The sequence below is a fragment of the Miscanthus floridulus genome, chromosome 16, assembly GCF_019320115.1.
Source record: "Miscanthus floridulus cultivar M001 chromosome 16, ASM1932011v1, whole genome shotgun sequence".
In the NCBI taxonomy this organism is placed as follows: domain Eukaryota; kingdom Viridiplantae; phylum Streptophyta; class Magnoliopsida; order Poales; family Poaceae; genus Miscanthus; species Miscanthus floridulus.
Window position 1 is genome coordinate 112,702,903 of NC_089595.1, and position 70,718 is coordinate 112,773,620.

The 70,718-nt window shown below is 49.7% G+C and overlaps 5 protein-coding genes and 1 pseudogene across 5 annotated transcripts; 4 read left to right on the forward strand and 2 right to left on the reverse strand.

Annotated features, from left to right (window-relative positions):
- The first annotated feature begins 3,423 nt into the window (after positions 1-3,423).
- LOC136511305 (uncharacterized) lies at positions 3,424-6,235 on the forward strand (annotated as a pseudogene).
- A 212-nt stretch (positions 6,236-6,447) lies between these two features.
- LOC136511307 (uncharacterized) lies at positions 6,448-8,426 on the forward strand. The gene is made up of 3 exons (XM_066505422.1): positions 6,448-6,738; positions 7,906-7,991; positions 8,087-8,426. Exons 1-3 carry the CDS (start codon positions 6,448-6,450, stop codon positions 8,424-8,426), a joined length of 717 nt encoding a protein of 238 aa, XP_066361519.1.
- Positions 8,427-11,948: 3,522 nt separating this feature from the next.
- Positions 11,949-34,024, reverse strand: LOC136511308 (uncharacterized). Its single transcript, XM_066505423.1, has 2 exons — positions 33,722-34,024; positions 11,949-12,017 (listed from the first exon to the last, which is right to left on the reverse strand). The coding sequence occupies exons 1-2, from the start codon at positions 34,022-34,024 to the stop codon at positions 11,949-11,951; spliced, it is 372 nt and encodes a 123-aa protein (XP_066361520.1).
- Positions 34,025-38,646: 4,622 nt separating this feature from the next.
- Positions 38,647-41,373, reverse strand: LOC136512380 (uncharacterized). Its single transcript, XM_066506345.1, has 2 exons — positions 40,946-41,373; positions 38,647-39,552 (listed from the first exon to the last, which is right to left on the reverse strand). The coding sequence occupies exon 2, from the start codon at positions 39,538-39,540 to the stop codon at positions 38,893-38,895; it is 648 nt and encodes a 215-aa protein (XP_066362442.1). The 5' UTR covers positions 39,541-39,552; positions 40,946-41,373; the 3' UTR covers positions 38,647-38,892.
- A 1,905-nt stretch (positions 41,374-43,278) lies between these two features.
- Positions 43,279-45,536, forward strand: LOC136513838 (L-type lectin-domain containing receptor kinase SIT2-like). Its single transcript, XM_066507812.1, has one exon. The coding sequence runs from the start codon at positions 43,345-43,347 to the stop codon at positions 45,364-45,366; it is 2,022 nt and encodes a 673-aa protein (XP_066363909.1). The 5' UTR covers positions 43,279-43,344; the 3' UTR covers positions 45,367-45,536.
- A 15,637-nt stretch (positions 45,537-61,173) lies between these two features.
- Positions 61,174-63,158, forward strand: LOC136513839 (L-type lectin-domain containing receptor kinase SIT2-like). Its single transcript, XM_066507813.1, has 2 exons — positions 61,174-62,828; positions 62,998-63,158. Exons 1-2 carry the CDS (start codon positions 61,250-61,252, stop codon positions 63,039-63,041), a joined length of 1,623 nt encoding a protein of 540 aa, XP_066363910.1. The 5' UTR covers positions 61,174-61,249; the 3' UTR covers positions 63,042-63,158.
- The last annotated feature ends 7,560 nt before the right edge of the window (positions 63,159-70,718 follow it).

Here is a 70,718-nt window from a genome sequence, read left to right on the forward strand (position 1 = left end):
ATCCGACCGAGGACGCCCGTTCAGTAGGAACCAGAAGACGTGCGGAGAAAGGCAAGGCAAGGCTCACAAGTCAAAAACACTGTACCAGGGACCATACCCTGCACGGAACAGTACTCTACAGCTACCCTGACACAAACAGTATTGTAGGCGCCGACATCTCCCTCTACAGTATTGTAGGGGCCGCTAAAACTCCCATACGGTAAGGCCCCCGCGTGTCTCTGGACATCGATAGCGGTATGGGCACCAGGATTTCCCGTACCAGGTGAACATAGCGAGACTCCTCATATGACTCTAGGCATCAAACAGTATTTGCAGGTACCGACGTCCACCATCCCTGAAAGAGGCAGCACGACCTCCTGTGTGCATCTAACATTCTACAGTGACAGCAAAGTGTTGTAGGCGCCTACCACTATCTTGTACCCGTCGGTGTGGGCAACAAGGCTCGGTAGGTGTGGGCAACAAGGCTCGGCAGCATACGTACCATCACCCTCTCACTTGTAAAACCATCCCCTTCATCTATAAAAGGGGGTGTGCTTCCTCCAACAAGGGGAGACCGAATGATCCAAGCTCAGTTCCTCTAGATTCGTTAGTCCAATAGCTCACAACCACAGAACCGCAAGGTTCAGACCTCAAGCACACGCTTGGACACTTAGCTCATAGCGGAGTCCCCGTTGCTCTCGGCCCTTCCGACCGGAGCCAACCGGGCCTCTTGTACACCCCATCTTTCTCCTTCTCGTTTGTAACCCCACAGCAAACTTTGAGCACCTGGGCTCAGGAATAAAGTCACCGACCGACCCTGACTGGACATAGGGCACGTTGCCTGAACCAGTATAAATCCTGTGTCATTGAGTGCTAGGCCACCTCCGATCACAACGTACAGCAAAACTATAAATATTCACTAGTTGGTCACTTTCTGTACCGACACATAGATCTAGCACGTAGAACTGACATTGGAAAGAAATAGTAAACCCTAGAACGTAATCTAGTGCGAGCAAACAGAGAGAGAGAGAGATGTGGGGTGGCAAACCATCGGCCGTCTTCGCAGAAGACGAGCTGGCCATCGCGGTGCTTGTCGATGAGGCGGTGAAGGCGCGGTCACAGTGGCGGCGGTGGCCGATGGCGGTGCTTCCCGTCACTGACAGCGCCCCCTCTCTAGATTGGTTAGGGTTAGGATGTAGGTGGGGTTTCTGGCGGCGCAGGTGAATCTCGTGCCTTGTGCCCTGGCCCCACCGTTCTTTTTATGGCGCTGTGCGACGGGAGCCCACCAACCATAGAACGGTTGGGCGTTCCCGATCAGGGCGTGGATCAAGGGCCCAATTAATCGTTGGGCCAAGTTGGTGGAGAGATCAACATAACACTACATTGTTAGTACTTAGTACATAATTTATGTGAGTAGCTAGGTAGCTAGTGATACCAGTAATCAGGCATTTGCAGAAGGATCAAGATTCAAGCAGGGGCTTGTGCCGTGCATGCACCCTGCTGCCTGCTGCCAAGTCATCAGATCCAGATCCAGGTCGTGTGTGGTGCTGTCTAGTAATTAAAGTCTAAAATGGTTACGTGTCTTGCATTGCCTGGAATTCATGTGCATTTCTGCCTAAAATGTGTGCTTATATACGACAAGTAATGTTATTGTTGTGGTGTGTTCCTCTGCCTGCCTTACCTGTCAGTCAAACTAAAAGGAGATAAAATTTCGCAGTCTCAGTAGTAGTCAGTACTGGATGACCGGCAAGGTGGAGTAGGTGCGCATCCATCTGACGATCTCCATCCCAGTGGCGACTAGCGTGCTGTGTGCTCTGCTTCTCGATCACCGTCCCTGTGGTATCTGAATTCCGAAGAAATCAATTTCAGCGATCTGGTCCAGCAGAGCCCCGTACGTGTTGCTGGGACGGCTTCCATGTTGGCAACGCCGTAGCCAGCCCTTGCGTAAAGTTTACTCCATATCCTATCGAATGTTTATACACATATATAAAGTATTAAATATAGATTAAAAAATAATTAATTATACAGCTTATGATTAATTTGCGAGACGAATCTTTTAAGCCTAATTAGTCCATGATTTGACAATGTGGTACTACAGTAACATTGTGCTAATGACAGATTAATTAGGCTTAATAAATTCGTCTCACGGATTAATTTTCTCGTGTGGTTATTAAAAAATTGCTAAAAAATATGGTGCTACAGTACACATGTCCCTAATTTTTTACAATTTGACCATTTTTTGAAGAAAATTTACGTTTGGCCCCCGGGGAGACTTAAACTCATTTTTGGACCCTGGGGTCGGTGCCAGGAATCATGGCGCTGCGGTAACACATCTCGGCGCCACAGATCTTGGCACCGAGGTGCCTGGCCGAGCACAGCAATCCATCCTAGGTGGCGTTCACGTGGCCGGCACGTCGGCGCCACAGATCTTGGCGCCGATATCGGCGCCACAGATCTTGGCGCCGAGCTTTATGTTATACCTCGGCGCCACAGATCTTGGCGCCGAGTATTGATTCGAAACCCGCGGCCGCAGCTCTCTCTCTCGCGCGCGCTCTGTCTCTGCCTCCTGCGCTGCCGTCGCCCGCAGCTTTGCCTGCGCCTCCTACGCCGCCGTCGGCTCACCGGCGGCCGAGCCTCCTCCCTGCGCCCCCTCCCTTTCCGCGCAAGCACCGCAGCAGGCCGCCGTCGCGCCCCCGTCTCCGTGCGAAGCCCGGTTGCCCTCGTCGCCCCTTCCGTCCTCCTCATCCGTGTCCGGCGGCGAGGGCGGCCCGCCACCGCTCGCCGGTGCTCCCGGCGGTCGGCTGGGCTCCGGCCCCTGCGGCCCCTCCCCCTCCGTGTAGCTGCGCCCCCCTGCACCTCCGGGCCGTTCACGAGCCGGCCATCCAGGTAAAGTTACAGTAGTTAGTAATTTTTTAGTTAACTTAAATTAGTTAATTTACTTTAGATAATTTAGTTAGCAAGTTTAACTTAAATATAGCAAATCTAGTAATTACATAGGTTGCAATTAACTTGAATTACATAGGTTGCAAGTTAGCAAATCTAGTTAGGAATATAGATAATTTAGTAATTAACTTAAATGTATTTTTTTAGAATATTTAACAAATCTAGTTAGCAAATTTAATTACATAGGTTGAAAGTTAGATGCTTATTTTTTACTTTTTTAGTTATATTATATACTTAGGAATATATGTATGTAGCTTATTTAGTTAGATTAGATTGTTAGAGACATAATTAGGGAGTTAGTTACCTATTGATTTAGTTAGCTAGTTAGTAAGTGTAGTTACCAAATCTCTTATCTTGTTATAGAGATAGTTAGACAGTTAGATACTTATTTGTTTAGGTCGATAGTTAGGTAATTTAGTTAGCAAATGTAGTTAGATATTATGGTTAGTTATCTTATAATAATATACCCATAATAACTTGGTTGATGTGCATACCAACTAGATGGACAACGTAGTCACCCTATATCATGGAGGAAGTGTGGAGGAAGATGAGTTTGGTAATGTCAGTTTTGTTGGAATGCAAAGAGTGCCAGTGATATTCGATGATCGACCATTGTTTTGTGAGTTGTTTAGTAGGGCTCGTGATGAGCTTAAATGCAATTCAAATGAAGATGCCATCTTAGTTGAGGGGGTACTTCACCATGGCAGGCCAGGGACATTTTTGAGGCGGTTGGTCCCAATTGCATCAGAGGCACAATGGGACAAATATGTCAAAACTGTCATGAAGAATGAGTTTCAATGTTTGGATTTGGTTGTGCGGAAGTTGTCCAATGATCCCACCCCTCATGGGTATTCACCCCCTCATGGGTTGTCGCCAGCACCAGAGAATCCGACACCCTATGAGCCTCTGTTACCCAACCGTGAGGTGGATGTGGAAGATGCGGTTGTGGTGCTCGATGCTCAATCCACCCCCAATGAGGTTGGTGTATGTCCTAGTGTCCGTGCAGAATGTGGGACTGATGATATTGTAGGTGCCCCTCAGGAGATCCCTTTGACCCAGAATCATCCTAGTAAGTGATTTAGTAACACTTTGGTTCTCCTTATTCTTTGTTCGTTCCATTCTTTTATCTCAGTGGTATACATATTTGTGCTTTAAATGCAGGAGACAATCCTGATAATGATGGTTGTGCTCCTGTTCCTCCATCAACCAATGTGGACCCAGGGTTTATGGCCTCTAACAGTGTAGATGTTGATATTGCGGATGATGAGGAGCCTTATGGCACAACAAGGGCCGTTGATTCGGATGATGACCGCCCAGTTGCAGCTTTGAGCGAACAAGAAATGGAGCTCATCAGACGTTTGTGTCCTAATCATGACCCACTGGTTCATGAATTCAGCAACCTTAGTCATTCTCAACATGCTTATGGAGAAGGAAGAGATGACGAAATGCTAGAGGCTCCTGAGGCCGATGGCAGCGTGGGAATTCAGTTGGGCATGGTCTTCATGGACTTGCCCACCTTAAGAAGGTGGCTACAGGAATATTCTGTGAGACGTAAGAGACCATTCAAGGTGAGGCACTCCCATGTGGAGCGCCGTTACACGGTGGTGTGCGAGATGGCAGATTGCAATTGGAGGGTCTGTGCTCACAAACAGAAGGCCACAGGGAAATTCAAGATCACCGAAATTGTAGGTCCACACACTTGCGCCCAGACAGATCTAAAACAGAAGCATAGATAGTTGACTTCTACCCTCATTGCCAGAAAGTTATACACAACTTTGAAGGGTCAGCCCAACTTGAAGGTCTGGACAATTATGGAGATGAGTAAGGAGATATTTAAGTATGACATAAAGTATGGGAAAGCATGGAGGGCAAAGCAACGGGCCTAGAAGATGATATATGGGGACTAGGAGGAGGGGTACGAGTAGTTGCCTTCAATGTTCAATGCAATGAAAGCAGCAAATCCAGGCATGCATTACGAGTATATCCCGAAGCTGAATGAATAGAAGGATGGGAGGAAAATATTCTTTCGTGCATTCTGGTGCTTTCCCAGTGCGTCGAGGCCTTCAGGCATTGTCGTCCAGTGTTATCCATTGATGGTACTTTCCTACTTGGCAAGTACATGGGCACACTTTTGGTAGCCATTTCCTATGACACAAACAACGCATTGGTTCATTTGGCTTTCGCTTTGGTGGAGAGGGAGAACAAAGATAGCTGGGGATGGTTCTTGCGGCTTGTTAGGATCCATGTGGTTGGCCCTCATAGGGAGGTAGGTGTCATATCTGATAGACACCAAGGTATACTCAGTGCCGTACAAGAGCAGGTTCCGGGGTATGCACCTTTGCACCACCGTTGGTGCACTCGACACCTTGCCGAGAATTTACTTCGGAAGGATGGTATGAAGGACAACTTTCCTCTATTCGAGGAGGTTGCTCGCATGCTTGAGGTGCTATTCTTCGAGGAGAAGTTGGAGCAGCTGAAAACGGCAACAAACGCAGAAGGTAGGCAGTGGCTGACAGGATTGATGAGAGAACCTGAGAAATGGACAAGAGCCTACGACGATGGTGGATGGAGGTACGAGTTTCAGACTAGCAACATGGCGAAGTCATTTAATAGTGTACTCAAGGGTATACGTGCCATGCCCGTCAATGCCATTGTACCATTCACCTTTTATAGGTTTGTTGCATGGTTTAACGATAGACACGCTCAAGCAATGGCACTACAGAGTAATAATCAGAAATGGGCACCTAAACCTAATAAGCATCTCGACAAGGCAAAGGAAAGGGCTTTCACACATGACGTCGATTGCTTTGACCACAACACCGGCAAGTACCAGGTCACAGAAAGGAGTGGTACAACGTCTGATGGTGAGGTCCGACCATCAAGGAGTTATATTGTGGTACTTAGTAATTTCTCATGCCGATGTGGGAAGACCAGGCAGTACCACTTCCCTTGTTCTCATTATGTTGCAGCATCTCAGCATCGCAACTTTGCCTACGAGACCCAGATACCGTCGGAGTTCAGTGTTGACAGCCTTGTACAGACTTGGTCTCCCCGTTTCGAGCCTTTCCTGGATGAGGGTCAGTGGCCACCTTACACTGGGCCAAAATACATTGCGGATCCAGGTACCCGTTGGGACAAACGTGGAACCCGGAAGAGGACGAGGCACAAGATAGTCATGGACCAGGTTTCCGGTAGAACGAGGCGAGGGAGAGCAACCCCCTTTCTTACTGACCCCGAGCAGAACCAATGTGGCAAATGTGGTAGACTTGGGCATAATTCACGTACATGCCATTGGCAGCTTAGTCAGGTGTAAATAATTAAAAAATGGTACTAAAGAAAATTACCTCAAGTTCCTTAGTCAATGAAAAATTTGTACTACTCCACTTTCTATCACCAGATCCTTCAGTGTAGTTAATATCGATAACTTATGAAATAAATAAATATATAATCTGGAATGATGTAGCGTATATTTGCAATATAAAGAAAGGTATTTGAGTTACATCTCCATTAACTTGAATTTCATTTATGGCACCCTACAGGATCGATCGTCGGAAACAAAAGAAGGAGACGGACTTTGAGACCTTGCACCGTGACTACATCGACCACTGGGATCACTTTCATGAGAACTTGTATGCGAATGAGAACTTCAGAGCGTATCTATCTTGGTACAACCGGGCAACAAGGACCAAACTGATGGTGCAATGGACCCAAACAGACTATGCCGACATTGAGTCCTCCGACGACGAACAAACGTCTTACGACCTTGCAACGAGGGCCGGGACACAGGTGGAGCCTGCGCCGATCCTGGATCGAGTGGTAATGTCCTCTACCTGCTACATATTATGTTCGGGCTAATTATCTGAAAGACACATGTCAATTATAGTATGTGATCCATGCCAATTATAGTTTAAGCAAACAAATTTATAAAATGTCACTTAATGCAAGCTGGATTAGCATGCACACATGATTTACATGATAGTTGGCTTCAATGAATAGTTAGCTAATTTTGATCAAGTGTTCAATTCATGTACATCTCCACTGCTTGCTCTGCACTGTTAGGGTGGCCTGAGCTATCCCCGTCCCTGCAGCAATCTTTCCAAAAAATTATATATTAGATGTAGCGATATAGAACAGGCTTATAGCTAAGCAAGCTCTGAGATAATCGACACAGTCAAGCCAAATATATATAAAAAAACAATCTGAGCTGCTGCTGTGATTTCAATGCTAGCTGCTGTCATGCACATTTTTGTTCTCTGTTAGTGTGATTGAGCAGGACCTTGCTGTGGGTGCTCGTGGCTGGCAGCTAGCCTCTCTCCCTCCTGTTGTGCCCTGTGCCCGAGTGGCCAAGTGTTATTATTTGAACTACCTCTGTTTTTTAAGATCTGAGTACTCCGATTTGCACTGGACCGTCTCAAGGTTATATGTGAACTCAAGCTATGTGAGAATGTCTCAGCGGAAACGGTTGCTTCTGTTTTAGTTCGCGCTGAGACATACGGATGTCCAAAGTTGAAGAGAGAGTGCGTGGACTTCTTTGCTGTGCTAAGAAATTTCATGAAGGCAGTGGCCACAGATGGTTTTCTCATGCTGTTGCAGAAATTCGCAACACTTGTTGTTGATCTGGCAATGACGGTGGGGTTGTAGAATGCTTAACTCTCCACATATATATAGTTCAGAAGTTCGACTATACATTTAGTAGTGTTTTGGGATGGCAGTGAGCACTATCTCGTATCCTTTAATTTGGAGCATATTAGAATATGGAGTGCTTGATGAACAGAGAGCCTGTTCTTTCAGCTATACTTCGTGCAGTCCTGATCCTGATTTACATTATTTGAATTAGTTTGGTGATGACTATATCATTTATCTTAGCATTTCGCTTTTTCGTTTCTTCTCAGTTTGCATTTTCAACTAGTAATTTCAATATCAAAATTTCAGTAAGATTCTAATTTTAGATTTTAAGCGCATTAATATTTGTTTTTTCCCCAGGGCAACGCGCTGAAGCAATCTGTGATTGAGATCGAACGGTTTCCAAGGACAGGCGTGGACGAGCACACACTAAACAGCTTTCTTGGAGTAAGTCGACACTAGCCCTCTTGTTGTTTTATGCTTAAGTAAGTTGTTGAAGCTACTGGTTTACTACTTAATATCTTTGCATCTTTGCATGACAAAGGCTAGCACGTAGGCTGCGTCGTGCTGTAGCTCGTTGTGGTTGTGGTACTAGCGCTGTGATGGACACACCTGTCGGCCTCGGTTCTTCTTCTCATGGAGGTACTAGTGCTGCGACTGTGGACACTTTCCAAGGAGACGGGGACGAGGACGACATGGAAGGCGACGAGGAGGCCAAGGAGTGTGGTCATGATGAGCTTGGCGAGTCCCAGCTCCAGGACGCTCCTTCGACTCAGCCTACGCCGGTTGCAGGAACAAGAAGACGTCGTCCGCCTTGCATGTACACTCCAGGCACCGACGCCCTTGGCCACAAGGGCAAGGGTAAGACTAGGAGACAGTGACGACGACTTGTAGGTTAAGACTATGGTAACAACTTAGATCCGATGTCACAGACTATTTGGGTTGCATGGACTTTGCTTATTTTGCTTGTGTGGAGAATTGGAAAGTATGTAGTAACTTTCCTATAACTATTTGGGACTGTATGAACATTGTGTACTATTTGGACTATGCATGACATGTTATGTTGATTGTGATGTTCGATGTGGTTGTATTGTGGTCTTTGGACGATTAGATTTTTGGATTATATAATGATTTCTCTGCTTGTAACCGTGGGTGGTCCTAAAACAAGGGAAACTTTTACGATTTTTTTGTGAATCATTAATTATAATACATTGCTATAAAGGCACAAGAACGTGTATAGTCCAATTGTATCGTATAGACACTTTGTAGATGAATCCAGGTGTCGGGGACCTAATACCGGGGTACCCCAGAAGGTGGAACCAATAACCACCGAGTGTTAAAAACTTTTGGACGGATAAGGGTGCCATAATGACTCTTGCTCGAACGACAGGAGTTTGGTTCTGCCTCGCCCGACGCCTTTGGGGCGGGCTCGGTTTCGCCCGAGGGCTGAGGGATAGACTCTGCCTCGCTCGACGCCTTTGAGATAGCTCTGCCTCGCCCGAGGGCTCAGGGCTAGTCTCCGTCTCGCCTGACGCCTTTGGGGCGGGCTCGGTTTCGCCCGAGGGCTGAGGGATAGACTCCGCCTCGCCCGACCCTGGAGGGGCGGGCTCGGTCTCGACCAAGAGATAAGGACAAGCCTCCGCTTCACCCGACAGCCAGGAACGAGCCTCGCCCTGCTCGATATCTAAAGACTGATTTCATCCTACCTGACAACTTCTCCCCATTCCCTCATGGTGATGGGTACAGGGCAAGACAAGACGTTCGGGTCAATCATGGCTCCAAGGACCATACCCTGCGTCCTGGCAGGAAGAGTACTGCCAGGGAACGACGGGACAGGTGCTTTAGACCCTTCCAGGTGCCGCAGAGCCCGAAAGGTATTTCAGGTGCGTGCCCCACGCCCTATAGAGTTGTAGGCGCCGCCTTCAGCTCTGGGACACGGAACCCGACGAAGATATACGACAACCGCTACGCTCCAGAAAAGGATTTGCTATCTCTATGAACGACGGATATTTCGTCACCACGCTATGGACCCAAGGGAGCTGTGCCCGCTTCCCGACCCCTCAGGTCCACCAAGTCAGAAGACCTTGGCCACGGCGCTACTCCGGACCCCGATCCCGCATCCCTCCGACAGAGACTCATAGGAACCAGAAGGTGTGCGAAGCAAGGCAGGGGGAGACTCATAAGTCAAAACCACTGCACTGCAGCCCATACCCTATGCGGGGCAGCATTCTGTAACCAACCTGACATTCTACAGAGGCATCGACAGTATTGTAGGCGCTTATCTTCCTTCGCACTCATCAGAATGAAGAACTAGGCCGGGTAGACGTGAGCCACAAGACATAGAGTACGCATCCTAAAGCCCTCGCCCTTGTAAGGCCAGCCCCTTCATCTATAAAAGGGGAGGCGCTTCCTCCATCAGGGGGACCGATCTTGGACCGAACAACACAAGACACACACACACAGTCAAGCTGCGACTGAGCTCTTGGCCTCCTTTCAACCCTTCCATCAGAGACTTGGGACCAGTCCCTCTCTCGATCGTTTGTACCCCCTACTACGAACCGTCTTCGGTGCTAATAACACGAGCAGCAACAAATTGGACGTAGGGACATTCGGCCCAAACTAGTATAAATCTTGTGTCCTTTAGCGCACCATCTGAGCCTAACGCGCATTACTATAAATTTACTTTCCAGTGCTTGTACGAAACACCGACACCAGGCTTTTCAGTAACTGTGAACGAATCTAGGCTTTTCAGACAATAGTACACCTATAGGTACAACGGCATGCAAGGAAGCACAACTCCACTCTATCTCTATCATCCATCTTATTACTGTTTGATCCAACGGCTGAGACGAAGAGGCACATAGATCGCTGACATGGCACATTGAGAGGCCTCCATTCCTCCTCTCAACCAATAAATAACCCCTCTCTCCCTCTCATTCAAACACACAACAAGAAGAAAGAGCACTCCTCAACATTTTCTTCCATTGCAGTACCAATGTCTGGAGGGTCGTCCAGAGGGAGAGGAAAGGGGAAAGGAACTACCTGGGGATGGGAGGGTCCTCTTGGTCTAGATTTCTTTGAGGAAGCTCTTTATGAGAGGTTCCCAGTTGAGAGCAAAAGCGATTTCACCAAAGAGGCACCACTGAGAGGATACGATGAAAGGAAAGAAGCATGGCCAAATTAAATGCATGCATGGTGAGGACTGCCTAGTGCAGATGTTCACCGAGGGAATAGATGGAGGCCGACGTTTCTTCAAATGCCCGCGAGCATGGGTAATTGCTATTAATATTTGTTTCTTCTATATGTTCCGCTTCTATACAACTTACATGGCATATTTACTGCAGTCTTCCTTATCTGAAGAAAACTGTGGGTTCACTAGGTGGGTTGATCCTCGACCTATTTATCCGCATGCGGAGTACATCTACTACCTGCAGGACCATATCTTTGATCTTGAAAGGGAAGTTAGCAGTGGCTACAAGGACGATGAACAGGAAGAGGACAACAATGGTGCCAGTTCACAGGAGGCACTCTGTAATGATCCATATTGCACCTGCCCTAATCATAAGAACAAGGGTCCTCCGCCGCCACCCCCGCCGCCACCACCACCAACAATGGGAGGATACTTTGGAGAAGGTGCAACACAATTTGCTATGTGGCCACACTACTAGGACAAACCAATCTTTTTAACGGGCCACATCCATGTGTTTGTTTTTTTCCTTTAATCATCTAAGACATGTTAGGGTTAGTCGAAGAAAATATGTACCTTGTTTGGCACATGTTCTCACATGTCATTTTATGTGCATTGTTTGCTTCAATTACCTAAGGCATGTTAGGTTTAGTCCAGGACCTCTGTAACCTAGTTTGGTACATGTTATCACATGTCATTTCATGTGTTGTGTGTGTTGAATTAGGTAATCCACTACTTTGTTATGTTTTATTTGCAGTACCTGAGCTCATTTCACTACCTATGCAATATTAAACTCAATATTATGACAACAAATAATGAAACCAATGAATACTATGAAAGGTCAAGTAATAGAGCACACTAATTAACATAACAACATTTGACGTACATGACGACAAACTAAAAGTGCATTACATGACAACACAATGCAAAGTCCAAGGTTAAACAACATTGTTCGTGAATATACCATAGATCTATCAAGTTATGAAGACTACTGAGTGCAACGAGGCCACTTTCCCTTCCTCTGGGCATCGGGATTGTCCTCCATCGCTGCCTTCGCTCGCTGCGTATGCTCAAGCTTCCTCTCCCTCTCCTCCCTGTGCGAAGCAACATGCCTCCTTTCCTCCTCTTCCTTGTGCTCCTTTTCTAGAGCCTCCTCTCTGCGTCTCTTCTCCATCATCTCCTTGTCCTCTGCCTCCCACCGTAACAGTTTCTGCATTCATTCCTTGTCTTTCGGCTTGATCTCAGTGTCGATCCACTGCTCAAAATCGAAGAGCGGTGGAGGGGTCTGCAACAAATGCAAATGTTACAAAACAAATAAATCATGCAAGACTTCATTTGACACAAAATAAATTTTAAACAACATCAATTTCTCACCATCTTGTTAATGCGGCGCTGACGAAGTGTAGGCTCAAACGCAAAATTGGCACACATCCAATACCTCTGCCTATACGTGTCCTATTCATCGGACTTGGCTACCTTGCAAGGATCGCCGCAAAAGCACATGGGAACTGGAACACCACTAGGCATAGGCAACGGGTCGAAGGCATTTCCGGTCATCCGACCATAACTACAATTAAAACAAATTTGTTCTAAGAACCGAAAGCAATGAACATTAAACCCTAAACCTAGGGTTTTTCTATTTGTTGCACATAAATGAAAACATAATATAAAACGTTTAGAAGAGATTACCTTTGCTTACTAGCTTTACCACGTCTTGGCATCCTACCGTTACATAATACAAAAAATAAAAAATCACTTCAAACATTAGGTAATGTATCTAGGGTTGTGTGGGGGTATTAACCCCTATACCCTTACGGCTAAGTTTGGGCTGGCCCGGATCGATGGGTTTGGTCCACTCGAAAGACGACGTGCGGCCCAGTTAACCTGATCGGAGTCCCGCACAAGGAATCAAGACGGATTTGGTGACCAAGCAGGATCTTGGTCGGTTAGAATAGGAATCCTTATCCGGCCACATATGGCAATTGTAACTGACTAGGATTAGTTTCCAGATCTGTAACCCTGCCCCCAAACTATATAAGGCGGGCAGGGGACCCCTCTAAAAAACATCTCTCATTGACATACAGCAATACAAATCAGACGCAGGACGTAGGTATTACGCCTTCTTGGCGGCCGAACCTGGATAAAACCTCGTGTCTGTCTTGCGTCACCGTCTTGTTTGGGGCTTGCGCATCTGTCTGCCGATAATCTACTACCTTGGGCATACCCCTAGGTAGACTGCCGACCATATTTCGTCGACAGTGGTGCGCCAGGTAGGGGGTGTGCGTACTACTCTCCAAGCAAACAAGATGGTCATCATCTCCGGCTCCATGGCTACGCCCAACGGCCTCACGTTCACCGTTGGCCAGATCACCTGGACCACAGGCTCCGACAACTCCATCGCCATGACCACAGAGGAGGCGTGGATCCAACCTGCGCCGACTACTACTTCACCTGCATCGGCTACGGCTCGGACCACGGTGAACACGGCTCCGACCACGATGGATCTGGCTCCGACCATGATGGATCTGGCTCCGACCACGGTGAACACGGCTCTGACCACGATGGATCTGGCTCCGACCACGCCTACAGCCACGCCGACAACCCGTCATCCGCTTCCCCGCTACAGAGGAAAGCAGATCAACAACACCGACCTGCTCGACTCCATCGATCGGGTCAGCATCAAACTCGCTGAAACCCTAGCTCTGGTAAGTATGATTCAAAGCCAACCTAATGAGCAGGTAACAGCTCCCCACAACAGATCTATCCGACCAGCTCGGACCAGTCGTCCTGCGCGACTTGGGACAGATCTCGTGGTCGTATCTACTCCTGAGGGGTGCTTCGCTCATCGCCAGCCAACCTTCGCGATGAGTCTCTGACTCTGCGAGTACGAAGTCCCGACGGAGAACCACCAGGTCCAGCCCTACGGCCTGCAAAACGCTGCCTCCAGCTACGCGTACAATCTACGACGCCGCTCGGATCTGTGTCCTATACGCCGATTTCAGCCGAAGCCATGCAACATCGTCAACATGGTCCGGATTGAAGATTATCAAGAAGGATCCGTCCACACGATCCGAGAGGGGGACTCCAGCTCCTCATCCAGCATCGCATCCAACACATCTGTCCACACCGAGCTTCAGCGTCACGAAGATGAAGGCGTCAAATACGATCTGGATCTACCAGAACACGCCCCGGGTTTCCCCCAATTTCTGTCTTTTCCGCCAAGACGAGGGGATTTGATCCATGTTGTCAGCAATGACGAGCCGCCAGCGGTTGGTGAAACAGAGCAAGAAAAGACCGCACGCGAAGCACGCAATATTGACCGGTTTAATCGCCGGCAAATCGAAGCTGAAGCGGACTAGGAGGCATGACGCATAAGGGTCCAACCGCGTGACCTCAGCAATGCTTTCGACAGGGTGGGGGACAAACAAGTCTTCAAGACCCCAAGCGCCAACGTACCCATCACCATGGCGACAATGCAGCGGCTGCCCAACACTCCCGAAACCCAAGCAGTCCGTGATGACATACAAGCTTATCTGACGGCTGCTATGGCTCAGACCGCAGAGATGAATCAAGCCCGGGCCCCATCCGTTTCAGTGGAATCAAGCCACAGTCGCCAATACTCAAGTCGCTCACAGCCGCTCAACCGACGTGGCTCGCACAACAACGACCCGTCGGACAACCGTCAAGGCGGAAACGGTGGTCATGATGGTGGTCGGGACGATAACCGCCGCCGAAAGGATAACCGTCACGACGTTCGAGGTGACAACCGCCGAGATAACCGCGACAATCACCGTGATAACCATGGTCGTAGGGCGAATCCAGATGGCAATCGAGATCGCCACGACGGCAATAACGATCTCTGCCATTACCTCGGTGGACGTGATCTGCGTGCTCGCATCAACCAGAGAGCCGACGATCGTGCATCCCATGAAAACTATCACCGTATGGAGTATGACACCGCCCATGGCCCGCTAGGTCTGAAACAGTTCACTCCACACCTTCGCCAAGTCATATGGCCCAAGAATTTCAAGCTCGAGAAACTTCAGAAGTACGACGGCAAGGAAAACCCCGAATTATGGGTCATGCTCTACGAAACTGCATGCCGATCAGCCATGGCTGACGAGCACGTCATGTCTAACTACTTCCCAGTCGCTGTTGGTCATGTAGGTCACCAATGGCTGGTCAGCTTGCCGGCGAACTATTTTGACTCTTGGCAGGAGCTCAAGCAGGCCTTCATCGACAATTTCATCGCTACTTGTGAACAACCCGGCAACAAGTACGATCTGCAACGGATCCGAGATCGGAAAGACGAACCGCTGCGCGAGTACGTTCGGCGTTTCTCGGAGATGCGCATCAAGGTCCCGTCAATCTCCGACAACGAAGCAATCGAGGCTTTCATCACCGGCCTTCGCTTCCACGACGCCCTAAGAGACAAGCTCCTCCGGAAAAGACCTGAATCAGTCACAGCGCTCTTGGCCACCGCTAAGAAATATGCGGACGCTGACGACGCTAAAAAGATAATCGATGAAGAAGCAGCAAGGGTCCCACGCTCCGACCACCCTCCACGCCGCGATGATTACCGCGGCAACCGTGGTCAGAACGACAATTTTGACCGCCGCAACCAGCGCAACGACTCCCGCGACCACCGTGACCAACGTAATCAGCGGCGCAATCACCGTGACGATTACAGGAGCAAGCGTGCTCGGGAAGACGACGGCGAGGTCAATACCGTGAAAAAGGGCGGCGGACGTCGTAACTATGAGGACGACTACGCCAAAGCATTGAAGGGGCCCTGCCAGCTCCATCCTAAGTCGAACCACACCATGGAGAATTGCCGCGTCCTCAAGACTATCTACATGCGTCAACAGGCTCCGGGTGTGTCCGACAAGCCTAATGACGTGGGGGAACAGCGCAACGAGGACAACGACGACGACGTTGCAGACCCTCGTCATAAATACGTCAAGCCGACTGATCACGTGCACACCATCATTGGCGGCAAGGTGTCCATTGAGACCAAACGAGAACGCAAGCTGCTCGCCCGCGCTTGCTTGAACGTAGCAAAGAACGACAACCTTCTTACTGATCCGCGGCTTCCTCCGTGGTCTCACCGTGAAATCTACTTTAGCAGGAAGGACCAATGGGCCGCCATACCTGAGCCAGGGCGTTTTCCCCTGGTCCTCGATCCTTGTATCAACAAGGTTCAGTTCGACAGGGTACTGATCGACGGCGGCAGCTCCATTGATATACTATTCAAGAACAGCCTGCCCGCCCTGAAAATATCCAAGGCGGACCTGAAGCCGTACAAGGCACAGTTCTGGGGCGTTCTCCCCGGACAGAGCTCTACACCTCTCGGGCAGATCACGCTACCTGTGCAATTCGGGACCCCGGACCACTTCCGCACTGACTACGTCAACTTCGTGGTCGCTGACTTCGACGGCACCTACCATGCTATTCTTGGTCGACCGTCGCTCACCAAGTTCATGGCCATACCTCATTACAGGTATCTGGTGCTCAAGATGCCTACCGAGAAAGGAATTTTAACCCTCAGGGGCAACATATATGCGGCTTATACCTGCGAGGACGACATCTTCAAAATAGCAGAGGCCCACGACCTCTCTATTCGCATGGCCGAGACCATGCTCGATGCTAAGAAGACCTCAGCCGACCACCTGGAGATCCCAGAGCTCAAGTCTCCACGCAAGAACATCAGGTCCAAGGAGCACAAAACGATCCAGCTGGTCGATGGCGATCCCAGCAAAATGGCCCTCATCGGGGCCAACCTGGATCCTAAATAGGAAGACGCGCTCGTCAGGTTCTTGAGGAGCAACGTGGAGGTGTTTGCATGGAAACCTTCCGACATGCCCGGTGTACCTCGGAACTTGATTGAGCACTCCTTAAATGTCAACAGCAAGGCCAAACCAATCAAGCAGAAGCTACGATGGTTCGCTCGTGATAAGAAGGATGCAATTAGGGTAGAAGTTACATGGCTTTTGGCAGCCGGATTTATCAAAGAAGTGTATCATCCGGAATGGTTAGCCAACCCAGTTCTTGTACGCAAAAAGAATAATGAATGGAGAATGTGCGTTGATTACACTGATCTCAACAAACACTGCCCTAAGGACCCCTTCGGCTTACCTCGCATAGACGAGGTCGTAGATTCAACCGCCGGTTGCGAGCTGCTCTCCTTTCTCGACTGCTACTCTGGTTATCACCAGATCGCTCTCAAAAAGGATGACCAGATTAAGACATCTTTCATCACGCCTTTCGGCGCCTACTGCTACACGACTATGTCATTCGGGCTCAAAAACGCCGGAGCTACCTACCAGCGCGCTATACAGGCCTGCCTCAACGACGAGATAAAAGACGGCCTCGTCGAGGCTTATGTTGACGATGTAGTTGTCAAAACCAAGGAAGCACGTACCCTTGTTGACAATCTGGAACGCACCTTTGCAGCCCTCAATACATTCCAATGGAAATTAAACCCAAAGAAGTGTATCTTCGGCGTTCCTTCTGGCATACTGCTCAGCAACATCGTCAGTTACGATGGCATATGCCCTAACCCAGAGAAAGTCAAAGCTGTCTTAGACATGAAGCCCCCAAAAAAGGTGAAAGATGTCCAGAAGCTTACCGGATGCATGGCCGCTCTAAGCCGTTTCATATCAAGGTTAGGAGAAAAAGGGCTACCGTTCTTCAAACTGCTCAAAGCATCCGAGAAGTTTGAGTGGTCGGAGGAAGCAGACGCTGCTTTCACGCAGCTAAAAGAATACCTCACATCACCCCCGGTACTTACTGCTCCCAGAGAAGACGAAACTCTCCTACTTTACATTGCGGCAACCGATTGGGTGGTTTCCACTACAATGGTGGTCGAGCGCGACGAGCCGGGCCACGCCTACAAGGTACAGCGGCCAATTTATTTCATTAGTGAGGTACTCAACGAATCCAAGACCAGGTACCCACAGATTCAAAAACTGCTCTACGCCATACTGATAACATCCCAAAAGTTGAGACATTACTTCGACGGATATCGTGTGGTGGTCATGACCGAGTATCCTTTGGGGGACATCATTCGCAATAAGGATGCGAACGGACGCATCGTCAAATGGGCAATGGAGCTATGCCCCTTTTCCTTGGAATTTGCAAGCCGTACTACAATCAAGTCTCAGGCACTCATCGATTTCATCGTCGAGTGGACAGACTTAAGCACGCCTGCCTCTCCAGGATCCGACGAATATTGGACGATGTACTTCGACGGTTCTCTCAACATTGACGGTGCGAGAGCAGGAGTTCTTTTTGTGTCACCATCCAAGGAGCAGCTCCGGTACGTCCTCAGGATTTATTTCCCAGCATCTAATAACGCCGTCGAGTATGAAGCATGCCTGCATGGTTTACGCATTGCGGTTGAGCTTGGTGTTAAACGTCTCTATGTCTACGGAGACTCGGCTCTGGTCATCAACCAACTCAACAAGGACTGGGACACGACCAGCGAAAAGATGGACGCATACTGCAAGTCAATAAGAAAGCTGGAAGGTAGGTTCTATGGCATCGAGTACATACATGTGGTCCGGGACAAGAACCAGGCAGCAGATGCGTTGTCAAAGTTAGGATCATCCCGAGCCAAAATTCCACATGGCGTATTCATCCAAGATCTGCTCACGCCTTCCATTGAAAACGAAGATTCTACGGTCGACAAAGCTCCAGACCAGCAACTAGTGGCTACGGTTCCGGCAACAAGCACAACTGAGCCGCTTCCGACCACCCATAAGCCAGACTAGAGGACACCTTTCATCAAGTACTTAACAGATGGTAGCGGTTATACTGATCGAACAGAAAACGAGCGACTGATGCGTCGCAGTAAGCAGTATCTGCTCGTCGATGGCAAGTTATGGCGCAAAAACGCAAAGGAGGAAATCTTGATGAAGTGTATAACCCAGGAAGAAGGTGAGCATCTCCTGGACCAAATCCACTCTGGCTCCTGTGGCAACCACACGGCCTCAAGAACACTGGTCGGTAAGGCTTTCTGAGCAGGGTTCTATTGGCCGTCTGTAGTAGCCGACGCAGAGAAGTTAGTCCGCCACTGTGAGGGTTGTCAGTTCTTCGCCAAGAGAACCCATGTACCAGCACATGAGATCCAGACGATTTCAGCCTCTTGGCCCTTCGCGTGCTGGGGACTGGACATGATCGGGCCTTTCAAACCAGCTCCTGGAAAATTTACGTGCGTTTTCGTGCTAATTGACAAATTTTCTAAGTGGATAGAATACATGCCTCTGGTACAGGCATCCTCAGAAAAGGCTGTCACGTTCCTCGACCAGGTCATCCACCGTTTCGGTGTACCCAACAGCATCATTACTGATCTGGGTACTCAGTTCACCGAGAACGCTTTTTGGGACTTCTGCGATGAAAGGAGCATAGTAGTAAAATACGTCTCGGTGGCGCACCCTAGGGCTAATGGACAAGTCGAGCGGGCAAATGGCATGATCTTGGATGCACTAAAGAAAAGGATGTACAGAGAAAACGACAAAGCTCCCGGAAGATGGCTCAAGGAGTTACCAGCCGTGGTCTGGGGCCTCCGAACTCAGCCCAGTCGTAACACCGGCGTCTCACCATACTTTATGGTTTATGGCGCTGAGGCAGTCCTCCCACCAGATATAGCTTTCAGATCAGCACGGGTAGAGAACTTCGATGAGGGCAAGGTCAATGAAGTACGGGAGCTAGAAGTCAACAGCGCCGAGGAGGCAAGGCTCGATTCTTGTGTACGCATGGCCAAATACCTTGCTGTTTTGCGCAGGTACTACAACAAGAACGTTAAAGAGCGTTTCTTCGTGGTCGGGGACTTAGTCCTGAAGTGGAAGACGAACCAGGCTGGTGTCCACAAACTCGCAACCCCATGGGAGGGACCCTTCATGATCAAGGAAGTCACACGTCCAACGTCTTACAGGTTAGCTCACCTAGACGGCACGGACGTACCAAACTCATGGCACATCGACAAGCTTAGACGTTTCTATGCTTAACTACTGAGATATATACTCTACTTGTATTTTCGATTTACTTTAATAAAGCAATTATGATTTCTCCGACCACTCTAATGCGTCACTCCGAATTTTATGGTTATTCTAACTTAGCCAGTACAAGCCGACCACCACTCCTTCTACGGTTTTCAGAGCCGGCCCTATCTCCGTTTTCCTCCCAACACGTGCATGGGATCCGCTCTCTACGTTGCGGGTGATCGGCAGGTCCTCCCTAGTTTGACTTGTCTGCGTCCATGTGTGCACAGGTCACAGTACCTCACACTCCGACCACATGCCAAACTAGGGCCGCACAAACTCTTCGGATGATGTGTCAAGCAAAACGGTACAACTAAACCGATGTAGTCCCCGAGCTTGCTGGAAGGCGAAGTATAAGCCTTGTAGCAAGGTCCAAATAAATGCCTCTCGATTGTATGTAAGTACACATCACATGTAGCCGAGGAGAGCAGTCGCCGAGCGTTGTTCGGAACAGTCCCCGAGCATGGTAGTGGTCGGAGCAGTCCCCGAGCACGGTAGTGGTCTGGAAGTCCCCGAGCACGGTAGTGGTTTGGACAGTCCCCGAGCACGGTAGTGCTCTGAACAGTCCCCGAGCGCGGTAGTGGTCTAGGCAGTCCCCGAGCACGATAGTGGTCTAGGCAGTCCCCGAGCACGACAGTGGTCTGGACCATCCCTGAGCATGAGACATGCGGCGAAGAAACAAATGCCACTTGTACTATTATTTGGTGTATTTATTTATCTTCTTACTCTGTCAAGTCCAATCTGATATGTCTGGTCAAAAAAGTAGACGGGTATAGCACGTCATACTGCCTTCTTGTCCTTTCAAGCAAACATTCACTTGGCACCTGTATGGAGGTGCGTCAATGTGGGCCCTCTCACACTAGCAACGAAGAGGCGCATACACTGATAACAAAGAGGCGCATATATTGGCATAGATCTCGAGGTTGTGAAAACAACCGTCTACGGCGCGTGCGCACGTCTCCCAAGAATCTCGGGTAGACGAAACGGCGGAACTCTTGGTTATTTATAATATAGAACTGGTAAGTTACTTTTTACCGATCCCCATTACCATTCGCCGCCGCAGCCTTCTTCTTCCTCTTGCCAACCCTAATACCTCCGAAATCATCACCAATCACCCCTCCACCGTATCCACCTTCATCAGCAAGGGCAGATTTATGGCGAAGAGTGACGCCCAAAAGAAAGCCAGAGTCATGGTGAAGGAGTGGTGGAAGTCAAGAAGCAACGAGCAGACCATCGAAGACCTCATCATCATGGGAGTACTCCACAACAAGGAACTCGCAGGATGGCATGTGCCGGAGGGCGAGGGGTACCCCGATCCACAACCAGGTGAGATTGTGGTTTTCGAAGATTTCTTCAAGCGGGGTTTTGGGGTCCTAGTGCACCCTTTCCTTCAAGGGCTCTATTTTTATTACAAGGTTGGGATTTGCAATCTGCATCCCAACTCGATTCTTCTTGTCTCCACCTTCATTCATTTTTGCGAAGCATATGGTGGCTTCCAGCCCCATGTTGACTTCTTTCGCCGTCTTTTCTGTCTACGGAAGAAAGGAAGCGGCGGATCGAAGATAGCCGGAGGTGTGTACCTCAATCTTCGTGATGGGATGAAGGCCCAGTACCTGCACTGCCCTTGGAACACGTCGCTTGACGACTGGTACAAGAAGTGGTTCTACATCCGCGAAGAGCTGAACATGATCACACTGTGCGATGTGGGGTTCATTCCGAAGAAGAAGAACAGCTAGTCGGAGAAGGCCGAGCACTTGGAACAGATCTCAGAACTTCTTGGGATGATCCTGTGGAAGAAACTAGATGGTCCGAGCGTGGTCGGGAACTTCATCAGCCGAAGGATCCAGCCCTGCCAGAGGAGGGTACATCCTGGCTATGAGTACCAAGGTAGCGCAGATCCAACGAGAACGAGGTAGGAGGCGCTTGACAAGATCGAAATCAGAGCCAGAATTGGAGAGCTATTCAACTTAGTTGATCTAAATTATGTTAGATTGAGCGCCATCGAGCACGCTTTCAAGCTTGCCCGACCTCCCCCAAAGGTAACTTAACTTGCCTTGTACCCGTAATCTCATTTTGTAGTAGAAACTTACTGTGTGATCGCCTATTTTTTCCCAGGTTAATGGTCGGGATAGAGCGACAGTGTTTGTGTCGCCACCCCTTGGTGTAGATTGGCCGCAAGTTGCTGACCCGACCACCCAGACCAGCACTGGGGGTGAGGACATGGACTGGGCCGTGCTCGGAGTTGGGGAGGAAGCAACGGCCAGAGCTGCTGGTAAGCAGCCGGCGACTAGCAAGCGTCGTCAGGCAATCATGACTTTGTCGGACGATGACACAGAGGATGCAGACATCTTTCGGCTCGTCCCTCGAAAGAGGAGGAGGCAACTGGAGTCGACGGAGCAAGGTGGCTCCTCCGTACCAGTGGGACTCACATCGCATACCCCCACAGCGCCAAAGACAAGCGACAAAGGGGTCGAGCATGAAGCCCTGGCGCCGATGCTGGTCGTAGAGGGAGACCAGGTGGCACCCGCATAGCACGCGGAGCAAGCACGACCAAAGAGACATGCCTTCACCACATCATTCCGTGCTTCCAACATGTAAGTATTTGTAACCTTGATGTTAGCTTACAATTTATATTGGATACTGTTGTCTTCTGAACTTATCTCGGATATATTAGGTCGGCGTCCACCGAAAATCCCGACCAACTAGCCGGGAGCGGCGTAGCTCCGCCAGCAATGTCAGAGAAAACTGCCCAGCAGCCGGCCATGGAGGAACCTACAATAGAAAGTCCACCAGAGCCTCAGCAGACAAGTGGCCAGACAATAGTCCCCGAGTAGGTGGTCGAGAGGAGAGCCAAGCCAAGTACAGTTGCTCCGAGCACTAACCCTACTGAGGGGGACACTTCAGCACCAAGGGAAATAGACCAAACCGAGGAACAACAGTCGAAGGTGGCACAAAGCATGTTTGCCGATGCTACAGCCCATGGGAAGGCCATAGTGACCGTAGAAGCTGCAAACTCCAGACTAGCACCGCTACCCGAAGAAGAGGCCGAAGAGGATGAAGTAGAGGAGGTCTTGGGCCGTCCCCAAGACAAATGACAACATGTATATGTGTCGCGCTGGCGGAACAACCAATGGGTTGTTCAAGAGGAAATCCCAGAGGTCGAAGAGACCATGAAAGTTGAATGAGCGGTGAAACATCTGGTGACGGAAGTCCAGGTATGTTTTGCTTGACCACCTGATCCTGCTATCCAGTCAAACTGTCTTACTTAGCTTTTTACATGCAGGACTTAATGAAGACCGCAAGGTACCGAAAGAAGTGCTTCGACCAGATTGAGGGGATCATAGCAAGCAATAAAGAACTGGCGGCTGAGGTGGAACGCTTGCGCCACCAACTTGAAGCCGCCAACCATGAGAGGACAGAGCAAGAGGCGTAGAACCAGAACCTGGTCGTCTAGCTCAGTAACAAAGAGCAGGAAAAAACAAGTAAGTTGTCACTTTATCACAACAATTGCATGGCATGTGTTGTTGTATTGTTGGTAGTAACAGCTGTAGTGCAGGCTTAGAAGCCAAAGTAGTCCATCTCCAAGAAGAGAATAGCCGTGTGGCCATAGAGTGTGGTCGCCTGAAGGAGGACAACAAAAAACTGGCGCACGACCAGTCGCAACTCTGGGACCACACAGCCAAGATGAAGGAGGGCCTAAAAAGTAAGTGTTCCAGACCACCTTGCTCACTTTGTTGCCCGCCTTATCTTGTCATGGCATGACATTTTAATGTCTTGTGCGGTTTGCAGTTTTAAAAGTCAATGCCAAGAAGCATCTAGAAACCGTGATGAAAGATCTGACGGCTGGAAGGTGCGATGCCTAGAGATCACCGAGGATCGGGACACATGGAAGAATCGGTGCCAGGAAGTGGCAACTGGCATTTTGCCCGTCCTCAACCTTATCGACCCAGCGCTTACAGAGGAAGTGCTAAGGACGCCGCAGCTCGGACTGGTCGATAGATGCCGAAAGGCATGGGGATGGTTCCAAGAGTTTGTGAAGATGGCGGGTGAGTACATAGGCGCACATGTGCTAAGCATGGTGCGTGCCCACTACCCCCTGATCGATCTCAAGTGCCTGGAAGCTGGATACCCGAAGGAGGTAGATCCAGACAAGGCTAAGGAGCTTCGGATGACCTAGCTGGACCTATCTTCAAAGATAATTGGCGACATTAACCTATGTGGAGGTGGGACAACACCTGTACAGGGTACGCCATCAATAAGTCAGCTAGAAACGCCATCAGTTGTGAGCCAACCGGCAAAGCCTGCGGTCTCGACTAGCCAGGCATCAGCGGAGCCATCCTCTTCAGCTCGACCAGTACAAGAGTCCTCGAGACTCGAGCAGGATGTCGGAAGCAGCGGGCTGCAGGTGCCGCGTGCCCTGACCAGCCAACAGGATAGGCTAGAGCTGTAGAAGAAGGATGTAGTTGTGTTATTGTAAACTTGTACCTTTTCAGGCAAGCTTGTAATAACGTAACTGTATATCAGCATAAGCTTGTTTGTTTTTTTGGAAAATGTATTTAAGCTTGGAACTTGTGTTGGTGTAACTAAGTGAGAACATGTTATCGTTCTATTTAGTTGTACCAGTTTAGTCGACACATCATTATGAAAGGTTTATACGGCCCTAGTTTGCCATGTGGTCGGAGTGTAAGGTGCGTAGCCTGTGCACACGTAGACGCAGACAAGTCAAACTAGAGGAGACCTGCCAATCATCCGTAGCGTAGAGAGCAGATCCCATGCACACGTTGGGAAGAACCAGAGACAGGGCCTACTCTGAAAACTCAGGAAGGAATGGTGGTCGGTTTTGACTGGTTGAGTTAGAATAACAGTAGACTTTGAAGTATTACATTAGAGTGGTCGGAGAAATCATAGTAGCTTTATTGAATTAAATCAAAAGTACAAGAGGAGTACATATCTTAGCAGTTAAGCATAGAAATGCCTAAGCTTGTCGATGTGCCATGAATTGGGTACGTCTGTACCATCCAGATGAGCTAACCTGTAAGACATTGGTCTTGTAACTTCCTTGATCATGAAGGGCCCTTCCCATGGAGTTGTGAGTTTGTGGACACAAGCCTGAATCATCTTCTACTTCAGGACCAGGTCCCCGACCATGAAGGACCGCTCCTTAACGTTCTTGTTGTAGTAACTACGCAAAACAATAAGGTATTTGGCTGTACATACACAAGAATCGAGCTGCTTCTCTTCTGCACTATTCACTTCTAGCTCCCTCACTTCATTGGCCTTGTCCTCATCGAAGTTCTCTACCCGTGCTGATCTGAAGGCTATATCTGCTGGGAGCACTGCCTCAGCACCATAAACCATGAAGTATGGTGATACGCTGGTATTGTGACTGGGCTAGGTTCTGAGGCCCCAGACCATGATTGGTAACTCTTTGAGCCATCTTCCGGGAGCTTTGTCGTTTTCTCTGTACATCCTCTTCTAAAGTGCGTCCAAGATCATACCATTTGCCCGCTCGACCTGTCCATTAGCTCTAGGGTGTGCCACCGAGACGTATTTTACCACTGTGCTCCTTTCATCGTAGAAGTCCCAAAAGGCGTTCCCGGTGAACTGAGTACCCAGATCAGTGATGATGCTATTGGGTATGCCAAAGCAGTGGATGACCTAGTCGATGAATGTGACAGCTTTTTCTGAAGATGCCTGTACCAGAGGCATGTACTCTATCCACTTAGAAAATTTGTCGATCAGCACAAAGACACATGTAAATTTCCTAGGAGCCGGCTTGAAGGGCCCGATCATATCCAGTCCCCAGCATGCAAAAGGCCAAGAGGCTGGTATTGTCTGAATCTCATGTGCTGGTACGTGGACTCTTTTTGTGAAGAACTGACAACCCTCACAATGGTAGACTAGCTTTTCTGCATCGACTACAGCTGACAGCCAATAAAACCCTGCTCGGAAGGCCTTGCCGACCAGTGTTCTGGAGGCTACATGGTTGCCGTAGGAGCTAGAGTGGATTTGGTCTAGGAGATGTTCGCCATCCTCCTGGGTTATACACTTCATCAAGATTTCCTCTTTTGCGTTCTTGTGCCACAATTTGCCATCGACGAGCAGATACTGCTTACTACGCCGCATCAGGCGTTCGTTTTCTGTCCGATCGGTGTAACCGCTACCATCTATCAGGTACTTGATGAAAGGTACTCTCCAATCAGGCTTCTTAGTGGTCGGAGGTGGTTCGATGGTGTTTGACGCCGGAACCATAGCCACCAAAAGCTGGTCTGGAGGCTTGTCGACTATGGGATCTTCCTCTTTGATGGAAGGCGTGAGCAAGTCTTGAACAAATACGCCATGTGGGACTTTAGCTTGGGATGATCCTAACTTTGACAGCGCATCTGCTGCTTGATTTTTGTCCCGGACCACATGTGTGTACTCGATGCTGTAGAACTTGCCTTCCAACTTTCTAATCGATTTGCAGTATGCGTCCATCTTTTTGTTGGTCGTGTTCCAGTCCTTGTTGAGCTGGTTGATGACCAAAGCCGAGTCTCCATAGACATAGAGACGTTTGACACCGAGCTCGAATGCAATTCGCAAACCATGTAGGCATGCTTCGTACTCGGCAACGTTATTAGATGCTGGGAAATGAATCCTGACGACGTACCGGAGCTGCTCCTTGGATGGTGACACGAAAAGAACTCCTGCTCCTGCACCGTCGATGTTGAGAGAACCGTCGAAGTACATCTTCCAATACTCATCGGGCCCCTGAGAGGCAGGTGTGCTTAAGTCTGTCCACTCGACGATGAAATCGACAAGTGCCTGAGATTTGATTGTATTTCGGCTTGCAAATTCCAACGAGAAAGGGCATAGCTCCATTGCCCATTTGACGATGCGCCCGTTCGCATCCTTGTTGCTAATGATGTCTCACAGAGGATACTCAGTCATGACCACCACACGATATCCATCGAAGTAATGTTTCAACTTTTGGGATGTTATCAGTATGGCGTAGATCAATTTCTGAATCTATAGGTACCTGGTCTTGGATTCATTGAGTACCTCACTGATGAAATAGATTGGTTGTTGTACCTTGTAGACGTGGCTGGGCTCATCGCGCTCGACTACCATGGCAGTGGAGACCACTCAATTAGTCGCCGCAATGTAAAGCAGGAGTGTTTCGTCATCTCTGGGAGCAGTGAGGACCGGAGGTGACGTAAGGTATTGTTTCAGCTGTGTGAAGGCAGCGTCTGCTTCCTCCAACCACTCAAACTTCTCGGATGCTTTGAGTAGTTTAAAGAATGATAATCCTTTTTCGCCTAATCTTGATATGAAACAGCTGAGAGCGGCCATGCATCCGGTAAGCTTCTGAACATCCTTCACCTTTTTGGGCGGCTTCATATCTAAGGCAGCTTTGACTTTCTCCGGGTTAGGGCGTATGCCGTCGTGACTGACGACGTTGCCAAGTAGTATGCCAGAAGGAACACCAAAGATTCACTTCTTTGGGTTTAATTTCTATTGGAATGTGTTATGGGCTGCAAAGGTGCGTTCCAGGTTGTCAACAAGGGTATGTGCTTCCTTGGTTTTGACAACTACATCATCAACATAAGCCTCGACGAGGTCGTCTTTCATCTTGTCTTTAAGGTAGGCCTGTATAGCGTGTTGGTAGGTAGCCCCGGCGTTCTTGAGCCCGAACGACATGGTCGTGTAGCAGTAGGCGCGGAAAGGTGTGATAAAAGATGTCTTGATCTGGTCGTCCTTTTTGAGAGCGATCTGGTGATAACAAGAGTAGCAATCGAGAAAGGAAAGCAGCTCGCAACCGGTCATTGAATCTACGACCTCGTCTATGCGAGGTAAGCCGAAGGGGTCTTTAGGGCAGTGTTTGTTGAGATCAGTGTAATCAACGCACATTCTCCATTCATTATTCTTTTTGCGTACAAGAACTGGGTTGGCTAACCACTCCGGATGATACACTTCTTTAATAAATCCAGCTGCCAAGAGCCATGTAACTTCTACCCTAATCACCTCCTTTTTGTCGCGAGCGAACCGTCGTAGCTTCTGCTTGATAGGTTTGGCCTTGCCGTCGATATTTAAGGAGTGCTCGATCAAGTTCCGAGGTACACTGGGCATGTCAGCAGGTTTCCACACGAACACGCTCACGTTGCTCCTCAAGAACCTGACGAGCGCGTCTTCCTATTTAGGATCCAGGTTGGCCCCGATAAGGGCTGTTTTGCTGGGATCACCATCGACCAGCTGGATCGTTTTGTGCTCTTTGGACTTGATGTTCTTGTGGGGGGCCTCGAGGTCTGGGATCTCTAGGTGGTCGGCTGGGGTCTTCTTGGCGTCGAGCATGGTCTCAGCCATGCAAATAGAGAGGTCGTGATCCTCTACTATTTTGAAGCTGTCATCCTCACAGGTGTAAGTTGCGTACACGTTGCCCTTGAGAGTTAGAACCCCCTTCTCAGTAGGCATCTTGAGCACCAAATACCTGTAGTGAGGTATGGCCATGAACTTGGTGAGCGCTGGTCGACCAAGGATAGCATGGTAGGTACCTTCGAAGTCGGCGACCACGAAGTTGACGTAGTCAGTGCGGAAGTGGTCTGGGATGCCAAATTGCACAGGTAGCGTGATCTGCCCGAGAGGAGTAGAGCTCTATCCGGGGAGAGCACCCCAGAACTATGCCTTGTACGGCTTGAGATCAGCTGGGGTTATCTTCAAAGCCGGCAAACTGTTCTTGAACAGTATATCAATGGAGTTGCCGCCATCAATCAGCACTCTATCGAACTGGACCCTGTTGATACAAGGATCAAGGATCAGGGGAAAACGTCCTGGCTCCGATATTGTGGCCCATTGGTCCTTTCTACTGAAGGAGATCTCGCGGTGAGACCAAGGAGGGAGCCACAGATCGGCGATGAGGTTGTTGGTGTTGGCCACGTTCAAGCAGGTGTGGGCGAGCAGCTTGCGTTCCCATTTGGTCTCGAGGCAATGATGGTGTGGACGCGATCGGTTGGCTTGATGTACTTGTGACGGAGATCTGTGTCTTCATCATCATTGTCCTCGTTGCGCTATTCCCCTACGTCGTTAGGCTTGTCGGACATATCCGGAGCCTGTTGACGCGTGTAGATAGACTTGAGAACGTGGCAATTCTCCATGGTATGGTTTAACTTGGGGTGGAGCTGGCAGGGTCCTTTCAATGCTTTGGCATAGTCTTCTTCATAGTTGCGACATCCGCCACCTTTCTTAACGGTGTTGACCTCGCCGTCGTCTTCCCGAGCACGCTTGCCCCTGTAATCGTCACAGCGATTACGCCGCTGATTACGCTGGTTGCGGTAGTCGCGGAGGTCATTGCGCTGGTTGCGGTGATCAAAATTGTCATTCCGACCACGGTTGTCGCGGTAGTCGTCGCGGTGTGGGGGGTGGTCGGAGCATGGAACCCTTGCTGCTTCTTCGATTATTATCTTTTTAGCGTCGTCGGTGTCCGCATATTTCTTGGCAGTGGCCAGGAGTGCTGTGACTGATTCAGGTCTCTTGTGGAGGAGCTTGTGCCGTAGGGCGTCATGGAAGCGAAGACCAGTGATGAAAGCCTCGATTGCCTTGTTGTCGGAGATTGACAGGACCTTGATGCGCATCTCTGAGAAACATCGGACGTACTCGCGTAGTGGCTCGTCTTTCCGGTCTTGAATCCGTTGTAGATCATATTTGTTGCTGATTTGCTCGCAAGTGGCAATGAAGTTGTCGATGAAAGCTTGCTTGAGCTCTTGCCAAGAATCGAAGTAGTTCGCCAGCAAGCTGACCAGCCATTGGTGACCTGCATGACCGACAGTGACTGGGAAGTAGTTAGACATGACGTGCTCATCAGCCATGGCTGATCTGTACGCGGTTTCATAGAGCATGACCCATAATTTGGGGTTCTCCTTGCCGTCGTACTTCTGAAGTTTTTTGAGCTTGAAGTTCTTGGGCCATATGACTTGGCGAAGACACGGAGTAAACTGCTTCAAACCTGGAGGGCCGTGGGCAGTATCATATTCCATACGGCGATAGCTTTCGTGGGATGCACGATCATTGGCTCTTTGGTTGATGCGATCGCGTTCTCCGAGGTAATGGCAGAGATCATTATTGCCATCACGGCGATCTCGATTGCCCCCTGATTAACCCTATGGCCGTGGTTATCGCGGCGATTATCATGGTTATCTCGGCGGTTGTCGTCCCGGAAGTTGTGACGGTTGTCATCCCGGCGGCGGTTGTCATCCCGACCACCATCATGGCCACCGTTTCCGCCTTGACGGTTGTCTAATGGGTCATTGTTGCGCGAGCCACGTTGGTTGGGTGGCTATGAGCGACTTGAGTACTGGCGGTTGTGGCTTGATTCGACTGACACGGACGGAGCCCGGGCTTGATTTACAATTTCTGCGGACTGGGCCATGGCAGCCGTCAGGTAAGCTTGTATATCATCACGAACTACCTGAGTTTCTGGGGTGTTGGGTAGTCGTTGCATTGTCGCCATAGCAACGGCTATGTTGGCACTTGGAGTCCGGAAGACCTGCTTGTCCCCCACCCTGTCAAAGGCGTTGTTAAGATCGCGTGGCTAGACCCTTATGCGTTGGGCCTCCTCTTCCGCCGCGGCTTCAATTTATCGGCGATTAAACCGATCAATATTGCGTGCTTCGTGTGCCAGCCTTTCTTGTTCTGTCTCACCGACTGCCGGTGGTTCGTCATTACTGACAACGTTGATCAAGTCTCCCCGCCTTGGTGGCAAGGACGGGAATCGCGGGTATCCCGGGATGTGGTCTGGGATATCCAGATCGTATTCGACGCCTTCATCGTCATGATTCTGGAGCTCGGTGCGAATAGAGGCATTAGATACGGTGCCGGACGAAGAGCTTGAGCCACCCTCTTGAACTGTGTGGACCGATCCTTCTTGACAATCCCCAATCTGGACCATGTGGACGAAGTTGCGTGGCTTTGGTCGAGGTCGAAGTATAAAACACATATCCAAGCAGCGTTGTATATTGTAAGCATAGTTGGAGGCAGCGTTTTGCAGGCCGTAGGGCTGGGCCTGGTAGTCCTCCGTCGAGGCTTCGTACTCAGAGAGCCGGAGACCCGTCGCGGAGGCTAGCCGGCGATGAGCGGAGCGCCCTTCAGGAGTAGATATGACCACGAGATCTATACCAAGTCATGTAGGACGACTGGCCCGAGCTGGTCGGGTAGATCTGTTGTGGGGAGCGGTTACCTGCTCATTAGGTTGACTTTGAATTCAACTTACCAGAGCTAGGGTTTCAGCGAGTTTGGTGCTGACCCAATCGATGGAGTCGAGCAGGTCAGTGTTGTCGATCTGCTTCCCTTTGTAGCGGGGAAGCGGATGACGGGTTGTCGGCGTGGCTGAAAGCGATGCGGACATGGTTGGAGCCAGATCCACCATGGTCGGAGCTAGATTCACCGTGGTCAGAGCCAGGTCCACCACGGTCGGAGCCAGATCCCCCGTGGTCGGAGCCGTAGTCGATGCAGGTGAAGCAGTGGTCGACGCGGATTGAGTCCGCGCCTCCTCCGTGATCATGGCGATGAAGTCATCGGAGCCAGTGGTCCAGGTGATCTGGCTGACGGTGAATGTGAGGCCGTTCGGCGTAGCCACAGAGCCAGAGATGATGACCATCTTGTTTGCTTGGAGAGCAGTACGCACACCCCCTACCTGGTGCACCACTGTCGATGAAATATGGTCGGCAGTCTACCTAGGGGTATGCCCAAGGTAGCAGATTGTCGGCAGATAGATGCGCAAGCCACAAACAAGACGGTGACGCAAGACAGACACAAGGTTTTATCTAGGTTCGGCCGCCGCGAAGGCGTAATACCTACGTCCTGTGTCTGATTGTATTGCTGTATGTCAATGAGAGATGTTTTTTAGAGGGGTCCCCTGCCCGCCTTATATAGTCCGGGGGTAGGGTTACAGATCTGGAAACTAATCCTAGCCAGTTACAATTGTCATTGGTGGTCGGATAAGGATTCCTATTCTAACCGACCAGGATCTTGCTTGATCTCTAAATCCGCTTTGACTCCTTGCGCGGGACTCCGAACAGGTTGGCCGGGCCACACGTCGTCTTCCAGTGGACCGGACCCCCTGATCCGGGCCGGCTCAAGCCTAGCCGTAAGGGTATAGGGGTTAATACCCCCACAGGCTGTGATATAGTATATATCGAACAAGACACAGGTATGATAGTAAAAAGAGCGTAACCTGGTGCTATGTCAGGACGTCGAGACCGTCCGTGTACTCCCTGTACTTGCGCCTCGCATTCCCTCTAACTAACTCTGATTCCGTCCAGATAAACAGAGCTGTAGGAAGTGTATCCTGCCCGTTCCATTGCTGCATTGAACACGATAATGAATTAGCTATTAATAAACTCATCATATGTAACCATATCGAAGAATATAATGAACCCAAGTACTTACCGGTAAACCCATATTAAGGGGCCTCTCAACGGGCCATCGTTCCCAACACCAAACCTGGAGTAGGTACGAGCAACCCCTAAGGTTCGCATACCCTGAGGTGCGACGGTAGGCAACGCATAGCTGTCGATACATCCATGCTAGGACAGCGCTGCCCCAGCTGTACGCCGCTATGTTCTCCCATGGCTGGCATAGTATGTCAAGGAAGATCCAGCTGATGGTGTTGCCCGAGGCGTCTGGAAAGAGGAAAGCACCAAGAAAGTGCCAGAGCCACACTCGAGCGAACCTGTCGATCTGAGCCTCCTCAGCATGTGGGTCCAAGTAATCAAAGCGCTTCGTGATCCAGGACGACGAAACACCAGAAGTTTTCCTGAAATTTACCAAAGAAAATAAGACCCGATGGCTGCAGTAAAGCGATGCAAATATTAAATAGGCTTGAATTTCTCACTTATTTTTCTTGGAAGCCTCGTCGTCCGGTGGAACAAAGCCAGTAAACTGAGCCACCAGCTCCCTCCAGTGATCATTGTCAACTATCCCTGTCACTAGAAGTCCCCCCAACCGAAGGCCTAAAATAGCCTTCACATCCTGCAACATCAAGGTCATCTCGCCACAAGGTAGGTGGAACGTGTGGGTCTCAGGCCTCCACCTGTTATAAGAATAGAACGACTGTTAGTTGCCTCAAATTTGTTACAACAAAGTTTACGTACAAAGAATGCACTCGCACCTATCTACAGCTGCGGTAAGTAGTGCTGGGTCAAGGGGCGGAAGACCGTGGTTGACAACACGGACAAGCTCGAGGATGCCGGCACGCCGTATGTACGGCGCGTAACGCTCGTCCCACTGGTGCGCCCTGGTGTGCGTGCGAGGCCTCAAAGGAGGCAAGGCCACCTCTGCGTCGTTGTCACTCAAGATGTGTGCTCGGTGCTAGTCGTCGTACTCCACCTCAAGAATGGGGTACAACGGGTGCTGCGTGGGATGGGCCATCCTGTTACAAATTGATAAACAAAGCATTAGAGTACTCAAATTAACAAAATTCAAATTAACATTACATAGCATTGCAAAGTAAAATATTCACTCTAACCCAAAATAAATCGACACAAGGATAGGATAAACAAGCGCGCAAAAGAGGTAAAGCACGATGGTCATGTGCTAGGGACGTGGATAGAGGCTAGAGATCATAGTACGACAAAGCCAACCAAGAAGCGAGGGAGCCAGTTACGCTCAGCGTTACGGCCACGGCGGGATGAACCTACGATCAAAATGTTCGAATGGAATACGATCCCTCGACTGGCTCGCTATAATCTTTAACTAAATAACTAACTATAAACTAAATAATAACCGGATCTACCAGTGACAACCGCATCCCTACAATCCCTAACTAAATTAATAACTACAAACTAAATAACAAATACCTAATCAATCCCTAAACCCAAAATCCTAACCTAAAAACTAAAAACTACATACGTATATCACAAACTAATTATGCTAAAACAATAATAATCATAATAATATTAAACCGAGAGGGAGGTACCTTAGGAGCGGGCGGCCTCGACGCGCCGAGGTTCGTGGCGCGGCCGGCGCGGGTGCTGCGAGGGCGAGGGCCGCCCGAGTGGCCGGGCGCGGCGTGGGCGCTGGCAGGCGCGGGCGCTGGAGGCGGGCGATGGCCGGCGGCGGGGCGCGTCGGCTGGCTAGCGGCGCGGGCGGGCGGGCAGGGGTGCGTGAGGCCGGGAGCTCGGCCGCGGGGTTTTATTTGGCCCAGACGCGCCTTGACCCCTGGCGGGCACTGCCGCACCAAGATGGGTGGCGCGGCAGGCCCTGCCCCGTCAGCGGTCATCGCTTCTGGTCGCCGCCACGTCAACCCTGTGCCGCGCAACCATGCATGGCGCGGCACAGGCATTTGGCCACGCCAGGGTAATAGGCGCGGCAAAAAGTGTTAGTTTTTTTAAAAAAATGGACGTGTTAGATTTAAAATTAGTTTTGAAAAAAGGTTAAAATTAAAAAAAGTTTCTCCATTTTAGGCCTGGTTTAGTTCCCAAAAAATTTCACCTCAAACTATCACATCGAATCTGACCGCACATGCATGGAGTATTAAATATAGACGAAAAAAACTAATTGCACAGTTTGGTTGAAAATCGCGAGACGAATGTTTTAAGACTAATTAGTCCATGATTAGCCATAAGTGCTACATCAACTAACATGCGCTAATGATGAATTAATTAGGCTTAATAAATTCGTCTCGCAGTTTCCAGACGAGCTATGTAATTAGTTTTTTTTATTAGTATCCGAAAACTCATTCCGACATCCCCGAAACATCCGATGTGACATCCAAAAATTTTTATTTCGCAAACTAAACACAGCCTTAAAAGAACAATTTTGCACTAGTGTTCTCTCTCTCTCTCTCTCTCTCTCTCTCTCTCTCTCTATATATATATATATATATATATATATATATATATATATATATATATATATATATATATATATATATATATATATATATATATATATCTTTGCAATATGCATGCTTTGATTTGTATTCCATTCACAAGGTATTTTCACAACGACAATTCCATCTTTACAGTCGTGGAGACCAATTCTTTTCCATCATACAAGGATTTCAAGACTATATATGCACAGGGCACATCAGGGAAGTTAGCTAACGACCTGAGGAGAAGCCATAGCTACAAACTATCGTACGTACAGAGGCATCATTTTCATATCACCTGGCAACCTTCACGCCGCGCAAGTCTGTTGCACGGCGGCTGCGGCGCCACCGGCCGCCCGCGTTTCCACTGACGACGCCGGCGGCGCCGACGCCTCCATCTTGGCAATGCCGCCGTGGTGAGGCAGGCCGAACCCGCCTTCCATCCCGTCGTCGTCGTAGTAGGCGACGCGGTCCCTGCGCGGTCGGGGCCGCAGGTACTTCTTGGTGCAGACCTGCCCCACGAGGCAGGAGATCACCAGCAGCGCCGCGATCACTCCCAGCACCACGAACACCGGCGTGTACAACCCGCCGCCCCCGCAGTCGCCGGCGGCCAGCGACGGCGCCTGCTGCTGCAGCGGGCGCGTGCCGCCGGCGGGGAAGAGTGGCGCCGCCGTCGTCGAGGACGACATCGCTCGTTGCTAGTCCTATACTACCTGCTAGTGCTAGCTTGCTTGCTTGCTTCGGATCCAATTCCTTTCCTCAATCTGGCCAGCATACAGCACAGCCTGTGATCGTGCACACGGAGGCTTTTAGTTGTTTGCGGCGCCCTGGCTGCATGGATACGCTTGGAGTGAGCTTAAAGGCTGCGGCTACATAGTGTGGACGGGGAGGTTTGGATCTTGCAGACTTGCAGTGCAGGGGTCTGCATCTTTGCAAGCGTGCCCCTTTTGGCCATGGCAAAGCTAAGGATCCGACATGCCGCTACGTGTCAGTATATTAGTTCAGTTTGCCCAGAGAATCTTTATCTGAAGAAAAAGGTTCGCCCAGAGAATGAATGAGAATTTTGTGTGAGTTCATAGCAGTAGAACAAACAAAGAGTTCTGTCAGGATGCTGGGGATTCGTTTTAGCCTGAATCTTGAGGAGTGGAGAGAGGCATATGCCTTATTAGCCATTCCAAGGATAGACTAATCGTGACAGGCTCGTGCCGCGTAATATGCAATGTCAGCACGTCCCAGCCAGACGTGTCAACCTGCCGTCAGCTACACGGTTGAGTTGCAAGTCAAAGTCAACGGCAAGCGATGAGAGAGAGAGAGGGGAGAAATACATGCGTCTAGAAAGCGATGGATAAGATCAAGGTTGGCTTAGATTTTTTTATATATAAATATTGTTCTTTATTTTTCAATAGAAATAGTAACACTGTTCTTTGGAGATAAGATCATAGTTATTTTTCTAATTAACTTACGTACTGTTGTTTCCTGTATTTTTCCTATGTGGTTCATCCAAACATCCTGTATTTTTCCTATGTGGTTCATCCAAAGTACGTACAAAGTACAAAATTCCTATGTTTCTGAATCCTCCGTTTTCTACCTCCATTTTCCCATGTTCCTGGGCCCTAACAAAAATGGCTCGACCCTAGCTCTTCAACGTGGAACAGCTTTCTCTGATGGAGACAGAGTTATATTAGAAAATGTTTAACAAAAATGGCTCCGGCCACAATTTTGTAGCACTTTTTTCGGCTAACTTTTCTATAAAAAATGTTCTTAGCTCCTCCGGGCTCCTCGCGAGGAGTCGTAACAGATGCCGTTTGTCAGAGCTTCTTGCAAAGAGAGGCAAGAAGTCAAAGCCGGACCCCTGATCTCAACAACATTGCTCACTCAATCTAAGCATCCATGCTCCGACTAAGCAGATAAGGGCAAGGGGCAGACCTTATTTATGTGCAGAACCACACTGCAGCAAGTTCGCTTATTCGATGAAACCCAAACATCGTAGCCACCTAGCTTATATATACATGCTCTCTTGGCGCATGAGTTCCTCGCTCGTTATATATACGTACTACTCTGCTCGCTCGAGGTAGCTGCGCTCTTATGGGGATGGGATGTCCTGCTCCTCTGTCTTGGCCAGCTTCCCTTTCTTTGCCTCGTAATCCTTCACGGCGGCCTTGATTGCATCCTCAGCGAGCATGCTGCAATGGAGCTTTACCGGTGGAAGAGACAGGTGCTTCGCAATCTCGCTGCAAAAATGGAAAGACGTAGACAGATGTATCAGTACAACTCCAAGAAATATGGAATGGGACGACGAATTCCAGGCCGATTCATAACTTACGTGTTTTTGATCGCTACTACTTCCTCCATTTGCTTGCCCTTGACCCATTCGGTAGCTGTAACACAGCAGAAATGAATAAGGAACCAACTATATATTCAAAAAATGGGTATAAAATTATAAGGAAAAAATGCTAGGAGGAAAAAAACACTGATGGATGAAATCAAGTCAGTAAAATAAAAACTAAGCAGGTATGGCATGGCAGACTTCTGCACGGTGAGCTGTGTGGAGGTTGAGCCATCCAAACGCAGATACGAAATGGCATGGCAACTGAGCATCGATACCTAGTAGTGTGAGTTCTACTGTTCTAGGCTCGACATGCGCTATACAAAACACTGAGCGTACGTAAAAAGTAGTATTATAACCTGCAAAATATAAGCATACAGTCATTTAACCTTGTGACCTTCTTTAGTCTAAAAGGGTCATATCCAAGTGCATAATTCACCCAAATAGATAACTTATAAATTATGGTAACAACATTGTTAGTTGTAAAACCACAATATTATATTAGCTAAATCACCAAAAGTATGTCCGTTATGGCAAAATCAGCACCCCTGCTTGGTTGAATATAAGATTGATGGTGGCTCCACATAAGCTGCATAAACTAAAGTTGTGAAGTGGATGCAATTGCCAAAAGAATAAGTAAACCCACATTGTGCATAGCTGGAATAGCTCAGTTGGTTAGAGCGTGTGGCTGCTAACCACAAGGTCGGAGGTGCAAGCGCCGCTTTTTTTTTTTCTTTTTTATTAGTTTAGTGGGCCCAAGTTTTTACAGCAATATTAAGATATCCCCTTACTGTTTTTACCTCAAAATGGATATGTAGTTCTTTCAGACTTTGCTATCTACTAAATGAAAAGGCACTGCACCTACCAGTTCTATTTTTTTTTTAAAAGATATGTAGTTCTGAACACCTGGCACTAGTAAACTAATCAACCATATGAACAAGGTTTTTGTTCACAATGGATTTAAGTTCTGAACACCACCTTTTTTTGAGAAAATTTAAGTTCTGAACACCTGGCAGACCGACACAGCGAACAAGGTTTTTGTTCACAATGGATCTAAGTTCTGAACACCATATGAAGTTTTTTTTGTTCATTATCTTCCTATTATTATTTTTCAGAGTATATGAACCAGGACGCCTTACAGGCTCACAAGAGACTTCAGCCACAACAAAGAACTTAGTCAGTCAATGCCATAACTATGGACTACTACTAAATAGTAAGTGATTACCACAGAAACACAATTGTGACTCTGGTACTCATCTCAACATTTAGTAGCGCCCCAATTGTTAATGAAAACCAATGTGATGCCATTCGTTTTCAAATTGTAAGTTGTTCTATTTTTCTATTATGTATATAATTACACTATGTTTAAATACACAATTAAAGCCAGGGAATATTTTGTCCTTGCCCTTACTTTGATGTCCAATTGTGATTTTACCCTCGTTTTTGTCGTCGTTGTGATTTTACCCCTGTTTTGTAACAACTAAGCCTCAGTTTACCCTTACTTTCAACTCTGTCAGTTATATCCCTTCACAGTAAGACCAAAGGACGACAATACCCTTATCCGCTCGTACCCTTCCAATCCCCCGTCCTCTACCATCCTCTCTCCATCCGGTCTCCTCCCCTCCCCTCCCGGCGCCCGACACGCCCCCTCCCCTCCCCTCCCCTCCCGACGCGCCCCCTCCCCAACCCTCCCTCTCTCCTCCACTCTCCCCCACGACGGCTCCCAGCGGTGGTGCGCGGTTGCCGCGAGCGCGGGCCCAGCCCCCGGCGGTGGCTCCTCCCGGATCCAGCGTCGGGCAGGGCGCAGGGCGGCTCAGCCCCTCCCGGCGGCACGGAGCAGCAGCAGCAGCGGGTGGTGTCACGGATCCGCCCTCCTCCCCTACCTCCATGGCTCCACCGGCGGTAAGGAGCGCGACTCTCCTCCATCAGCGGGCGGCGCAACCCCTCTCCTTCACCTCGGATCCGGCTGGATCCATGGCGGGCGTGCCACCCGGCGGCTGGATCCGATGGAGGACGGCCGGATCCATGGTGGGCGCGCCCCTGGCGACTGGATCTGGTGGAGGGCGGCCGGATCCATGGCGACCGCACCCCCCCCCCCCCGCGGCTGGATCCGGTGGAGGGCGGCTAGATCCATGGCGGCCGCCCCCACCCCCTCCCGTGGTGGATCCATGGCCGGCGCGCTTCCCGACAGCGGATCCAGGGAGGTCTCGTCCTTCGTCGAGACCAACGCGTCCGCGGCCATCCGATGTTGGGGCCCGCAGGGTAGCGCGGTGCATGCGGGGCTCGCCAATGCGACCGCCGCGACGTACCTCGCCGCGGGGGGCTTCCGAGCATGCACCGTCCTCGCCTCCGGCGCCGCGCTCTGCTCGGGCACGGACGACGTCGGCGTGGCGGCGAACACCTCTACCGTCAGCGCGCTGCCAAGGGACCTCTTCGGGTACGGCCTGGCCGTCGGCGACTCCCACGCGTGCGCGCTCCGGCTGCCCAACCACACCGCGGTGTGCTGGAGCCTCAAGGGGCCCACCACCACCCTATACGAGCCGGCGCTCGGGATCTCCTTCCCGTTCCTCGTCGCCGGCGGCAACTTCACGTGCGGCATCGCGTCCAGCTCCTGTGATTTGGTCCGTAGGAAAATTAGTATCAATATTTAGGAAGAATGAGTTTTTGTCGGTCCATCGATTTAGCTAACTGTGTATTCGGTGATGTGATTTGTTTGCCAAACAGGGATAAAATCACAACGTATTCAGATAAGTAGGGGCAATTTCACAGGGGTAAACTTGTCTTTACTGAGTCCAGTTGACACCGTTACCTGCTGTTCACGGAATAAGGGTAAACTTAAGCTTCGTTTTCAAAAAACTGGGGTAAAATCACAACGATGACAAAAGCAGGGGTAAAATCACAACTGGACGTCCAAGTAGGGGCAAGAACGCAATAGCCCCTTAAAGCCATGTATCTATAAAACATAAGTACTTTTTTTTAAAAAAAAACCCTGCAGTTTCTACTAAGACTACTAAGACAGGAAAAAATCTGCACGTCCCGCGGAAACTACACTGACCATGTGCTTCAACAGAAGAGCTATCCATGTTGTGTAATCTATATTTGACTATTTTAGAAAAAAAAAACGAGAGTCCAACATGGATTTAAATAGCGGGCTATAACAACGCTATAGCGCCGCTATAGCCTCTGGAGAGAGCTCCCGTTACGCTATTTCTATTTTTCCGCTATATCATTTATAACCATTATATTATGCTTTAACGTCGCTAAATTGATTAGCTGTGACTTTAAAATAGCGCTGCTATTTCAACTTTAGCTTTTAGAGTGACAATCTACTTATTATATATTTATCTTTTACTGTTAAGTTGATCTTTTAGAAAATTGAACACTTGAGTCTCACAAATTGTGCTATAATGCCATATTAAATAATATTCCCTAGACTCCTAAAGCCTTGAAAACATATTTGTGTTCAGTAATTTTCACGATTATTGTGTTTTTATGAAATAATTACTTGATTTTTTTACGGTTTTCTTAAAAACCGCTATCTGTCGTAGCTCCGCTATAGCTGCGCTATAGCTTTATAGCTTTTGAAAAAAAGATGCCGCTATTTACAATAGCCCACTATTTTAAACCTTGGAGTCAATAACTATTGTATCTACCTTTATAAAATAGCAAGTCATGTATCCCGAAATTTTCGCATACTAGATATAGCTTGCATATGCCGCTAGCCATTCGCCTCACTCTATTGGAAAGGCGGTTGGAGTTTTCTATTTTTTTGGCTGAGGTTTCTATTTTAAAGGTTGGCTAAATTACGAGTTTAGCTATCTATTTTTACCAACTCTGTTAGAGTCCCATCCTAATTTTCCAGTTTAATTATCACGATCAGCTACGGTTTCTCTTTGTTGTCGCTATCACCGCAGAGAAGAAAGGTCTCGTGACTTAATAATCACGAATTTTGCATGAACAATCTACTCCTGCGCGACACGGAATAGGAAGCTGGCTCTGCTCACCGACGGAGGAGGACGCGATGGCGGAGCCGCAGCCGAAGGTCTTGAAGCGCGCGTCGACGATCCTGCCGGACCCCTAGTCGACGCGGATCTGCAGCTTCATGACGTCCCCGCACGCCGGCGCGCCGACGATCCCCGTGCCGACGTCCACGTCGTCCTTATCGAAGGACCCCACGTTGCGCGGGTTGTTGTAGTGGTCCACCACCCGCTCGTGGTACCCTCTGCTCCTGCCCACCGCCGCCGCCGCCGCAGCGACCGCGGGCGCAGCCTCGCCGCCTCCTACGCCGAGGAGCCGCCTGCCCGCCGCGCGCAGTATCATGGCCATCGATAAGGCTCGGAGCTCGGATGAGGCGTCTCTGGATTCCCCTCCCGTTCTCTGCCCCCTCGGTTCCGTTCGGCTCCTTGGTGTGATCGTGTCGCGCGATGGGGACAAAAAGGAATGGAGAGAAGAGGCGTGTCATGGTTGGGCCCGGTACGCGGGGGATCGAAACGTGGCGCGTGGGGCCCGCAATGGCTAAGGATTATGGGCTGTGAATGCAACGCGTGTACGAGGTGTGTACGTGGCGGACCGCAACGGGCGGCCATGAGGCGGTTCGCCCTGGTTGTGTATGGGCTTTTACTGGGCTCGCTTTGGACCTGGTTGCTATTTTATTATGGGCTGGCCCTTGAAGGGCTAAGTTCGTTTTTGGGCCATATAGAACCTTGGGCCACATAATTCGAGCGCTGAGAGCTACTCGAGCACCCCGAATATTCAATGGAAAAAATCTACTTGACCCCCCAACTATCATACTTGGTTTACTTCACCCCCTCAACTATGAAACCATCTGTTTTACCACCTGAACTTTTCAAAACCGTCTATTCTACCCCTGGGCGGTTTTCAGCGGCGGTTTGCTACAGTAACGGCGGGTTTGCTACAGTTCAGGGGGTAAAATAGACGGTTTTGAAAAGTTCAGGGGGTAAAACAGACGGTTTCATAGTTGAGGGGGTGAAGTAGACCAAGTATGATAGTTGGAGGAGTCAAGTAGACTTTTTCCAATATTCAATACACAAACTCATCCGTGCCTCGAATTTATCTCACCATCAAATATCATCGAGTAAAACTCTAACTGTAGTAGGTTAAAAAAAACTCTCACTGTAGTAATCCCTCTGTCATTTAAAATATGTAAATTAAACTATAAATTTCATATTTATAGAGAAGATCATCAACATTTATGACACATAAAATAGGTATACTATAAAAAATACAAGGTCAGTGTCAATATGAGTTTTATGTGAGTTCCATCTGCATTTAATAAACTGTCATATATGCATTTTGATGGCACAACAACATTAAAAAAAGAGAGAGAAAAAGTGAAGTTCATATACATGAAACTCTTCTGGCACGATCGTTAACGCTATATGAGTCGTGAAATAAAATGTCTTTGAAACAATAGAATGAAACTATACATGAGCAGATGAGCTTGTAGATCAATGGTAGGACTTCCAGCAGAGGAACCACCCACCCAGGGTACGAATCCTGGGTGATGCACAATAAAAATCCCCTCGCTGGTGATGCCAGGGTTCGGGGGTTTTTGCGCGGTCGGAAGCAAAAAACGGGTGGGGAAAAGAGCCCCCCCCCCCCCCCCCCAGCGGTCGCGTTTTTTTAAACTATGCGTGAAGAATGGATAGGGGTGTTCGCTGTAGCTTTAATCTGAAGTGAATAGACCTTCATTCATGTCTTATTTTATTTTACATGATATGATATTTTTGAAAACAACGCCAGAAACTCTTAACTAAGAATAGCCTAAGTATTATTATGTAAACTTAGTTAAGAATAGATAATTTAACTCAGAAGAAAGCTGAGATGATATTCTTTTGACTAATTTGTCATTTGTGGATGGCTGTAAGTTCCTAGTCGACAGGGCACTTTTGATTGGCTTATAAGCCATGCCTGAAAGTACTGTTGGCTCGTTTGGTGTGAGAGAAAAATACTGTTCGTTGGCTGATAAGTCATGGCTTATAAGCCAAATACGAGGAAGTGAACGGGCTGGTTGTCTAATCAAGTAGCATTATATTGTCCCACTTGCAGTCTGATTGCTTATCTTTTTGGCTTCTATAGTCCATATGACACGCAGCATCGAAAGCGAACTCCTCATTTTTTAGATCGAACACGTTGCTATAAGGTTGGCCGCCAGAAAGCACACTGGCCAACCCATGAAGACCGCTACCTCACTGCTCTGAAAACGATTTTTCTTCAGTGACCCGTAAGCCTCCGGGTAACTGACCGATCACTTGCTGGAATAGGTGTCCCACCTGGCTATAAATTTCCACATGTTGGGTCAGGTGATCTCACTGCAGCTGCAGCTAGCATAACACAAATCGACTACTAAGCCCCCATGACCAGCTGACCAGTGCCAGCTAGCATGAACATGAAGCTCGTTTTGCCTATCCTCCTCTTCCTGATACCAGAATTCAGTACCGTCATCAGTAGCAGCAATCCTCCACAGTTCGTCTACAACGGCTTCACCGGCAGCAACCTCACCCTAGACGGCTCGGCGAGGATCACGTCGGACGGCCTCATCGAGCTGACTAACGACACGTCCAGGATCAAAGGCCATGCCTTCTACCCGTCCCCGCTTCGCTTCCGCCATTCCCCGGACAGCACGGTGCAGTCTTTCTCCCTCTCCTTCGTGTTCGGCCTCCTCTCTTCGTTCTCTGACATCAGAGGCCATGGCCTTGCCTTCTTCATCGCCCCAAGCACTGATTTCACCGGTGCTTTCCCTATCCAATTCATGGGCCTTCTCAACTCTACTGACAACGGGAACTCAAGCAACCATATCTTTGCAGTTGAGCTTGACACCGTCCAGAACACCGAGTTTGGGGACATCGACAACAACCATGTCGGCATCGACATCAACAGCCTCAGCTCTCTCAAGTCCAGCACGGCTGGGTTCCATGACGACAGCAATGGAAGGTTCACAAACCTACAGCTCCGGGGAAATGGTCCAATCCAAGCTTGGGTGGAGTACGACGGAAACACGACACGGATCGATGTGACAATAGCACCCCTTGGCATGCAAAAACCTGTGAGGCCACTGCTCTCCTTAACCTATAACCTCTCAACGGTTATAACAGAGCAAGCATACATTGGTTTCTCATCTGCAACGGGCTTAAGCACAGGGCATCATCACTCTGTGCTTGGCTGGAGTTTTGGCATGAATAGTCCAGCTCCAATCATTGACTCTGCAAAGCTACCCAAACTACCTTATCTCGGTCCAAGACCTCCATCTAGAATCCTAGAGATCACTCTACCGATTGCATCTGCGCTTTTCATATCACTTACCGGAACTATAGTTGTTCTACTTGTGAGGAGACATTTTAGATATAAGGAGGTGCATGAAGATTGGGAGGTCGAGTATGGTCCACACCGGTTCGCTTACAAGGATTTATACAACGCCACCAAAGGATTTAGTTCCAAGAACTTGATAGGGGTAGGTGGATTTGGTAGGGTGTACAAGGGAGTGCTTCCCACATCAAAATCAGAGGTTGCAGTAAAGAGGGTGTCGTATAACTCAATGCAGGGTACAAAACAGTTCATTGCTGAAGTTGTAAGCATGGGGCACCTCCAACATAACAATGTAGTGAAATTATTTGGGTATTGTAGGCGAAAAGGTGAGCTCCTTCTGGTGTATGACTATATGGTAAATGGAAGTCTTGACAGATACTTGTATGGTAAAGAGGGCAGGGCCATCCTTGATTGGGGACAGAGGTTTAGGATCATCAAAGGAATTGCAGCAGGGTTACTCTACCTCCATGAGGAATGGGACAAGGTTATAATACATCGCGATGTCAAACCAAACAATGTTCTTCTTGACAAAGAGATGAAAGCGCAACTGGGAGATTTCGGCCTCGCGAGGTTATATGATCATGGCACTGATCCACAGACCACACATGTTGTTGGCACAATAGGATACCTAGCTCCAGAGCTAGTACATAGAGGCAAGGCAACCACTCTTACTGATGTATTTGCCTTTGGAGTTTTTATTCTTGAGGTTACTTGTGGGAAAAAGCCAGTGACTGAAGACACCCAAGGCCATCAGCTCATGTTGGTCGATTGGGTGATTCAGAATTGGCATGAAGATAAACTCCTTGATGCTGTGGATATCAGACTCCAAGGTAACTATGATACTGCTGAGGTGTGCCTTGCATTGAAGTTAGGATTGTTGTGCTCTCACCCATTTCCGGATGCAAGGCCGAACATGCGGCAAGTCTTGCAGTATCTTGATGGTGACGTGCCACTACCAGAGCTATTGCCAGCACACTTTAGCTTTCATATGTTGACCTTAATGCAGGGAGGACAAATCGACTCGTCCACAATGTCATCATACCCATCACCGAGGATGATGGACTTTGGTTCAATATCCATCTCGCTAGATGGAAGATAATGAAGTGCTTTGCTTAGTAGTTCACTGCTTATCTCATTTAAGGCTTTACCATACAACTGTACCTGGGACAAATATATTCAGTGACCTAAGGATGTACATCCAACATACTCCTGGTAAAGCATATTAGTAGAAGAGGATTGTACTGAAAAATATGATGTTCTACATAGAGTTGCAAGGAAAATCCTATTGCCATTCAAATTCAATGCTTCATATTAAATCTATTTGAGATAGATATGCTTTTTGGCACATGGATGTACATGAGTAAATTATTATCTACATGTGTAGGACAAGTCATGAGAGATCAAGGACATGAAGAATACAAGTTCAACTAAATTATGATTGAAATATGTTAAAATATTTAGGACGCTAATACTTAAAATTCCGAAGATTGCAATATGTAGGGTTCACCAAACCAGCAATCAAGGACTTCCAACCCTCACTACTACAAACGACGGGTAATGTGGTTGCTCAAGTAAATATATTATGAAAAATACGTTTCATGACGAATCCAGATGAATCCGAAGATGACGACACGTCCCAACATGGTCAGTCCGAAGATGACGAACTCGGCCATTGCATGGTACACCTATTGTTGGACCATGCTGGTGCAACGAAAAGTTTGAACTAATAATTTCACCGAGCTGGAAGTGAACGCTCCAGTCCTGTGCTGATGTGCTCGCCCACCCGCGCGGTGGGGAGGGATTGAGCGGAGAGAAAGAGATGACCACCGGACAAATGGACGATTGGCTACGATCCAACTAGAATGCACACGGAAAATTATAAAATAAAACTGTAGTTTCTATAGGTGGTGTTTTCCTGTAGAAACTACTCATGAAAATTATGGGTTGAAACTACCCTAAGAATGATATATGGTCTAGGCTTTCTTGATTCAGTACTCCCTCTGTCCTAAAACAAGCGCACTTCCAATACTAAAATTTTGTCACGTAACACGTGCACCTTTAGGTCATGGACCACCTAGCACCAGTAGGTTTTCTAATTTCTATATTTCTAAAGTATAATTATTATATGCTACTACCACTTCCGATATAGGTATGTATATGTAATTTTATAGTAGCATTGATCCCAACATATGTTAGAAATATACTTGTTTTGAGACGGAGGGACTCTTATGATGACTCAAAAGAATATCCCTTTCTTATCAAGTTTAGTAGTACTGAATTTCGTCACTCACCATTTGTTTGAGTATAGTGTCCTGGTATAGCTGATTTTGTTACGCTTAGGATCTATTTGGAACTGCTCCACTCTACCAAAGCTAACGCAATTTCACCAACTTCATCATAGAACAACTCAAAAAAAACCTAAAGTTTCTAAAGTATCTCTTCAAGTGAACCATAAAACACCTAGAGTTCAGCATCAACTCCACCTTTTATCTAGAGCAAAGTTTGTTAAGATGTTCCTATTTAACTAGCAAAATTAGGAGCAAAGCCAAAAAAGATAAAGTGGAGCAGTCCCAGAGACCCAGACAGACATTAGTCAAGCCGATAGGCAAGACCGCAACAGCAAGAGAGACAGATCTAGCACGGTAAAATATCGTTCATAGGCATACAAATTAAAAACAACTACTTAATCAAACATGGATGTCACCCTAACCCACGAGAGAGGATCACTCCTTGACTTTAAGGGCCTGCTCGGCTGCTCCAGGCTACTTTCTTTATTTTTATTTACATGTCGTATTAGCTTTGTTTTAAGTTATACATTTATATATTCTTTGATCATCGATTTAAAAAAAATAAGTTCGGACATAAGATTTACAGTTTTAGATTTATTATTATGAGAAATACTTTTATAATTTATAATTCATATACTGTAAAACTATAAAGATTTTTTGAAGTGGATGGTCAAAGATTTTTTTCGACAAGGGGGGATTCCCCATTTCCATTAAGAAGATAACGGAAATATATGAGTTTAGACTGTTTTCAGATAGGAATAGAAAACCCCAGAGTGAGACTTACCACTCTTACCATACTTCCTACCCCTATTGACCAAGCTAGGAAACAGCAAAAACCAGTATAAGTTTGACCCATATGCATACAGGCCCAAATCCCTTCAAGACCAGACATACCACTGGCCAACATTACAGCATCATCACAAAAAAGGCTGGACTCCACCTGGGAGCAGCAATTAACAGTATTACAGAACAGCTTTTCGATCCCTTCAGTGATGCTGATCATCATCTTCCTCCTGCTGGAGCAGCAGCTGGTTGTTGCCTGGCGCCATCTTGTCCACAAGCCTAAGAGCGATCTGGGTGTTCACCCCATCTTCCAGTGCCTTCCTATCTTCACCTTCAAATAGACCTGCCCATAGCATACAATTGACACAGGGTGCTTGATAGCTTTGCCTTCAAAACACACTTGATTACGAGTTTTCCAAAGAGCCCAGCAAATTGCTGCAATTCCCAACACATGAAACTTCTCACCCGAAGGAAGCCATTTCTCGGCCCATAGCCAACAATGATCAAAATTAGTGGGAATGTCCTAAGCTCCAAGACAATGAGCAGTAATGGCCCATACTGCCTTCGCAGTGCTACACTGGAAAAATAAGTGTGAAATGGTTTCATCAAGTGGACAGAAGTAACATGTGGGCTCACCTGGCCATTTCCTTTTGATCATATTGTCTTTGGTTAGGATTGCATTATTTGATATTAACCAAAGAAAGATTTTAATCTTGGCTGGCACTCTACTTTTCCAAATTTTCTTATGATAAGATCCACATTCATTATTTGAAAGAGCATTATATACCGATTTAGTAACACTAAAACGCCCCTTAGGACCAAATTCCCATGATAAAATGTCAACCCCTTCTTCTAAATTAACCTTTACTACATCATCAAGGATATTTAACCAATCATCTCTCCAACCATCAACCACCTAGAAAAGGTTAACGATTGAGGATTGATCTTAAAATCATGCACAGAGATACCCTGCTGTTCACACAACTTAAACAGATCAGGATATAGCGAGCTTAGTGGTTTGTCATAAAGCCAACTATCATTCCAGAAACTTGTCTTTTTTTCATCTGTCGGTGTTTCGAGTTACCACCACCGAGTAAATTTCTAGTATTGCGCGTCTGGCTCGGGTGGTGTGCTTAGAGGACACGAGGTTTATACTGGTTCGGGCAGAATGTTCCTACATCCAGTTCGTCGCTGCTGCTCGTGTTACTAGCACTGAAAGTTTGTAGTAGGGGTTACAAACGGGCGAGAGAGGGACATGTCCCAAGTCTCTGGTGGAAAGAGTGAACGGGTGCCGAGAGCTCGGTTGCTACTTAGCCGTGTGCTTGTGTTGTGTTCTGGTCGATTCGAGGTTCGATGGGTTCGTGATGGTTTGATCGGGTCTGGCCTCAATCGATCGATCCCCTTCGTGGGGCGCCCTGCTTTCCCTTTTATAGGCCAAGGGAAAGCACGGGTTACAGCGGAGGGAAAGAGAAGAACCAGAGAGAGCCGAAGGCCTTCAGGATCGCCAGGTCCTTCTTATCCTTCATGCGCAGGCATTGTCTGTCGGTCATGGCGCTTCACTCCGTCCTGGCGGACGTCGTGGTGAACTGACGCACCTGTCAGTGTTCGTACAAGGGTTAGGCAGAACAGCACCGGTACGTCTGACGCTGTTCCTGATGTGAATCCTCGGGTATGGCCCGTCGTGACCGTGGGTTACATCAAGGCGTGCCGGTCTCCTCCCTGGTGTCAGAGCTTTGACCCAGGCCCATACACTTGGACCTAGAGTGGTTGGCGGCGGCATGGGTCTCCAATAGGCGAGACAGAGTCCGTGACCTCGGAGTCGGGCGAGGTGGAGAGCTCCCCTAGAGGCCGGGCGAGGCGGAGCCCGTGGCCTCGGGGTCTGGCGAGGCGGAGTGCAATCCCAAGGGTCGGCGCGAGGCAGAGCTCGTGGCCTTGGGGTGGGGCGAGGTGGAGCCCTCCTCCAGAGGCTGAGCGAGGCAGAGCGCAAACCCAAGGGTCGAGCGAGGCGGAGCCTGCGGCCTTGGGGTCGGGCGAGGCGGAGCCCTCCCCCAGAGGCCGGGCGAGGTGGAGCGCAAACCCAAGGGTCGGGCGAGGCGGAGCGCAAACCCAAGGGTCGGGCGAGGCGAAGCCCATGGCCTTGGGGTCGGGCAAGGCGGTGCCCTCCCCTAGAGGCCGGGCGAGGCGGAGCGCAAACCAAAGGATCGGGCAAGGCGAAGCCCGTGGCCTTAGGGTCGGGTAGGGCAGAGCCCTCCCCTAGAGGCCAGGCGAGGCAGAGTGCAAACCCAAGGGTCAGGCAAGGCGGAGCGCAAACCCAAGGGTCGGGTGAGGTGGAGCCCGTGGCCTTGGGGTCAGGCGAGGCGGAGCCCTCCCCCAGAGGCCGGGCGAGGTGGAGCACAAACCCAAGGGTCGAGCGAGGCGGAGCGCAAACCCAAGGGTCGGACGAGGCGGAGCGCAAACCCAAGGCTCAGGCGAGGCGGAGCCCTCCCCTAGAGGCCGGGCGAGGAGGAGCCTATGCGCCTGGGGTTTGATTGGAGCCGTAGTCGCGCTCTTGACTGTTTGGACGAATTAATGTTGATGACCATTAGCCCCTCCTCTTCGGGTGCCCTAGTATTGGTCCCCGATAGTAGTCCCCGAGCCTGCGGAGGAGTAGAATACTCCTTCAGAGGTTTTTTTGAACTGGAGGACTCTGAGGGCCTTGGCCTTCTTTTGTCGCCCACGGCATGACCTGGGGATGGTGATTCCCTTTCGTTGAGATCGGACCCCTCGGGGGTATTGCCGTGAGATCTGGTAGGTCGGAAAAGGTCTTTCCTGATTTCGACCCCTATGGGGGTCTGTCGTTCTACAACCGAGCATTCGGCCTTTCTGCGAGTCCAACTTTCATCAAGCCCCCGCCCATAGCAGGGGTTCGATCGAGGATCGGTTCGTCTTCATGATTGTCTTCCCTCAAGCATTTTTTCTGATAAAAATGGAGGGGCCGAGCCGTGTCATGATTTTACTCTATGGACGAATCATGGTGCTCGGTGAGCCGTTAACGGGCTAGTCTGAGTGGGGCCCTGACATCATGTTTGTGGGGATCCAGCTTGGGTCAGCTAGTGACCAGCTCCAGATTATCAGCGGTCAATCCATATAGTTCTTTGGTTCGTTCAACCGGTCCCGAGGGCTCTCTGCCCTTCTTCAAGGAAAAACCATGGATCAAATCCGGCCGAGACTCGAACATGGGCCAGGATGCCCACGGTGCTCGTGCGCTCAGGTACTGGCCGCTAGCGGGGCCATCCTTTTCCTCCCCTTACTCTAAAGGTGCTCAGAGCGGTTGTCGAACCCATCGGTGGGGCAACCTTCGAACTCCTAGGCCTAGACGGTCCATAGGAGCATCTTTAGCTTCATATCCCTTTTACCTATGATGGGTCGTGGCCCGTTCGGGAAGGCAAAACATTCGGCAAGTTTTTCGAGGGAATGGACATAGGTTGTGTGCGTATGCCTCACGGTGAGTCATGCTGGCAGGTCATGGTAGGCGTGGAGATCTAGACGGGCGGTTGGTTTCCTCGCGCCCGTCGCCCCTATAAAACCAAAGGGTTAGCCCCCGGGTTCCATACATTGCATCCTTGCCTCCGTAGCCACGCCGCCACCACCATCACTTAGGTTTCCTGCCTCCGTATCTCCGCCGCTGTTGAGCCCGCATCCATCCGCCCCTACCTCCAATAGAATCATGGTGTCGTTCGAACATCACCTTCCAGCTCATGGAGGGCCTTGTCTGTCGCGGTCTTCTCCGCGCACGGACCTCGGCCAAGGAGTGGCTGCTACCCTACGAGGAGGATTTGCCGTCGCTGCCCGATAGCTATGTGGTGTCGTTCGCCCACTTCCATGAGTGTGGGTTCGCGACCCCCGCCCATAAATTTCTTCGGGGGCTACTGCACTACTACAAGATCAAGCTGCAGCATCTCAATCCCAATGGGATCCAGCACATGGCGGCGTTCATTGCCCTATGAGAGGGATTCCTAGGGATCAGCCCCCACTTCGACCTGTGGAGGCACTTCTTTGCCGTCACCCTCCAAAAGAAGAGGAAAAAGAGCGGCAGGCAGGAGCTGCACATGCCGATGGGGTGTGCCGGCATCCAACTTCGGAACAATCGGGTCGGTGAGTATGTGTCCATGCGGCTGTCAACGTCCAACAAGGGGTGGCACTCGCAGTGGTTCTACCTCAAGAACGACGCCGTCACCCCTCTATCGGAGTTCACCGGGCACCTGATCGAAGAGGCCCCGAAGCAGTGGCGGAAGTGGGGCGTCCCAGAGAAGGACAAGAAGAAGATTTGAGACCACATCGCTGCCATCCATATCTTGAAGGAGAATGGCCTGAAGGGGTTGGGCATCATCGAGGCTTACCATGCAACGAGGGTGATGCCATTGATGGTGCACGCGCTCTCGCTGTATGCGATGGCACCCGAGGCGTCGTTCGACGGAACGGCGCTCACCAAGGGGACACTCCCCAACTCCGAGATTGTGCAACACATCAAGGAGGCGATGGAGCCTTTGTGGGATGACATGGGTGCTTCCCTCGACTTCATCTACCCGGTGTCGAGGCATCCTCCGATGCGGTCAGAGTTAGGCTACATCGTCTTCGTAAGTCCCCTTTTCTTCTGCCTTTTCTTCAATCGATTTCCTGACCCCTTGAGACTAACTTTGAGAGGGGCGGGACCAGCCGAGGGACCTCATTCTCATGGATCACTCGCCGCCGCTATCGAGGGATTCGGCTGTGAGGACGGTGAATCACGCCGAGGGCGAGCGGCTGAGGAAGGCGAAGGAGGACAAGAAGAGAAAGAAACAGCGGAAGTTGCAGGCGTAGGAATGGGGGAGGACACCGACAGCGATGATGATGACGACGATGGTGACGATGATGAGGTAGCCGATGATATCGAGTGGGACAACCTAGAGAACGAGGATGCGCTAACAGGTATCGGTTCGTCCTTGTAGGCGTCGGGACCCTTCCTGTTCTACGGAGGAGGTCTGGGGAGCCGGTGGAGGTGGGACATACCGTCACCCTACCCTAGGAGCCAACAAAGGCGGGCAGCTCTGCCATCGTGCTGGAGGTGCCAATAGAGGCGAGCGGCTCTACCGTCGTGCCTCGAGCCAAGGGGAGCGGGTCCCTCTACCCAAGAGTAGGGGACGGGCTTGAAATGGCCTTGTTTCGACGAGGCAGAGCGAGGGTCGGGGGATTCGTCCCCCAAACGCATCTGCCGCCCGACGGCACTGAGGTGAGCTATCGGTTCCTCTGTTTTTTCTATTTTGGTCGGATTTCATCGTGACTTATGGATTTCGTCCCTGGCAGCGTCGGTAGACAGCATAATCCTTTGGCGCTGGCACCAAAGAAGAGCGTCGCCCTCCAATTGAGGCGGCAGCCGTCGGCTGGTGTTGCACCTGTTTCAGGCAGGAGCGGCACTAGTGTGACCATGTTCGCTCAAGGGGCTCCTTCGGAGGTCGCGGAGCAGCCAGTTACGGCCGCGATACCGTTGCCGATGGTGGGACGAATGGGGCTACCGACCGCGCTCGTGGTGCCGACCACGGCGGGCGCGGTGCAACCGGTCGTGACCCTGCCGACGCTGGTAGAGGTGGCGATGGCCGTGACAGATGGGTCACAGCCGGGCATAACCGCAACGGCGCCTGAGGCACTATTGCGACCCGTGCCATCGGTGGCCCAAGCAATGGCACCTGGCGTGGGTCGGCCAAAGGGGGACATGGCCGAGGGGTCCCCGGGAGTCATGGTACTAGGAGAGAGGTCGGTGTCCACGCTGCTGATCCCTTCCATCGTCAGAGGGGGCGTCCCATCGGGGACGTCACGACGAGTGGGGTCAGCGGCCCTTGTAGCCGATGGGGGAGTTCTTCCCTAGCCCTAACGTCGGTGGGTAGCGGCTCACCCACGTGGGGCGAGCCCCTGCTCAAGTGGATCAATTCATAGGATCCAGCATCGATGCTCTTCACCCTTGAGCATGCCGCCGAGAGCATGGAGCGGGAGAGCCTCGACGTAGGGATCACATCCGTGCATGAGGCCATGAACCATGCCACGGGCGTGTTGCACGATGTCGTCGTTCCCTTCGTCCAGGTATTGCTTCATCCTGCTTCTTGCCTTTATCTTCCTTTTTCTATTTTTTGTATCCTGACCATCATCTTCCTATAGTCCCTCATAGCTCGCAGCCGGGGGAAGTCTCAGTTCCTTCGTCAAAAGAAGGAGACCTGGGACCGCCTCATCGAGAAGGCACGGCTACACGGAGAGGTGACCACTTAGCTTGTTGTCGCCTAGCATAAGGTGGCCGAGCTGACTCGCCTCACCGAGGCGGCGGCCAATCTTCGGTCGTGAGTGGCCGAGGCCCCTTGGGATGCTGACGAGGCAGAGAAGGCATTTGTGGCCCTATCAGTGAGGTCGCGGAAGGATGACGAAGAAGCCACCAAGGTTAGGAAGAAGCGGGATGAGCTGCTCTAGTGGGATGCTGAGACCCGCCAGCGAATCCTTGACCTTCTGGGCAAGGTTGAGAAGGAAAGAGATCTAAAGCTAGGGGCCATGGAGAAGCTCGTGACCCTAGAGAAGAGGGCGAGCCTGGATACCATGGCGGTCACTCGGCTGCGCAAGGAGCAGGATGAGCTGCTCCAAACCGCGGAAAGGCTCCGCTCTGAACGCGGCGCGGCTCACGAGGAGCGCAATTAGGCTTTTCGAGAGCGTGACCAGGCCTGCCAAGAGCACGACGATGCACAACAGAAGGCTGGCTCCCTCCAGGCCAAGCTCAAAAGTGTGATGACCCAGAAGCTAGAAGCTGAGAGCGTTTCTGCCGGGCTGGCCATGGACCTCACCGAGGTGAGGAGGAATCTACAGGCAGGGAGTGATGAACTCGGTATCCTGAGCGCCACCCTTGGTGTGGTCTATGATGACCTTTAGGTGGTGTGCTCGGAGGGGACCAGCTCGCTCACGGCTCGTGCAATTGAGATAACGGCTCTGGTGCGCTAGCTCGAAAGGAGTGCCCTTCGCGTCGGGGTCAATCAGTCCTTCATGATTGCTCATTCTCATTATGGGGAAATCATCGATCTAGAGACGATGAGCCATGGCTGCGCACCTAGCTATAAAGTCCACGAGTTGGAGGAGATGGAAGCGATGGTGGCTCCCCTTTTGTAGGACCCCCTCCTTAGGATCTAAGCCATCGTTCTGTGACCGTGCATTTGGTCTCCTTGCGAGTTGAGCTTTCCTCAAGCCCTCGCGCGTAGCAGGGGTCTGGTCAAGAGTTGGCTCATCTTTGTGATCGTCGCCCCGTCCACGGTTTTCACAACCGGAGGGGTTGAGCTAACGTCACTTGCCTTGATGGCTCGAGTGACGCGCTCGGTGAGCTTGCTAACGTGCATGTTCGAGTGGGATCCGGGTCTGTCGTTCGTGATGGGGTCGGCATAGCCCTCATGTGGCATTCCACTACTCCTTAACCCACCTCCCGGTAAATGCCCGAGTCATTTCAGAGACCGACTCAGGTGGCCCGCTGGCCTCCCCTTGATGGAGATTCTATGGGCTCGGCTCAAGGTTAGGATCGAATGAGAAGGTCGAGATGACCCTGTCCGCTTCTGAGCGGGTCAGGCAAAGGCCGCTAGGGCTCATCTGCGTTTTCTCCCCTGGCTCTGTTCGACATGAGGCGGCCTCAAGCCCTTTGTGGGTCGGCCTTCGAACCCCGGTCAGTTGGATTCCTGAGTTAGGGTCAGGCGGCTCGAGTTCTCAAGCCCCATTGGGCTTGGTAGGGGTCAACCGAATTTCATGCGTCACCCCGTCTGTGGTTTCTGCAACCGGAGGGGTTGAGCTAACGACACTTGCCTCGATAGCTCGAGTGTCGCGCTCGGCGAGCTCGCTAACAGGCATGTCCGAGTAGAATCCGGGTCCGTCATTCGCTGATGGGGTCGGCATAGCCCTCATGTGGTATTCCACTGCTCCTTAACCTATCTCCTAGTAGATGCTTGAGTCATTCTGGAGACCGACTCAGGTGTCCCACTGGCCTCTCCTCGATGGAGATTCTGTAGGCTTGGCTCGAGGTTAGGATCGAACGAGAAGGTCGAGATGTCCCTATTCGCTTATGAGCGGGGTCGGGCAAGGGCTGCTGGGGCTCATCTATGTTTTTCTCCCCTGGCTCTGTTTGACATGAGGTAGCCTCGATCCCTTCGCAGGCCGGCCTTCGAACCTCGGTCGGTCGTCGCTCATGTCGAATGAGACGACTATCGCTTCGTGACACGACGAGAAGCATTGTGATGCAATAATTGCATATGCGATGCTTGGATGTATGGGATGAATGTATGGATGAATGTATGAATGAATGTATGAATGAATGTATGAATGCATGCATGAGAATGGATGAATGAATGATCATGCACTGGAAAATAAAAGCGGGGGTTGGTAAAGTTACCTTGATGGCTCGAGTGATGGGTTCGGGGAGCTCTTACCGGATATGTCTGTGTGGGGTCCAGATCCATCGTTCATGACGGAGTTGGCGTAACCTGCATGGGCCATCCCACTACTCCTTACCCATCTCTCGGCAGTGGCCCGAGCCGTTCGATCGACTTAGGTGACCTGCTGGCCTCTCCTCGATGGAGATTCCGCTGGTGGGCCCCTCCAAACCCTTCCTGGGAAGGCAGAGGCTAAAGCTTAGGGTGCGGGGATAAAAACTCTGATCATGCTGGTGAGCAAAAATGTCGTAGCCGCTGGGGCATAGGTTTCTTGTGGTCCGATCAGTTTTACTCGTAGTTTGTTTCCGCACACCTTGCCTCTAGGTTTTAGTGTGAGAAAAGGGGTCAGGCATAGAGAATGTCTACCAAATAGACACTCTTGCTAGCCCCTGAGTGAGGCCCGACCCCCTGCCATTGCTAGGGGCGGGGGCTCGATAGCAAAATTAATAAGAGAGAACGTGCGTAAATTAGGGGTGAACCGTTTCTCGACAGCGGCCCGAACCGTCCGATCGACTTGGGTGACCCGCTGGCATAGGACTTACCTTGATGGCACGAGTGACGGGTTTGGGGAGCTTTTACCAGATATGTTCGAGTGGAATCCAGGTTTGTCGTTCGTGACAGGGTCAGAATAACCCGCATGGGGCATTCTACTGCTCCTTACCCATCTCTCGGCAGTGGCCAAGCTACCCGATCGACTTGTGTGACCCGCTGACATAGGGCTTTCCTATGGAGATAGAGGATGAGATCATCCCCCAAGAAATTAGTTAGGCAGATACGCTAGGCGACGAACTTGTAATAATTGGACAAGCTCTTAAATTTCGTTATGGCCTAACAGATTTTTAGCCCTTCTCCCCTTTTCATATAAAAAGGTTAGTGCATTTTGACCCCTTCTGTCGTTAAGGCACCGTAGCCGCTGGGGTGTAGGTTTCTCGCCGAGGTGTGGGTGAACAAACTCTGATCACGCTGGTGAGCAAAGACACCATAGCTGCTGGGGCATAGGTTTCTCGCAGTCCGACCAGTTTTACTCAGCGTTCATTTCCGCAACCCTTGCTTCTAGGTCTCAACGTGAAAGAGGGTCGAGCACAGAGAATGTTTGCCAGGTGGATATACTCTTAGACGCATACCAACTCTTTCCGTAGCTAAGGCCAAAAAGCCTAGGGTGCGGAAAAAACTCTGATCACGCTGGTGAGCAAAAGCGTTGTAGTCACTGGGGCGTAGGTTTCTCGCAGTCCGACCAGTTTTACTCAGCGTTCGTTTCCGCAAACCTTGCTTTTGGGTCTTAACGTGAGAAAGAATCGGGCGTAGAGAATGTCTACCGGTTAGATATGCTCTTATTAGCCCCCGAGTGAGACCCGACCCCTTGCTGTTGCTGGGGTCGGGTGTCACTAAAGATCGAAGAGTCGATAGCAAAACTGATAAGAGAAAGCGTGCGTATATTAAGGGTAAAAATGGCGTAGCTGCTCGATATTCTAGGTGTTGATGAAGACCAAGCCGTCGATGGTCTTGAGCTTATAGGTGCCTGATCAGAGCACTTCCATGGCATTGAGGATGTGCCGGCCGAAGGCCTGAGGTCTCGGAAGGCCAGGGCTCGGGCTTCGGTCCTCGCCGTTGTCGTAGCGTCCGCCACGATGAGGGTGGTAGCCACGGTCAGCCCCCTCCCTCACATCGCCACGGGTACATCTATGAGCGTCGAGGGTGTCGCATGCATCACGATGGCGGTCGAGACGCTCATGCACCGGGATCGTGGTGCGCGGCCTGCCAACTTGCGGCACCTGGTGGACTGACACATCCTTGTCGGATCGCTCTAGGGCGTGTGGTGGCTGGCGTCGAGCTCGCGTCGTCAGGACGGTGAGTTCTCGGCCTACTACGCCACCGCACGCTCGAGTAGCGTGCGAATCTCGCGGTGGGCCCAACGATCCTCGGGCATCGTAGGCCATGGAAGCCCCCGAAGCTAGGCCATCATAGCAGCGATGTTCTGGCTTGCCCGGATGAAGTGTGGGAGCGCTTCATCGTCCTCGATGATCCTTTGGTTCACGTCATGGGCCATGGCGCGCGCGCTCACCGTCTCCATGGCACTCGATCTCTCGCTCGAGCTCTACACGTTCCTGCTCGAGCTAGAGTCGCGCTTCCTCAAGCTCTTGGTGCTGGGCCTTCAGCTACTCCACCCACAGGCGTGGTGGGGCCCCTACATATCTCTCGACCTCGTTGTCAAGGTCGTTGGTGGGGTACCCTCTTCCTCGTGGATGCTTTCAACGTGTCCCTCGGGGGTACCTACCATGAAACATTCACGAGAGGGGTGATGGCTCCCCCTGCTGGAGTCAGAGGTGGAGGGTGACTCCGTTTCTCTCACGAGGAGGTCATGGAAAGATTCCACGGCATATTCGGTCATCCCCATGAACTCATCGTTCGTAGGGGATGGAGGCGTGCGTTGTGCCACAAGGTGGCCAACGGCCTCTGCAGCGTTGTGGAGACCGAATGGGAGCACTGTCAGGGCACTTCGGATGAGCTATTCTAAGGAGAAGGGCTCTCCTCCGACAAGCTACGCCATGACGTTGGCGAACGAGAAGGTGAGGTGGCGTAGGTCCTCTCAGGACGGTCAGGGTCCCAGGAAGGCGCCGAGCTGGCGCTCTAACCTCCCATAGTCAAAGCCGAGGAGCTGGTCGCTCCCGGGGACGCGGGCCTCCAGTGCGTGAAGCTACAGCTCTTCAAGCGCCTCGGCGATCGTGTTGAGGCCGGTGAAGTGGAGAGGTTGGACGGCGACGGGAGGCCGCGCCAACTCTCCCTCCACCGTGACGATGAAGTCTAGGCTCCCGAAGCGCACGTGCGCACCCGGGACCCAGCTGACGTTGCGACTAGCCATCCGAAGCCTGGTGTGGATGTCGAGACGCGCAAAAGGCCCCAACCTGGCGCGCCAACTATCGGTTTTTTGAGTTACCACCAACGAGTAAATTTCTAGTATTGCGCGTCTGGCTTGGATGGTATGTTTAGAGGACATGAGGTTTATACTGGTTCGGGCAGAATGTCCCTATGTCCAGTTCGTCGCTGCTGCTCGTGTTACTAGCACTGAAAGTTTGTAGTAGGGGTTACAAACGGGCGAGAGAGGGACAGATCCTAAGTCTCTAGTGGAAAGAGTGAACGGGTGCCGAGAGCTCGGTTGCTGCTCAGCCGTGTGCTTGTGTTGTGTTCTGGTCGATTCGAGGTTCGATGGGTTCATGATGGTTCGATCGGGTCTAGCCTCAATCAATCGATCCCCTTTGTGGGGCGCCCTGCTTTCCCTTTTATAGGCCAAGGGAAAGCATGGGTTACAGCGGAGGGAAAGAGAAGAACCAGAGATAGCCGAAGGCCTTCAGGATCGTCAGGTCCTTCTTATCCTTCATGCAGGTCCTGCCGCCCCTATAGATGTCAACAGGGATGGCTCCACGTCACGGCCCTGTCCATCACTAGCGCCATGCGCAGGCGTCGTCTGCCGGTCATGGCGCTCCACTCTGTCCTAGCGGACGTCATGGTGAACTGACGCGCCTGTCAGTGTTCGTACGAGGGTTAGGTAGAACAGCACCAGTACGCCTGACGCTGTTCCTGATGTGAATCCTCGGGTATGGCCTGTCGTGGCCGTGAGTTACATCGGGGCATGCCGGTCTCCTCCCTAGTGTCAGAGATTTGACCCAGGCCCATACACTTGGACCTGGAGTGGTTGGCGGTGGCATGAGTCTCCGTCGGACGAGACGGAGTCCGCGGCCTCGGGGTCGGGTGAGGCGGAGCCCTCCCCCAGAGGCCGGGCGAGGCGGAGCGCAATCCCAAGGGTCGGGCGAGGCGGAGCGCAAACCCAAGGGTCGAACGAGGCTGAGCCCGCGGCCTTGGGTCAGGCGAGGAGGAGCCCTCCTCCAGAGGCCGGTCGAGGCGGAGCGCAAACCCAAGGGTCGAGCGAGGCGGAGCGGAAACCCAAGGGTCGGGCGAGACGGAGCCCGTGGCCTTGGGGTCGGGCGAGGCGGAGCGCAAACCCAAGGGTCGGGCAAGGCAGAGCCCATGGTCTTGGGGTCGGGCGAGGTGGAGCTCTCCCCCAAAGGCCGGGTGAGGCGGAGCCCGCGCGCCTGGGGGTCGGCTGGAGCCGTAGTCGCGCTCTTGACTGTTCGGATGAATTAATGTTGATGACCTTTTGTCCCTCCTCTTCGAGTACCCTAGTATTGATCCCCGACACCATCTTTGATAATCAATTTCCTTCCCTACAAGTAAATGTCCCTTACTTTCAAAAGATCGGCCAACGTGGAGGAATCATTTTGCATGTGCTTCACAGTGCAAATTGATCCACCTTTAATATATTTGAACTCTATAATATCCTGCCACAGGCAGTGGATGGTCAAAGATAGTAATCTTTTTTTTAAATAAATCAGACATAAGAGTTACCGATTATATTAAAAGATGAATAAGCTACAACAACAACCAAACGATGAAACTAAGGAACCACCACGACAACTAAAAAAACTAATATGACGTGTAAAAAACCTGAGGGAGTATATATCACGAAGCTTGCTTTAATTACTTGCCACATTTCCCACGGCTCATGCGCCCCTACCGTTCAAGACGATTGATTACTGAGGACGAGACTAGCTTTAATTAGCTGCCACATTTCCTACGGCTTCTTTTTCGTGTGCAGTTCTCGTGGACACCTTTCTCCACCTGGTGATAGTTTTGGTTGACTAAACCATGACCGCAGTTCTTGTGGACACCTTTCTCCACCTGGTGATAGTTTTGGTTGACTAAACCATGACTTAGGCATAAGGAAAGGGCAATGCTAAATGTTTCTTTGATGGACTGAACTCCTAATCTGACCTTAGTTTTCTTATGCCTATTAATATATACTCCCTACCTTAGAGGAAAGGGAAACTCAGGAAAGGAGAAGGTAGAAAAGCATGGTTGAGTGTTTAGTGTTTACTAATGATAGTTCTAGATGACATGACGAAAATATAGTAGTAGTAGTTATTAGGGTCTCCCCAATGATTTCCAAATAGCCAGTCTAGGAAGAATTATATTGGCTATCCAGAAGAGAGATCAAATAGTTAGCGACTCCCAAATAGCTAGTCTAGCACGATCTCTCAGAAGCACCTCTCTCAGCTCATATAACTCTCCACTACAGTGTTTATTTTTTATTATTCCTATGCCTCATCTAGCTAGTTATTTGTAAATTACCATTGCGGACGCCCTTAGCTAGTCATGCTCTTACGCCAAACAAAACACTGCAATTAATTAAATAGTACACGTCAGGACAACGATCAGTACGAAAATCTACACAACCGGACTGACGTTTCAAAGTCACTCTTTGACTAAAATCTGCCCTCTCGCTGCAAACAAATTACAGGTCATAGCGCAGAGTGACTACACAAACACAACCACCACCTCCCTGCGTCAATGAAAGCCACCATTTCCTGCATCTCGTGGAGATCATCATACAGTTGCAGGCATGGTGCATCTATCCTTCCTTCTGTTCTCGCTGGCACTGAACCTTGTATCTTCCACCACTGTCGTCACTGGTCAGGATCAGTTCGTCTTCTCCGGCTTCTCCGGCAGTAACCTCAACCTCGACGGAGCGGCCACTATTACACCAGACGGCGTCCTTGAGCTCACAAACCGCACGGTCACCATTAAAGGCCATGCGTTCTATCCAACTCCATGGCGGTTCCGCAGGTCCCCCGGTGAGGCGGTGCAGTCCTTCTCAGTTGCCTTTGTCTTCGGCATGGTTCCTATCTACCCTGGTATATGCACCGACGGCATGGCTTTCTTGATCTCTCCGACCAAAGATTTTTCAGGTGCACAGACCTCACAATACTTGGGTCTCCTCAACAAAACAAGTGATCGCAATTCAAGTAACCACATATTTGCAGTCGAGCTTGATACTAGCCAAAACACCGAGTTCAATGACATCGACGACAACCACATCGGCATCAACATCAACAGTCTCACCTCATTTCAGTCCCAGTCAGCTGGCTTCTACGATGACAATAAGAATGGTATGTTTAGTAACTTGTCCCTTATTAGTAGCAGAGAGATGCAAGTGTGGGTGGACTACAATGGCGAGACCACACAGATCAACGTGACCATGGCTCCACTCAAGGTAGCCAAACCATCCAGGCCTCTACTCTCAGCAACCTACAACCTCTCAACAGTGTTGGAAGATCCATCCTACATTGGCTTCTCTGCATCAACTGGTCCAATCGATTCACTGTATTGTGTGCTCGGCTGGAGCTTCAGCTTGGGCATCAATAGCTCAGCTCCGCAGATCAATATCGCCAAGTTGCCAAAGCTACCTCATGTTGGCCCGAAACCTCGGTCCAAGGTGCTCAAGATCACCCTACCAATAGCCACTGCCATATTCATCCTCATTGTTGGCACAACGATAATTCTATTTGTGCGTAGGCGAATGAAGTATGCTGAGATAAAAGAAGATTGGGAAGACGAGTTTGGACCACATCGGTTTTCATACAAGGATTTGTTCCATGCTACAGATGGCTTCAAGAACAATAATCTACTTGGCCTAGGAGGATTTGGGAAGGTGTATAAAGGTGTGCTTCCTGTCTCCAAATTAGAGATTGCTGTTAAGAGGGTGTCACATGACTCAAAGCAAGGAATGAAGGAGTTTATTGCTGAGATTGTCAGTATTGGCCGTCTCCGTCAGCGAAACCTTGTCCAGCTACTTGGTTATTGCAGAAGAAAAGGTGAACTCCTATTGGTATATGACTATATGTCAAATAGAAGTCTTGATAAGTATTTACATTGTGAGGAGGATAATCCCACTCTGGATTGGACCCAAAGGTTTCAAATCATCAAAGATGTTGCATCTGGCCTATTTTACCTCCATGAGAGGTGTGAGAAAGTTGTAATCCACCGAGACATCAAAGCAAGCAATGTGCTACTTGACGGTGAGATGAATGGACGTCTAGGTGACTTTGGTCTTGCAAGGTTGTATGATCATGGCAGCGACCCACAAACAACACATGTAGTTGGTACCATGGGATATCTTGCCCCAGAACTGGCACGCACTGGTAAGGCGACACCTATGACAGACGTGTATGCGTTTGGTATTTTCATTCTTGAGGTAACCTGTGGGCAAAGGCCTATCAGTAGTCTTGCAGAGGATAGTTCGCAGATCCTTATTGATTGGGTAGTCGAGCATTGGCACAAAGGATCACTTACATATACACTTGATCGTAGGTTACAAGGAAACTGCAACGCAGATGAGGTACACCTGGCATTAAATCTAGGATTGTTGTGTGCACATCCAGTTTGCAGTGCAAGGCCGAGTATGAGGCAAGTCACACAATACCTCAATGCCGAGATGCCACTCCCAGAAATGGTGCCCACAAACTTGAGTTATAGCGTGTTGGGCCTGATGCAAAATGAAGGTTTTGACCAGTATATATCCACAGTTAGCAGCAATGGCATCACCACCAGCTTCCTGAGTGGAAGGTGATAATAGATAGATAGATGGCAGCCCCAGGGATAGAATTCTTGTAATTAGTATGCCTTATTAAACTACTAGTCTATCAACATGTGTGCTCTTACACAGTGACAAATTTTAAGTCTATGTACAAGAAGTTGGAAAGAGGGTGATTTCTTTGTTAAATGTGAATTACGCAATAGAGAAAATGACTTTAAATAAATGGATTTTAGTATTTGTTTATGGGGCAGCTAAAACACAATTTAAGGAGGCTTTTCTGACTGAATTAGTCAAGTTATGTTCGAAGAAAACCTTACCTATTTTAATTAATGGTGACTTCAACACAAATACGAGGACCACACGAAAAGAACAGTGATATCAGAGTTCACATTAAGTGACACCTAATTGCACTTAGTGTGTGTTTGATTCGGGGACGTAGTGGGATGGGATGGACCCAACTCAGTGTAACACCCCGGTGTTACGATCTTATTTAGCACCGCGATTAGGGCCTAAGAAAAATTTTCGTAACGAGTTTTTCAGAATTTTTAATCTAAACGTACTTGAGGCGATAAGCGAATCCTGTGTGGTTTAGTTCTGTGGGGTAAATAAACGCTCAAGTTAATTTACGCAGTGCATATAAATGTTAGGAGTGTCCGATAACGATTCTAGCAAATAAATAGCGAACGGCTTGTTTAATTGATTAAGCATGAAAAGTAACTTTTATAAATAAAATAAAATCCATTAATAGATGGAACGATATATATATATATACTCAATTTAAAACGGGGGATCACATCATCTTCAGTGACTTCTGGCAGCGTCGCCAAGCTCATGACGAGGCTAAACTAAACACGTGCCAATCGAACTCCGTGGAAACCACACCAGTCATCATATTAAACACGTCGAATGCAGACCCACACAAGTCCATGCAGAACTCATATATATTTATACATACTTACGGGTTTATTTTGATAAGCACGAACGGATGAGAGAGAACACTGTAGCTTCGTTATTTTTCTGACGTACAACGTACTCGTTGATTGGCATTTATTACCGTCACCGTTCGACTGCCCGTTTCGTCGCATCATCGCTGCGGCACCATCAATGCGTTGCTCGTCTCCGTTTCTCTGATTGCCTATCTCTGCGGCCTCAGTCGTGTTCATGCCAAATCCTGCCGGACATGCTGGGTCACGTTAGGCCGAACCAGTCCTGCCTCCTTTGTCTCGTCCTCGCTGCTGCCATCATGAACGGCTTTGCTTGCTTTCTCTCACTGCTTGCCACGTCTTCTCCTTGCATTAATACGGCCTGGTTGCGCTGGCTGTTGTTTTGTGCCAAGGTCAAGTTCGCAGTGCCACGACGTGTACCACCATCGTGATGCTGTCCCCTCTTTTTTTTTTGTATTTCTGCTGCTCGAGCGTCTTGCAACTTCCTCAGCGCTGCTCTTCCACGCAGTCAGCCGCTCCTCCTTTTTCCTCTCCGTGGCGCACGCCATGCGCATGCCGAGCGCTGCTCCTCCTCGCTCTCTCTCGCTTGCGTTGCCTCTTCCTTTCTTTTTTTTTTCTTCGCTGCTGCCGAAGGAAGCCATCCCAAGGCCGCAGCGCGCCCGTCGGTGCCGCTCTTCCTTCCCCGCTCGTCACCTTGCTCAAGGCCGAAGCTCCGCCCCCTTTTCGGCGTCCGTGCCGCGGCACTCGGCCGTCACTGCAACGCCTTTCCCCTGCTCGCCCATCCGAGCAACCAGTCAGGGCCGTGCTGCCGTCGCCCTGTCTCCCCACGTGCGCGCCTGGGCTCGGGTTGCCGCGCGTCGAGCCGCCTTGCCTGCTCCATGGCGCCGTTATTCTCAGCGTCTACTCCGGCTCCGGACTGCGCCTCGCTGTTGCCCGCGCCGTAACCGCAGCAGCCGCCGTGCCTCGCTGCCTTTTCCGCGGTCGGCTGTGCGTGCTATCTTGATGACGTCACCCCCTGCGTCACCTCTAATTTGTGGCCGTTTTCCTGTAGGAAATTAAACCCAGTAATACATTTGGAATACATGTGCGTCCTGTTGGGCTGCGGTCTTACGCGCTGGGCCGCTCGCACCCCCGTCGTGGGCCGGCCTGGGGCTGTCTGCCGTTGGGCCGTCTGCGTCGCCAGCCTTGCTGGGCCGGCCTTTGCCCCGCTTGCGCCTGGGCCATTCGCCGCATTGTGCCACTGTCCTGTGCCGTGTCCGTCTGGGCCACGCGCGCCTGGTGGGCCGCCGGCTCCGCTGGTCTGCTGGCTGGGCGCACCGCCTGGGCCGGTCTGCTGCCGCGCCACGCCGTGCTGGGCCGGCCGGTTGCCGCCTGGCTGGGCTGCCGCCTGCGCCTGGACCTCGCACCCGCTAGGCTGGCCAGTTGCCAACCGCGCTGGGCCGCTCGCGCCTGCCTTGGGCCGCTGGGCCGAGTAGGTGATCACTGGTCCCTTTATTTTTCGAAAGCAATTTCTAATTTCGCTTATAAGGCAAACTTGTACAATCAATATAAATTTGTATAGTTGTCCAAAAATTATGAAACCAGTTTTGTTGAGTTCCTAAAATCATGATCTACATGTTAGCATATTTTGTTCATATAGTGCGATAATATTCTTGGAAGCTATATAATTAATTTAAGGTACTTAATATTGTAAAATATAAACTTGTAGGAATTTCCATGATAAATGGGTAATATTATTGAATCTAAAATTTGTACAGTAGGCTCTTAGCAATATTAACTACTCACTGTAATTTTTGTAGCTCCGGAATAATTAGTTTGCTAAATAGATAATGATGTCTTATTTTGAATAATGATTAAATTGATAGAGTCAAATAAAGAAACACCTTGGTTTATATAACTAAAATTATTGTTGGAAAATGATGCCTTATTCTACAACGTGTATTTGTAGCCTAAGTACAGTCGTCGTTAGAACTAGCCCGTTAACTCGAGAGGCGTACGTCGTATTTTACGAGGCACGATTGCAGTTGATTAATTACATCTTTGCATTGCATCACATGCATATCATATAGGTACGATGATGGATCAACGGATCAATTGAAGGATGATTGGGAATCCGAAGATGGTGTTATGGTGTTCTCTCCAGGAGATGATGCAATGGGCTTGTTATTCAGCTGATAGTGGATGATCTGAAGATACAGACACTAACTCTTTAATATATCTTACCCAGGCAAGCCCCGGTGCATAACCCCTACTTTCTGCAGTTTAAATTATATTTGTGCATTAAGTTTAAGGAGTTGGATGAAACCCACTTGCATATATATATATTTATCCTATGAGTCTTACTAGTATGACAGGATCGTGTAGAATGCTATGCTACAGGATTCCGGTAAAAGTCGAGTGATTGCCTGTCACTCGCGAGATATAGAAAATATGTTACTATATTATTATCACTTGGAATATATAAATGTGGAAATAATAAATGATGATCGGGCAGGGATATGGTTTGGGTATCGGTGGGTGTAAGAAGTTGTGTCGCCGTGGACGGGGACCTGGACACCCGGGACAGGAGAGTGATGGGTTGGTCTTGCTTGTGCCTTGGGTACAAGCGGGGCGTGTGTTTTCGGGGCACCCAGCTGGGCATATTGATTCGCGAATCGCCGGTTGATCCGGTACGGCTTGTCTCGTGTTTAGCATCGTAGTAAGAACTGAAAGTTGAAAGATGAAAGATGGAAAAAGGAAATCTGATTGCTTACCACCTGCTTGAAAGTAGCACAGGTGCTTACATAGAATGGTTAGTTAATGAACCAATGCGGCTATTAATAAAAATCGAATATAAGGATGCACGCTTAGTAATGCTTCCTGCAAGTGCAATAACCCACAAGCCAGATAGCCTTGCATATCCTTGTAGTCTTTTCTTTTCTCCTATCGGGTAAGTCTTGCTGAGTACAATTGAGTACTCAGGGTTTTATTCCCCCTGTTGCAGGTGACAGGTGGATGCTTGAACTGACTCTTGTGTGTGGATACCTCCTGGTGGGCTCAGCGAGGATTCCTTTACGTTGCGATCGTAGTTGTTATTTATAACTCTCACCAACTGTTTTTATAAATGAAAGTTTATAATCTGTTGTCCTAGTCTAATTATCAATATTTCATCATGTCATGCTTAGACATTTATTTCCGCTGTAATTCTGATCACATGTTTATATTCCGCTGTTATATTAAATTATTTATAACTCTGATAATATGATTACATCCCGCTGTTATAATAATAAATGTTATACTCTAATGTACATGTAAAGTGATGTAAGAAATGGTTAAGAATGATGTAAGCTTTATTCTCTCATTTGTGATTCCTGGTGGTAAAAATGTGGATTTTCGGGTTCTCTCCTGGGGTGTGCCCGACGGAACCGATTAATTTAGTGTTCTCTCTCAAGTGCTTAGTGTCTAATGGAAGACGAGCACTCCTGTGAGGCATTAGATTAGACGGTTCTGCCACAGGTGGTATCAGAGCGCAAATGAGGAAATAAGGCTTCGAAAACCTTTTCTAAACTAAAATTTGACAACCCATTGTTGCAAAAAGTTAGGACGTTTGTATGCGAAGTTATATAAGTAGCCCTATTACTATGGTTATGTATCCAGGATAGATGGCACTCTGCTGGCCTAGATAGGATTAATCAAGTTTCTGTAGGTACACTGACTCGAGCATAGTTCGATAGTATCGACTAGTTACAGGGAGAGAACGCTGTGCCAGAAATTTGAGAACGGTTGCCCTATATGTGGCAACAGTGGAAGGACGTATAGGACGTGCATTCATGCATATCCTGCTTGTGCATTGTAGTACTCGTATTACTTATAGATACGCCATCCATAGGTGTCACGCATGTCGGATTGATGTCGGATGGTGCACGACTGACTCATTCCTGTTTTAGAGTTAGGTCTGCACTGTGGCTTCGTGTTTCACGTTCGCCGTGGTTCACACCGGTCGTGACCCACGTCTCCCCATACCCCTTTTCTGTGCTCTTGTCGGACATTTGCCCTGTAGTCGTACTAGTTAGTAATGGCATCGCACATCGCTCGCCTCGAACACGCAGAATTTGGTCAATTCATCCGTAGTGATATCGCGCGGGAACCCTAGTGAACCACGCCAGGACCACTGAACGCTCCGCCTTTATAAGTAGAGCCTGGAGTGTGACCGCAACCGGGTTTAGCTTCACCGACACCTACCAGGTTGTGGCCCGCAAAGCCTTGCGGTACCTCTGCCAGATTTATGAGGAGCCCATTGCCCGTACCCCCATGAGGTTCTTTCCACCCTTGGATAAGAATCGACGGGCATGGAGGGCTCGCATGGAGGCTTTGCAAGGACGGGAGTCACAAGAGGACAGTCCAACCGTGGTGCACTTGACCACGTACCTACTTGCTTTGGATGAGCAATATGACCGACAAGCCTTGGAGCTGAGGGCGTTCCTTCGGCGCGCCGAGGAAGCCGAGGTTTTCAACCGGATGCTCCAGTTGCAGCTCGCCGAAGCGCATGCCAGCGCTGCAGCTGCTGAGAGCCGAGAGGCTGCCATGGAGGAAGCCCTGAAGGAGGCTGAAGACCGACATGTTCATCAGTTGCGTGCGGCCTATCTTGTCACCAGGACCAGGCGGAGGACGCTGGCTGCTGAAAGGCAGGATGCCCCGATCTTGGAAGGAATCCCTATCCACCCGCCAGCACCTCCCCCGTCGGAAGTGTCAGATGTAGAACCCTTGATTCCTCTCACTCAGCCATCGTCACGAGAAGACGTAGATTAGTTGCCTTGGGATGTTGTACCTGTAGTAGTAGTGTTTTTCGTCGTTGTCCTCCGGTATTGTACTCTTTTCGTTGTTGTCATCCGTAGTTGTTGAGCTCGTCTGCCGTAGGTGAATGCTGTGTCGTGAATGGGAGCCTGAATGCCTGTATGTTGTACCCGTATAAGACCGTTGGAACATGCATTTTATTTATTTCGCCGTGTTTATTGTGTTCGTCTACCTCAGTTCTTTAGACGGGTTTAAAGTTTTCAAGGGCTATGTTAAGTGATTACAGGAGAAGTGCCATTCAGATACCAGCAGATCAGCCGCGATTGGATAATATTGGACACTGTATCGACTAATTGTGGATGTCCCAACAGAGCACTTGAATCTCTTTAAAAAAACAAATCCGTCGTTGGATTTGAATCCCTTGTCCCTTGTTGTGAAGGGACCCTTTTGTTGTTTGAATTTTTCCTTGCAATAACCCTCTTACTCTGTGGTCTATGACCCCATCGCCTTCATGGCGTGTAAGTTGGTAATAGTTGCCTGGTTAAAAGCTTATGGTGCCACGACGAAACCGAGGGCTCCCTGTGGAACAGCTGCCACATGTGACGCTGCTCGGCACGCGCTGGTATCGAGGTTGTTAACCAAGTACCTTTACCAAGTTACACCACCACACCGTTTTGTTTAAAAAAAATTCTCCTTGGAAATATTCGGGTGTTCAAACGGGAAATCCACAACGGGTTGATGCAGAAGTGTTCTCTCTAGTAACCAAGAGGAGATGGTTTTGGAGGAAGAAAGTATGATATGGTCTCAGTCTACATGAAAGACGGATGTGGTCGAGTAGAAGAAAGAAAAAGAAGGGTAGTAAGGAAAGCTAGCAGTGGATAGTTGGGAGTAATTAAAAAGTCTGAGCGGACGTCTTGTCCCAAGCCCTGTGTTTAGTTGACCACGCTACGCATGATGGGTCATTTCGCTGCGTGCCCTACGAACGCCGTCGGTGTCGGGTCCATTATCGCCCTGCTTTCGCGTGGCCGCGGCATCGTGCCGTGCCTACCGGCCTTGTGCACTGTGCGTTTTTCCTTTTCCTGGCATCCGGTCGGCTCTCGACTCTCACGCTTCGTCCATCGTACCGGACCCCCCCCTTCCCTCTCTTTTCCTTTTTCTTTTGGACACGACCGCCCGCACGCCTGCCTCGTCGAGCGGACCCCCTCTCCTCTCCTTTATTTCCCCTCTCCCGCTCGCGCAGGAAGCGCACCATGTCTCCGAGCTTATCTCCACAGCATGCACCGTCTATGTGCCCCATCCCCACCGCATCTGCATCCGGTGTGTTGTGCCCCACCTCCGTTCGCCTCTATAAGATACCCTTGGTCCTTGCTCTTCTTCTTCATCCCCATTCCCCTCGCATTCACAGCAGTGCTACGAAGTCTAGTCGACGTTGTGAAGCTAGGTTCGTCAGTCTGAGGTGATGGTGTAATCTGAGGCGAAGAAAGGATCCGGTTCGTCGAAGAAGTTCAAGTTCCTTTTTGGGTAGGCAATCTTAGGGTTTACAATGTTTTACTTCTCAGTCGACTGTTTTTGGATTTGTTGGTGCTACGTCATGTTTTGGATAATCATCATCTTATTGTTTCTCCATTGTCCTCGTCTATCTCGACTTCTGGATTAAGTCCCGGATGTATTAGTTTGCTCTTAACCAGGTATCCCTAGATCTCCGTGTGGTTTAGTATTCGAAGTCGTGTAATCTTTCGTGTAACCACGGATCTACGAAATGTAATCGCGTTTTCCCC

Excerpts from the sequence above, each read along its gene's own strand:
- LOC136511307 (XM_066505422.1), top strand. The coding sequence starts at position 6,448 with ATGGCACCCTACAGGATCGATCGTCGGAAACAAAAGAAGGAGACGGAC. Across the intron at positions 6,739-7,905 it reads CGCCGATCCTGGATCGAGTG|GGCAACGCGCTGAAGCAATC; the intron begins GTAATGTCCTCT and ends TTTTTTCCCCAG. Across the intron at positions 7,992-8,086 it reads ACACTAAACAGCTTTCTTGG|AAGGCTAGCACGTAGGCTGC; the intron begins AGTAAGTCGACA and ends CTTTGCATGACA.
- LOC136511308 (XM_066505423.1), bottom strand. The coding sequence starts at position 34,024 with ATGACCGCTGACGGGGCAGGGCCTGCCGCGCCACCCATCTTGGTGCGG. Across the intron at positions 12,018-33,721 it reads CGAGGCCGCCCGCTCCTAAG|ACCCCTCCACCGCTCTTCGA; the intron begins GTACCTCCCTCT and ends CATTTGTTGCAG.
- LOC136512380 (XM_066506345.1), bottom strand. The coding sequence starts at position 39,540 with ATGCCGCACGTGAAGTTGCCGCCGGCGACGAGGAACGGGAAGGAGATC.
- LOC136513838 (XM_066507812.1), top strand. The coding sequence starts at position 43,345 with ATGAACATGAAGCTCGTTTTGCCTATCCTCCTCTTCCTGATACCAGAA.
- LOC136513839 (XM_066507813.1), top strand. The coding sequence starts at position 61,250 with ATGGTGCATCTATCCTTCCTTCTGTTCTCGCTGGCACTGAACCTTGTA. Across the intron at positions 62,829-62,997 it reads CCCAGAACTGGCACGCACTG|GTTACAAGGAAACTGCAACG; the intron begins GTAAGGCGACAC and ends ACTTGATCGTAG.